General features: G+C 34.4%; 3 protein-coding genes and 1 pseudogene across 5 annotated transcripts; all 4 read right to left on the reverse strand.

The window, feature by feature from the left end:
- Positions 1-16,998: 16,998 nt before the first annotated feature.
- Positions 16,999-47,388, reverse strand: LOC100790857 (exocyst complex component SEC6). 3 transcript variants are annotated; one of them, XM_003516994.5, is made up of 26 exons: positions 47,148-47,388; positions 46,905-47,038; positions 40,770-40,808; positions 40,370-40,458; positions 40,133-40,223; positions 39,524-39,613; positions 39,306-39,385; positions 37,669-37,761; positions 35,660-35,686; positions 35,354-35,461; positions 34,430-34,568; positions 34,251-34,295; positions 33,344-33,399; positions 33,035-33,143; positions 23,685-23,825; positions 23,401-23,580; positions 23,047-23,130; positions 22,870-22,956; positions 21,271-21,315; positions 19,845-19,923; positions 19,310-19,379; positions 18,389-18,476; positions 18,181-18,270; positions 17,939-18,055; positions 17,651-17,713; positions 16,999-17,238 (listed from the first exon to the last, which is right to left on the reverse strand). In XM_003516994.5, the coding sequence occupies exons 2-26, from the start codon at positions 47,031-47,033 to the stop codon at positions 17,107-17,109; spliced, it is 2,271 nt and encodes a 756-aa protein (XP_003517042.1). In that variant the 5' UTR covers positions 47,034-47,038; positions 47,148-47,388; the 3' UTR covers positions 16,999-17,106. The 3 variants fall into 3 exon arrangements, with proteins under 3 accessions (XP_003517042.1, XP_006573431.1, XP_006573432.1); XM_006573368.3 differs by lacking the exon at positions 47,148-47,388 and adding an exon at positions 42,695-42,791 and having other exon boundaries at positions 46,905-47,041; XM_006573369.3 differs by lacking the exons at positions 46,905-47,038; positions 47,148-47,388 and having other exon boundaries at positions 40,323-40,458.
- Positions 47,389-49,355: 1,967 nt separating this feature from the next.
- Positions 49,356-50,488, reverse strand: LOC102661500 (MDIS1-interacting receptor like kinase 2-like; annotated as a pseudogene).
- Positions 50,489-55,088: 4,600 nt separating this feature from the next.
- Positions 55,089-55,626, reverse strand: LOC100820278 (uncharacterized). Its single transcript, XM_041015664.1, has 2 exons — positions 55,368-55,626; positions 55,089-55,285 (listed from the first exon to the last, which is right to left on the reverse strand). The coding sequence occupies exons 1-2, from the start codon at positions 55,619-55,621 to the stop codon at positions 55,195-55,197; spliced, it is 345 nt and encodes a 114-aa protein (XP_040871598.1). The 5' UTR covers positions 55,622-55,626; the 3' UTR covers positions 55,089-55,194.
- A 7,435-nt stretch (positions 55,627-63,061) lies between these two features.
- Positions 63,062-66,971, reverse strand: LOC100775368 (40S ribosomal protein S13-like; the record flags this gene model as incomplete). Its single annotated transcript, XM_006574186.1, has 5 exons — positions 63,062-63,101; positions 63,646-63,832; positions 63,916-64,056; positions 64,751-64,815; positions 66,952-66,971. Coding segments are annotated over 5 exons (453 nt in total), but the record flags the coding sequence as incomplete, so codon positions are not given.
- Positions 66,972-72,089: the final 5,118 nt, after the last annotated feature.

Genomic DNA, 72,089 nt, shown 5'->3' on the forward strand with positions numbered 1-72,089 from the left:
ACCAACAAAAGATTGAATCAAATCTTTCGAGATGACGAACGATAGTTCGAAGATGACAAGCAAGTTTGCGAAGTTGGACAAGTTTGAAGGGCAGGATTTTAGAAGATGGCAGAAAAAGATGCACTTTCTCTTGACAACATTGAATGTGGTGTATGTGCTGAGTACACCGATGCCGGTGTATATGGAAGACGAAACTCTGGATCAAACAAGGAAGCGTTCGAAATGGGAGAACGACGATTACATTTGTCGTGGACACATTCTGAACGGTATGTCTGACTCTCTCTTTGATATTTATCAAAATGTTGAGTCTGCTAAGGAATTATGGGACTCTCTTGAATCCAAGTATATGGCAGAAGATGCCTCAAGTAACAAATTCTTAGTTAGTAATTTCTTTAATTACAAAATGATTGATTCGAGGCCTGTTATGGAACAATATAATGAACTGCTGCGGATTTTGGGTCAGTTTACTCAACATGATTTGAAAATGGATGAATCCATTGCAGTTTCATCTATAATTGATAAACTGCCTTCTTCTTGGAAAGACTTCAAGTATACCTTGAAACATAAGAAGGAAGAGTTGATTTTGGTTCAACTCGGTAGTCATTTCATGATTGAGGAGTCGCTGAGGGCTTAGGAAATTGACAAAGTCAATGATAAAAACGTAGCAGGTTCCTCTTCCGTTAATATGGTAGAGGAAAGTGGAACAGTTAAGCAAAATTATAATGCTAAAGGTAACAAACGAAAATTTCAAGGAAATAAGAACAAAGGTCCAAACAAACAAACAAAATTGTCATGTTGGAAGTGTGGGAAACCTGGTCATTTAAAGAGGGATTGCCAGGTGTTCAAAGGAAAGAACAAGGCTGGTCCAAGTGGGTCTAATGATCCTGAAAAGTAACAAGGTCAGATTGTAGTGAATAATTTTAATTCGAATACGAATTCAAATTATGTATCACTAATATCTGATGCATTCTATGTGCAGGATGATGATGTTGCTTGGTGGTTTGATTCGGGAGCAACAAGCCATGTGTGCAAAGATCGTCGTTGGTTCAAGGAATTTAGACCAATCGATGATGGCTCTATTGTGAAGATGGGCAATGTTGCAACTGAACCAATCCTAGGATTAGGTTGTGTTAATTTAGTTTTTACTTCTGGAAAAAGTTTGTATTTGGATAATGTCTTATTTGTACCTGGTATTCGTAAGAACTTATTGTCTGGTATGGTTTTAAATAATTGTGGTTTCAAGCAAGTACTTGAAAGTGACAAGTACATCTTGTCAAGACATGGTTCGTTTGTTGGATTTGGTTATCTTTGTAATGGAATGTTTAAATTAAACATTGATGTTCCTTTTGTTCATGAATCTGTTTGTATGGCCTCGTGTAGTTCTATAACTAATATGACAAAATCAGAAATTTGGCATGCTAGATTAGGACATGTTCATTACAAAAGATTAAAAGATATGTCAAAAACAAGTATGATTCCTCCTTTTGATATGAACATTGAAAAATGCAAAACTTGCTTGTTGACCAAAATCACTAGGAAACATTTTAAGGATGTTAAAAGTGAGACTAAAGTCTCAGACCTTATTCATAGTGATTTGTGTGATTTGCATGCTACTCCATCATTAGGTCATAAAAAATATCTTGTTACTTTTATTGATGATGCATCAAGGTATTGTTATGTATATTTATTAAATACAAAAGATGAAGCTCTTGATAAATTTAAAATTTATAAGAAAGAGGTAGAACTTCATCAAAATGGGCTAATCAAAACTCTTCGTACGGATAGGGGAGGTGAGTATTATGATCCAGTTTATTTTCAATCTACTGGAATAATACATCAAACTACAGCTCCCTATACACCACAACAGAATGGTGTAGCCGAAAGGAAGAATAGAACCTTGAAAGAAATGGTGAATTCCATGTTATCCTATTCGGGTTTAAGTGAAGGATTTTGGGGTGAGGCTATTTTGGCAGCCTATTACTTGTTGAACCGAATTCCTAACAAAAGGAATAAGGTTACCCCATATGAACTTTGGTACAAAAAGACACCAAATTTGAGTTATCTCAAAATTTGGGGATGTAGGGCTGTGAGAACTCAGCATAATTTGGCCGATCATTTAACCAAAGGGTTAAGTAGAGATCTCGTGAAAAGGTCGGTTGTGGGATTAGGATTAAAGTCCATCTGAAATCTCTTATGTTAAGATACCCAATTCCCATCTAATATGACATTAGGTGCTGAATTCAATGTGGAAAGCTTAACATGCAGAGATTGGAACACATCATCGAAAGTATCCCAAAAGGAATGTGTTCGGTTCTGCAAGTTAAGGAGGTTGAAGTATAACTTCTCAATGGTTCTTTTGAAAAATTGCATTAGCAGGTGCAAAAAAAGAAAAGGACTACCTATATAAGCATGAAGTTTAGCCGCTTCAAGAAGCTGGGACTTGGCTTTGATATGCTTATGAAGGATAGGGACACAGGCTAGTAAAACTAGTGTCGAGCAAGAGTAATGTTATAAACTATTGTGCAGATTATCTTCATGTATTCATTATGAATAGAAAGGGTTCAATCCTTAGTGACACCCTGATATTTGAATATTTGAAACGTATAATTTGCTAAGATGAAATTCAATCGTCACGATATTTCATCTATGCAGTAGTTTGTGGTATGTTATGACTTTGGTGATTTGATCGGTAATTACACTAAAATGGGGGAGGTTTGTTGGACATTTTAGTGTAATTGATCTCTTTATTATGTTAAAATAAGAGTGCACGCTTGTTTTAATGTAATAACGAGATGTTCGGTTTAGGCAAAGGTTGGAAGTTACATGGAAGTTACTAAAACTTCCATCAACGGTTGGAAGTTACATGGAAGTTACTAAAACTTCCATCAATGGCAGTTTTTAAAATAGAAAAAACTTCCATCAACCGCCAAAAACCACCTGTTCTTTGATTATAAATAATCATTCTGGTTTAGAAAGCAGAACGGTGTGACAAAACATACAAGACCAAAACAAAACTCTTGAATTATAATCTTCTGATTTTATCCGATTGAACAATTTTGGTTGAACCCCGAAATTTGATTCAATCTGAAAGTGTTATACACGACTTCAGATTTATCCAAGTATTATCTCGATTTTCAAATTTAACCAACAATAAACAGAGGTGAGTTGACTGATAGATAATAGATTATTTTAAATATTGGAAACTACAAGAACGTTTTTTTAATTTTAAATCAGAATCAGAGGATAGGGGAATATGTGTCGCCAGTATGTGAAATGTCAAGCATTACACCAACTTTCAAGTAAGTCACATTTACATAGAAGACAATTGTCTCTCACACAACTACAGTTAATTATTTCTGCTGGTGGGATTACACTCCCCTTCTGTGGCAGTAGAATACAACAAAAATAGGATAGGTCATCTAACTATAGATTCTCTTGATAGATAGGTTGAGCTTTCATAGGTTTGGGTTGTTGTCCTCCCATGACTTTTTGTACCTCTCATCTTTCCTTTTTCTTTTATTAATGATATTTCTTTGATTTGTGTTTCCTCTTAGCCCCAATAGTGGTTCCAACTTGGTTAAGATTACTTTTTTGTGGCTGACTACAAGTCAATATTTATTTGAAAAATATATATTTGACTAAATCAATATTTTTTTTAAACTAATATTTTGAATAAATTATTATATAATTTAATAATTGACTAAATTAATTAATATTATGTTAACATACATTTGAATTTATATATATAAAGAGAGAGATCAATTTTATATTTTATGAAAAGTAGTTTTATATAGAAATATAATTTTAATGTGTGTGTGTGTATATATATATATATATATATATATATATATATATATATATATATATATATATCTTTTTATTTAAAAGTATATTCTGTAGTATTTATTTTTGTCGATATTATTAAGTCTATATATAATGCTATGTTGTGTGTAATATCCTGTTTTTCGTAAAATAAATAAAAAGTATTTTATTTAAAAATTAATGGAGTTTTTAAAAATTAAATAAATGAAAGAAAATGGTTTTTGTTAATTAAAATAAGGGTTTCATAGTATTAGAAAATAAATAAAGAAATATTTTAAGTGGTTATATTAATCTAATGAAAGAGTAAAGTAGAGTTCTTTTTTTATAAAAAAAAATAGAGTAAATAATAGACTAAGAGTACCCTAAATATAAATAGAGACATATTAGATCAGTTTTCACATGTGTAATATGTTTCTGCACTCTCTCTACCTCCCAAAATTGTTTTTCCTTCCTCCTTTTCCAAAATTCTCTTTTTTTTTCACATACACCCAAACCTATCACAGTAAAATTATGATCCCAAACTTGTTATCCGTTGGATCGTTATAAACTTAGTACACCACCTCTGAAACTCATTTTCACACACTTGCACCGTTGGAATTTGAGAATTAATTTATGTAGCGAGAGAAATGCCCCTCACACAGAAATAGTGAAATTAAGGCTCCAATCATTTCACCTTCTCTTTAACGTTTGAAAACTCTAGCGGAACAACAAAAGGAAAAACTTGAGGAATCTTAGGAAACTACTAGAGATGCTGCAATCGTTACCAGATTACACACGTGAGTCTGTTTAGAGGTAAGAGATAAGTTACTCTCGTTTGGGGATTCGAATGAATATGTGTAGAGATCCCTATATGATTAATTTTGGGTTATTTTATGAATTCCAATTCTGTTTTTATTCTTTTATTCGCAAATTGACTGTGTTTGACGGACCAATTGATGTCCCAATGCAAAATTGTTGTGAAATCGATATGTTCTTGTGTTGAGTGTGAAATCTAGAAATTGGGTCTTTTCTAATTAGCGTGAATTGATGAAATTAAGTAAGGAGAGATTTATCGTAAGAGGGAGTGAGATACTAATTTTGTATTTTTTTTCCTTTCTGTGCTTTTTAGGGTTTTTTTATATAGTTTAGAATTAATATTATAATTTGGAATTAGAATAGGCTAACAAAATGACATTCTCGATTATTGTTTTAGTTTTAATATTTAGTATGAGTTTATATATTGTTTCATATTGTTATTCTTTAAAATTGACCAAAGTCTATTTAACTGTAAGGTTCTTTGAAAGTTTTAGCAAATCATTGGTGCAATTTTGTTTGATTATATTTCACTTTGTAAATTCATGATCAGAATATTTGAGTGTTTAGTTATTTATATATTGTGTGTGTTTATATATGTAATACTATTTGTATATTATGAATTGTGATTGAGATTGAATATAAGTGGTAAGTTGAGCATGTGTTAATTTATGAGATACACGTGAACATGTGATGGTGGATTGTGAAATTGGGAGGTGTTAAATTATGGACATGGGATATGATTGTGAATAAGTGTGTGGTTAATACATGATATGATATTATTTGTGTCTTGAGTTGTGAATTATACAATAATTCGACTGATGTTTACCTTGAGAAAAGTGTTTATGCGTGAGGTGTTAAAAGGAAAGTGTAGGGTTCCAAGTTAAGAACTTGAGGTGTTAAATTGTAATGCAATGCATGAGGTGTTAAAAGGAAAGTGTAGGGTTCCAAGTTAAGAAACCGAGTTGTTAAATTGTAGCGCATTGTGTTAAACGTATTTGAAAATAAGTGTGAGGTTGTGGGTATATAATTCATGAGTAGTGTTTGCATGCAAAAGTTGTTTTAGGGGTTGGACCTAAATCAGGAAGGTGTGACCCTAACGGATTTTTCAGAGTTTAGGCCTTGGAGGTAAATACACTCAATTTGAGTGTTCCTTTAATCTTATGTTGATCCCATATGGTTGGAACATTCTCGCAAAATAGAGTGACCTTGATTGGTCACCTTATGATTTCATTTAGTGAGAGTGAACTGACATACTCATTGTGTGGCGTGTCTTGTTATTTACTCCTAGGTGCCCTGATGTTGTTTTTCACTTACTTGGTATCACATTGTCTATAGGATTGAGTCTTAGTGTATCTGGTACATAACGTCTGTGTAATGATCATCGTGACTTGTTATGTGATGGTGTGTAATGAATTATGTAAGTGTGAGATGTTGTGTTGTCCTTGAGATGTGTTGTTTTGAACACGTGATTAATATAAATGTGTGGAATGTGATTTTGTGATTAAATCCTTGGGACAAGTGATGTTACACAATGTGTGGTAAAATGATGCGAATTATGTTAAGTTGAACTTGTTATACTTATATTATGTGTGTGTGTTTTCATTTACCTCTACCTATTTAAGAATGTGATAACTCACTTCTTATGTGTTGTTTGTGTTTGGGTCCTGTGATGATCTTGAATCTTGTGTTCGTGAGAGTAATTAGTTAGGTGGATGACTTTAAAGAACCTCATGCTAGAGGACGTTATGACACAACGCTCTGATATGATGTGACATTAAGACATGAGTTTCTATATTATTTTGCATAATATTTTGATATATGTTACTTTATGTTGTTCCGCTACTTAACTTGTTTTCCTATTGTAAAAAAAAATTGGACGGTCTTGTTTTGGGTCGGAGATGTTTTCGTACCTTTATTTGATAAGTTTTTAATTTGATGATTAACGTGGATGTGAACCTTTTACCCATGTGAACTCTTTTATGCTTAGAAAATAAAATCTATTTTTTGTAATTCCCTATTCCATGTATTTTATTATATAAATATGTATATTGGGGTAAAAGGTGTCACACTATGAATGGTTTGATCAAAACTTCATAATAAGCAACAAAGTTGCATACATATATATTCAAGATAAGATGGAGTAGAAGAAAGTGTTGGCTCTTGTCATGTTTGCTATGGCTTGTAGTTTGGTGGCAACAACACTCGTTGCATCTCAACAACTTCCTACAACATGCAAGCCATATGAAATATTACTTGACTATTGTGTACCTTATTTGGTTTTTACAACAGGATTTAATTTCAAGCCTACTACTCCTTGTTGTGAAGGAGCAACTTATGCGTTTAATAAAGCCATGTCTGACAATACCTGTGCAAGTATAGTAACTATTTGTTATTGTCTATGGTTTGCTAAAGCATATTTGAAGTATGATCCATCAAAACTTGTAAATCCTCCCAGTGAATGCAAGATTAAACTTTCTTTTCCTATTAATACATGTATATTTGGTTAGACTGACTATTGAACCAATGAAAGCATAAATAAATTCATGGTTTTTGATCCACCGGTGGTTATTTGAGATTGAGTCAAGTGATAAATAAATATGCATTTTAATATTAAATAATGGCTTTAAATATTTTGGAAGAGTTACTAACATTTTAAAGTTCTTGCATTTTTTTGGAGGGTGATAGTAGTGTCATGCTACCAACAAATACGTTAGATTCTCCTTTACTTGCAACATAAGGTACAACCTAGTTCATATTTTAAGAAGAAACAGAAGGAAAGCGCGTGTTGTGGTATGAGTATGACGACCTCTGAGAACGAATAATTTGAAAAGTTCCACCAATATTAATGGAATTCTAAATTCCCCATTTTAACAAAGGACTAAAAGTTGTAGAATTTTAAAAATCCTGAAATTAAGTATCCAAACAGGACATTGTATTGAGAAGCAATTTAAATGACCTAAAAAAAAGTGCATTACTCTCTTAGAATGCTTTATACACACAAACTAAATTCATTTAATTCCGATTAAAAATTTCATGCTTCCAAATGGTTTATCATGGTATGTGTACATGTAATACTAACTACTAGGCATTTTCAGGCATCACAAAAAAAAAAAAACTTTGCACTATTCTTTGGACCTTGTTCTTACACATTGTGGTATTTTTTTGAAATCCTTAAAAGATGAAAAAGGAAATATTTCATGTCAGTCCTTATGTGTCACCACCATCTTTTGTCTGATTTTCTTAATGTTCTTATGTGTTGCCTCAGCTCTCCGATTCATCTTTAAATTTTGAAACCCTCGCACTACTCTTTCAACATCTTGTTTAAATTTGTTGCATTGTCTGTAATGATCTTACTTGGTACCCAGTATTGAAAAATCAATTCTCTTTTTATGAACCTGACCACCACACTCCTTAGTACATTTGCATAAGAGGCAGTCTCCATCCATTTGGTAGCATGAAGAAAAGTTTGCTTCTTATCACTAGTCCATTTTGTAGGATCTATTTCAGCACAAGTCTCATCTAAACAAAGGTTGATCATCAACAACTTAAGTACAACTTGTGAGCAAAACAGGTTCCTAGATGCATTCCTCTAAACTCCATGAAGACAATGAAAAGAGCATTCATGTTTGTTTTGGAAAGCAACCTTATTTCTCCTTTGCTAGAGGATGTAATACAAGGGTAATTTCAGAGGTTCAAATTCAACCAACATCAAAGTTTGAATTAAAAAAAATGTGTAATACAAGAGCCATTTGAGAGGTTCATATTTCAACAAGCACTAAGTGGATCCAGACATCACAAGAAAAGACAATTTGTAGAAACACATGAAGAGTCAACTCATCTAGTTCCACAGATTCAAGTGATATATTTTTTTTTCTATATTGGCAAATATTAGTTGGTTAATTTTGTTGGAATATATCCATTGGGGGATTTGAATCCACGACCTCTCCTTATCCCTTCTCCCTTCACTCTTTGCCAACAACTAAATCAACCTTATATCTCCATTCAAGTGATATCCTGTGACCTACCTTTGACATCTTTAAGCATAAGTAATAGAGAAATGTTATGGAGTTCAAAACTAATTGATCAAATAATCCTCTAATCCTTTAAAATTTGGACACCTATCAATTGTTTTTTTCTTAAAAAATCATTTAATATAAAATTTTGTATATTTTTTTTCAAATTTATCTTTTTTCACACCATACTCCTAATAATTTTGTGCATGCTTAGTTTTTGCACAACAATTATCTTATTTTTTTCCTCATTTATTGCTTGGTTTGTTCTCAGTAAGTTAGAATTTAATATCTTTTAGATTTTTTTTAGCTCATTGAAGTTAATTTTAGTAAATTCATTAGTTTTAGTTGTGTTTTGTAGAGTTTTGGTGCACCAACAAGGAAGAAAGCATTGTTGAGGTGATGAAGAAGCACGCTTAGTGCACCAACCGAGCTTAGCACGCATGAGGTAGCTTAGAAGGCCACACGACAAGCATTTGGGGGCTACTGGGAGAAGATCAGAAGTTTGGAGCTCGCTCAGCTAATTGTTCCCACTACCACTACTTTGGGCTAAGCATGCATCTTGGGCTTAGCACACAACCACTTAAACTAGTGTTGTTTTTGTGTGCACAATTACCAAGATAAATGCACAAGCCTCTCTAAGACACCGTTTTTGAGCAAAAAGTTTAAAAAAGGGGGAATTTATTAGGGTTGGAGGTTCAAAGGTTCAACAACAAGACATTTTTGGGTGCTCTTGTGCTTCCTTATTCTCCATTTTCTCTTATTCTCCTTGTATTCCCATTCTTGTTTTAGGTATATCATGGATATAAGAGGCTAACTTTACCATTGTAGAGGGCTTGGATACCAAAACTATGTGATGTAACTATCTTTACTATCCATTTAATGTTATCTCATTATCATTTCCTCCTCTCTGTGGTTTGATCACCTATGTGTGTTGGACATTTTAGTGTAATTGATCTCTTTATTATGTTAAAATAAGAGTGCACGATTGTTTTAATGTAATAACGAGATGTTCGGTTTAGGCAAAGGTTGGAAGTTACATGGAAGTTACTAAAACTTCCATCAACGGTTGGAAGTTACATGGAAATTACTAAAACTTCCATTAACGGCAATTTTTAAAAATAAATAACTTCCATCAACCGCCAAAAACCACCTGTTCTTTGATTATAAATAATCATCCTGGTTCAGAAAGCATAACATGTGAAAAACTCACAAGACCAAAACAAAACTCTTGAATTATAATCTTCTGATTTTATCCGATTGAACAATTTTGGTTGAACCCCGAAATTTGATTCAATCTGAAAGTGTTTATACACGACTTCAGATTTATCAAGGATTATCTCGATTTTCAAAATTAACCAACAAAAGATTGAATCAAATCTTTCGAGATGACGAACGATAGTTCGAAGATGACAAGCAAGTTTGCAAAGTTGGACAAGTTTGAAGGGCAGGATTTCAGAAGATGGCAGAAGAAGATGCACTTTCTCTTGACAACATTGAATGTGGTGTATGTGCTGAGTACACCGATGCCGGTGTATATGGAAGGCGAAACTCTGGATCAAACAAGGAAGCGTTCGAAATGGGAGAACGACGATTACATTTGTCGTGGACACATTCTGAACGGTATGTCTGACTCTCTCTTTGATATTTATCAAAATGTTGAGTCTACTAAGGAATTATGGGACTCTCTTGAATCCAAGTATATGGCAGAAGATGCCTCAAGTAACAAATTCTTAGTTAGTAATTTCTTTAATTACAAAATGATTGATTCGAGGCCTGTTATGGAGCAATATAATGAACTGCTGCGGATTTTGGGTCAGTTTACTCAACATGATTTGAAAATGGATGAATCCATTGCAGTTTCATCTATAATTGATAAACTGCCTTCTTCTTGGAAAGACTTCAAGCATACCTTGAAACATAAGAAGGAAGAGTTGACTCTGGTTCAACTCGGTAGTCATTTCATGATTGAGGAGTCGCTGAGGGCTCAGGAAATTGACAAAGTCAATAATAAAACCGTAGCAGGTTCCTCTTCCGTTAATATGGTAGAGGAAAGTGGAACAGTTAAGCAAAATTACAATGCTAAAGGTAACAAACGAAAATTTCAAGGAAATAAGAACAAAGGTCCAAACAAACAGACAAAATTGTCATGTTGGAAGTGTGGGAAACCTGGTCATTTAAAGAGGGATTGCCGGGTGTTCAAAGGAAAGAACAAGGCTGGTCCAAGTGGGTCTAATGATCCTGAAAAGCAACAAGGTCAGATTGTAGTGAATAATTTTAATTCGAATACGAATTCAAATTATGTATCACTAATATCTGATGCATTCTATGTGCAGGATAATGACGTTGCTTGGTGGTTTGATTCGGGAGCAACAAGCCATGTGTGCAAAGATCGTCGTTGGTTCAAGGAATTTAGACCAATCGATGATGGCTCTATTGTGAAGATGGGCAATGTTGCAACTGAACCAATCCTAGGATTAGGTTGTGTGAATTTAGTTTTTACTTCCGGAAAAAGTTTGTATTTGGATAATGTCTTATTTGTACCTGGTATTCGTAAGAACTTATTGTCTGGTATGGTTTTAAATAATTGTGGTTTCAAGCAAGTACTTGAAAGTGACAAGTACATCTTGTCAAGACATGGTTCGTTTGTTGGATTTGGTTATCGTTGTAATGGAATGTTTAAATTAAACATTGATGTTCCTTTTGTTCATGAATCTGTTTGTATGGCCTCGTGTAGTTCTATAACTAATATGACAAAATCAGAAATTTGGCATGCTAGATTAGGACATGTTCATTACAAAAGATTAAAAGATATGTCAAAAACAAGTATGATTCCTCCTTTTGATATGAACATTGAAAAATGCAAAACTTGCATGTTGACCAAGATCACTAGGAAACCTTTTAAGGGTGTTAAAAGTGAGACTAAAGTCTTAGACCTTATTCATAGTGATTTGTGTGATTTGCATGCTACTCTATCATTAGGTCATAAAAAATATCTTGTTACTTTTATTGATGATGCATCAAGGTATTGTTATGTATATTTATTAAATACAAAAGATGAAGCTCTTGATAAATTTAAAATTTATAAGAAAGAGGTAGAACTTCATCAAAATGGGCTAATCAAAACTCTTCGTACGGATAGGGGAGGTGAGTATTATGATCCGGTTTATTTTCAATCTACTGGAATAATACATCAAACTACAGCTCCCTATACACCACAACAGAATGGTGTAGCCGAAAGGAAGAATAGAACCTTGAAAGAAATGGTGAATTCCATGTTATCCTATTCGGGTTTAAGTGAAGGATTTTGGGGTGAGGCTATGTTGACAGCCTGTTACTTGTTGAACCGAATTCCTAACAAAAGGAATAAGGTTACCCCATATGAACTTTGGCACAAAAAGACACCAAATTTGAGTTATCTCAAAATTTGGGGATGTAGGGCTGTAGTCAGGCTTACAGAACCTAAAAGGAAAACCATAGGTGAAAGAGGTATAGATTGCATATTTATTGGATATGCTGAACATTCTAAAGTATATAGATTCTATGTGCTAGAATCTAATGATTCTGTTACTGTGAACTCGGTTATAGAGTCACGAGATGCTATCTTTGATGAACAAAGGTTTACATCTATACCTAGGCCAAAGGACATGAATTCCATGTCGAAAGTCTCAGTTAATATTGAGGATATACCTTTAACTAGTACTGAAACTAGAAAGAGTACGAGAGTAAGAAAAGCTAAGTCATTTGGTGATGACTTTCAACTCTATTTGGTTGAAGGGTCAAGGAATGATATTGAATTTCAATATCAATATTGCCTTAATGTTGAGGAAGACCCAAAGACTTTTAGTGAAGCAATGGCTTCAAGGGATGCTGTATTCTGGAAAGAAGCAATCCAAAGTGAGATGGATTCCATCATGCAAAATAATACATGGAAATTGGTTGACTTACCTCCTGGATGTAAGCCATTAGGATGTAAGATGATCTTTAGGAGAAAGATGAAAGTGGATGGTACTGTTGACAAGTACAAAGCCAGATTGGTTATCCAAGGCTTTAGGCAAAAGGAGGGTATTGATTTTTTCGATACATATGCTCCTGTTGCTAGGATATCCACTATTAGACTGTTGTTAGCACTTGCTGCTATCCACAATCTGATGATTCACCAAATGGATGTGAAAACTGCATTCTTAAATGGTGAATTGGATGAAGAGATATACATGAAACAACTTGAAGGGTTTGTTATGCCAGGAAATGAAAATAAGGTGTGTAAACTGATGAAATCTCTTTATGGCTTGAAACAAGCGCCTAAGCAATGGCATCAAAAATTTGATGAGGTTGTGTTGTCTAGTGGTTTTGTTATAAACCAAGCAGATAAATGTCTATACAGCAAGTTTGATACTCATGGCAAAGGAGTTATCATTTGTCTGTATGTAGACGACATGTTGATCTTTGGTACCGACCAAGATCAAGTTGATGAAACTAAGACATTTTTGTCTTCTAAGTTTGATATGAAAGATATGGGGGAGGCGGATGTGATCTTAGGAATAAAGATCAAACGTGGAAACAATGGTATTTCCATCTCTCAATCACATTATATTGAGAAGATATTGGAGAAATTTAATTTTAAAGATTGTTCTCCGGTAAGTACTCCCATTGATCCTAACCTGAAGCTATTACCTAATAAAGGTGTAGCAGTGTCTCAACTTGAATACTCAAGGGCGATAGGATCACTCATGTATGCAATGATTAGTACTAGGCCTGATATAGCTTATGCTGTTGCTAAACTCAGTAGGTTTACAAGTAATCCTAGTTCTCATCATTGGCAAGCTATGAATAGAGTATTCAAGTACTTAAAGGGAACCATTGACTATGGTTTGACATATACTGGATTTCCTTCGGTTATTGAAGGTTACTCTGATGCAAGTTGGATAACCAATATGGAGGATTATTCATCCACAAGTGGTTGGGTATTCCTCCTTGGAGGAGGTGCTATCTCTTGGGCATCCAAGAAACAGACCTGCATTACAAATTCAACAATGGAATCTGAATTTGTAGCTTTAGCAGCAGCTGGTAAAGAAGCTGAGTGGCTAAGAAATCTAATCTATGAGATTCCATTGTGGCCCAAACCTATACCTCCCATGTCTATCAGGTGTGATAGTCAGGCAACTTTGGCTAAGGCATATAGTCAAGTGTATAATGGGAAGTCTAGACACTTGGGTGTTAGACACAACATGGTTCGGGAGTTAATCATGCATGGTGTGATATCAGTGGAGTTTGTGAGAACTCAGCATAATTTGGCCGATCATTTAACCAAAGGGTTAAGTAGAGATCTCGTAAAAAGGTCGGCTGTGGGATTAGGATTAAAGTCCATCTGAAATCTCTTATGTTAAGATACCCAATTCCCATCTAATATGACATTAGGTGCTGAATTCAATGTGGAAAGCTTAACATGTAGAGATTGGAACACATCATCGAAAGTATCCCAAAAGGAATGTGTTCGGTTCTGTAAGTTAAGGAGGTTGAAGTATAACTTCTCAATGGTTCTTTTGAAAAATTGCATTTACAGGTGCAAGAAAGAAAAGGACTACCTATATAAGCATGAAGTTTAGCCGCTTCAAGAAGCTGGGACTTGGCTTTGATATGCTTATGAAGGATAGGGACACAGGCTAGTAAAACTAGTGTCGAGCAAGAGTAATGTTATAAACTATTGTGCAGATTATCTTCATGTATTCATTATGAATAGAAAGGGTTCAATCCTTAGTGACACCCTGATATTCGAATATTTGAAACGTGTAATTTGCTAAGATGAAATTCAATCGTCACGATATTTCATCTATGCAGTAGTTTGTGGTATGTTATGACTTTGGTGATTTGATCGGTAATTACACTAAAATGGGGGAGGTTTGTTGGACATTTTAGTGTAATTGATCTCTTTATTATGTTAAAATAAGAGTGCACGCTTGTTTTAATGTAATAACGAGATGCTCGGTTTAGGCAAATTTTGGAAGTTACATGGAAGTCAAATTTTGGAAGTTACATGGAAGTTATTTTTCAAGAAAAGACAGTTTTTTAAAAAGATAAACTTCCATCAACCGCCAACCGTCCATCAACCGCCAAAAACCACCTGTTCTTTGATTATAAATAATCATCCTGGTTCAGAAAGCATAACATGTGAAAAACTCACAAGACCAAAACAAAACTCTTGAATTATAATCTTCTGATTTTATCCGATTGAACAATTTTGGTTGAACCCCGAAATTTGATTCAATCTGAAAGTGTTTATACACGACTTCAGATTTATCCAGGATTATCTCGATTTTCAAAATTAACCAACAATGTGCATGTATATTGTAGTGTAATTATCATTGAAAAATGTCTTTTCACTAAGAACTGAAGGGATGGAATAAGGTTGTCTAGCCTTTTATAAACCTTTGTTCTTAATCAAATCACCAAGTTTAACTTACTAAGGGATTTGGAGTAAAATCAAGTGATTTAGACTCTTTCACACGATGAATTATGGTTAGAGTAGATTAGTTAGTTAAGATAATAGATGGAATAACATTGACGGATGAAAAATCATTACTGTTACATCAAGAGTTCTTTTGGTGGGCCAAACACCAACATTCTCACCATATCTACACTTATCTTATCTTGCACCCAAAGTGTTTGTGTTTTTGTTCCTTTGAATGTTGCACTATTTTTATATCTTTGTTTAATCTTAGATTTGAAATCTCTATGTTATTTTTTAAATATCAATCAACTCCTTTCATTTAATTGCGTAGAACTTGATTTACATGAACTACTTAGCACAAGCAAAGTTCATGTGGGTATGACACTTGGTCTTATCGTTTATTACTACTTGCGCGATTTAGTTTAGTTGTCAATCGGCTAACAACTCCCTCATTTGTCACTGTTTGCACGAAGCGTACTGAGCAACGAGGACCTTTGCAATGACTTAGATCTAAGAGGTGACCGACAAAGTAGTGGCGATCGTGGATAAGCGCAACGTTTGCATCTCCATCAATGATTCTTGCTAAGTTGAGCTCATTGGCGCATGGATGAAGAAGGATTTTGTGCGTAACTGGTAGGGTACCAAAGCTCGTCAACATGTGATTGTGACTTCCCTTAATCCTCTCTGAGGCAGCTTCACAAGCATTTGGGTTTAGGGCTAGGGAGTGGGAAGGACAAATTTCAAAGAGAAGCTTTTAAAAAATGATTGACCGTTGTTGCATTTTAATTGGGTCACCTAATTTGTCAAAGATGGGGACGGGGAGCGTCGGAGTCTTCAGCATTTCTCTAAGTAATACATTATGTGCAACCAGCAAAAGGTACTAGTTCTCTGTGGTCTCCTCTAATACCTTATTAGATTTTACTGTTCACAAATGCAATATAATTGTGATCCCTTCTATGCTTATGTTATGGTTCTAAATTACAATCCACAACTTTACTTGTGATCACAATATTGTTGCAAAGCTGCATGCAACGGCATCAACACAAATACGATGTGAATTGCAATCACAATACTACAATGAATATAATAATTTAGATTTCAATCTTCTATTCTAACCGGCAAATGTCAATGATTAAATGGGTGTGACCAAATGAGGGATTAGAAGAGACTAAAACTTAAAATGAATGCAAATTTATATTCTTATAATAAAAGATGTTACAAAACACTAATTAATATATGTTACAAAATAATATATATATATATATATATATTAAAATAATTATATATTTTATCACTAATATTCTAACTCTCTAATATTTACATTATCACTGTTAGAGAGTGAAAAACATTAAACCTTTAATTAAAATTTTGTTAAGCAATTAGGACATTAACTTTAATAATCACTCTGTTTGATGATCATCTTTATAATTTTGTTTATGATTTGAGTTTGAACAAACTAATATTATGTTTGCTTGTTTTAATTAACTTATTTTTATTGAGTTATTATTATTAACATTTTACATAAATAAAGTACAAGTCACACGTGCAGGAATAGGTATATAAGTATGCAACAGGAATGAAAATTAAAATTGTTACTGTGCGAGTATGAAACCGATAAAGAGTAATATTTTTAGAAATGGGTATGGGGATGAGTATTATAAGATCCTATCTAGTGTCATTCCTAATTTAAAAAAAAAAACCCTAAATCGCACAGAACAAAAATATTCCCGGATTACATTCAGAACCTACGTGGTTTCCAACGTTAAGCAAACAAGATTAACTGTTTTAATTCTTTTGAATACAATCACCCAGAGAGGTAGGTAATCTTGAAAATGTCAACAGCACATTTGGTTCAAGGTAAAACTGAGAACGGGAGCTGAAATAAACTGAGGGTGTCATGAACTACGGACTTGTTTAAATGAATTTTACAAAACTTTTCTATTGACAGCAAAACATTTGGGAATTAGGCACAAGGAACAAATAATTTAACAGGCAAAACAAGCTATATGAATAACTGAATGGAATCGTACTTCAAGTGAGTTTACGCCAAAGCCCTCCCTTGGTTGCTGTTAGGCACTTCACCCGTCGAAAAACAAAACCTGCCTTTGGAGGTCTTCCATCGACAAGTGAATTCTCATATATCTCTTTGCACTCTTGAATGACCTTATTAACAAAAATAACATTTGTCAATTACAAAATCAATAATTTCTCCAGGCTCCATGAAATATGATTAATATGTAAAAGCCCTCTTAGATGTTGGGGTCAACCGGTTCCCCCCCACCCCAATGATGCCCATATAAATTGAGTCCAGTAAGTTGTGACAAAATTATACAACATCTTCCAAAAATAGATCCACTAGTAAAGTACAAACCATGTTAAATTGTTAATTTTTAGGTTGGGGAATATTTTCAATGAAGAAATTCCCATGCACTAAAAACAGAACAATTACAAACTCCTGCAGTCAAATTGATCATAAAAGAATAAACAAAACCAAATAAATGCTCTACTTATATTCTTATCTTCGAAGATATTTCTTGAATTCCGAGTTAAGCAAAAAACATTAAATTTCATTTACCTCCTTGGCATCCTTCCGAGGAATGCCCTCTCGTAGACCAACGAGTTTCTCTACAACTTCAGGCTACAGCACGAAAAAAAAAAAAAAAAGAAAGAAAAATACATTACGGTAGAAATCTTCATGTGCATTGCAATTTGAATCATAAAAATCTTTTAAAAGTTAATTCCCTAAGCAAGGAATAGACAGTGATAACTTGAAACACACTGCAAAAAATGTTTCAACTGCTTCAAGAACTCGTACTAGCATTTGTGAATGCAAAATTTGAAATTAGATTTGGCATAATTTTACCGGGCAGTCAGGTTGATGTTCGAGTATATTTGTATAGATGAGTGTAAAGGTATCCAGGCTCTCTGCTGAAGCAAGCTCCCTCAAGTCGCTGAGTACACTCACTCTGTTTTCAACTTTCTAATCCAACACGAAGGAAATTAGAGTAAGAAACTTGGGCAGTGTGCAAGCATTAACATATCTGGAACTGGCACAATATTGATGTTAGAGAGCAACAGTAACAAAATGTCTAAAAGGAAACTTACAGAAACACTGATATGTTCCCTAAAAAAATCCATGATAACCTCCTCATCTAGCCTCATCCGTTCAATAGTTTCTTCCTTAATGTAATTTTTCTGCAATTAAAATATCAGTGAGACAATTAAGTCAAAAAAATACAAAGTTGTTAGAATAAAATAAGCACAATTTTAGTACATAAATAAAGGCCAGCAATTGTTTTATTCACATCAGAACCTGTGTTAAAAGACGATCAACATAAACAACCACTGTTTCTTCCAGGCAGGCTTCAACAAATCTCCTAAAAGATCGTTCTTCAATGTACCTTGAATATATGGATAGTTGAAACTTAGTTTTCCTCAACAAACTAAATATTTAACAATCAAACTTCAAATAAATGCAATAGAAGCCATTCACACCAGCAACTTCATAAACAAACTTCAGATGTTATACACAGACACGGCAAATTTTATAGTTAAACTGCTATGATTAATAAAAAATAAATCAAGTATCACCAACCATAAATAATTTAGAAGCCTTTGTTTTAGTACAAGGCTTGTCTACAAACATACAAATTCACATCTATCATGCACTTTGAAATAGAATATATTTAAATGTTACTTGTGATTGTGATTTTATTGTTATTTTTTCTTGTGTTATACACACACACATACACATTAGGGATGTCTACAACAAGAAGTCCTTTTTTAATTCTAAGTGAGAAGAGCAAAGCAGGAACATAACCTTAATTGGATAATCAAGATTAAAATTTACTTAAAGAATAAAGACTACATTATCACTTGAAATAGTTACATGACTTTGTTTTAATCTCAATCATTCATGTAAATCAAATGGTCTACACTTGAAATACTTACTTATATTACTCTCATTCTCATAAAAAATACACCCTCACTTGTGTGTGAGTGTGTGGTAGTGGTGGGGATTTTCCATCTCATGTTATGATCTAGTGTTTTTACACTTCTATCTCTCTTGTCTAATCCAAGGCAGGATCAATGATTTTGACAACCCTGTTAAACCTTAAAATACACCCTCAGTAGCAAAAATAAAAAACAGAGAAAGCTGGCAGAAGTAATATGGCATTAGCACATATGGAAAAATAAACAAAGTCAAATTAATGAGACAAGAAAATATACTCACATTTTTACATCACCAAAATAATCACCAAATGTTGCAACCAGGTACTCAGTAACCTGCCCCTCACTCCATTCTGATAAATGCAAAGAAAATGAAAACTCAACTTTTGAATTAAATATGGTGCAAAAGTATTTAATTGATTAGATACAAAGAAAACGTAGTAAATTTCTTGTTAATACAATGAAGTTTAGCTATTGTACAGGATAATGCTGGATGGATACAGTAGTACACATTAACCCAAAAAAGCAATTACTTAGCAGAAAGTATCAAGTACAAGAACTGTAAACCGGTATTATCACACAAGCTATAAACAACTAGCAATATAATGCAGACTATTATAATTTGAAGTTAAAGACAATGTGCATTTCCTATATAAGTAGATGGATTTATTGCAGAATATTATAGAGTTCAAAAATCAGGAATACTGCTAAGAGACAAACTCATCCATCTACAAATCTGACCAAAATACAAGCCCTAGTAAAAGTTACAAGCATAAACCAGCATAGACCCAGCTAGGGGATGGTAAAAATTATTTTACCTTTCTGGTATAGCTTCACCAGCAACTCCTGGACCCCAGGATCTTCAAATATCACACTGACAGTTTGATGCACAGCTTCCTATCATCAAGAAGAAAATTCAATGTATCAGAAGTCAAATCTCTTCCAAAGCAAGAGATATTCATCAAAATGGTGATTGCATTGAACATGTCTAATTTTAATATGAAAATATGTAGTGCAAACTAGCAGAAAAAATGAAATCTGACATGTAAAAATTATAAACAAAAAATACACATGCTAGTGAGTGAATGAATTGACATATGGGTGTGTAAATCTACCCTCGCATTAGGTTGGAGCTTTGTGAACAAGGTCACCCATTTTAAAGGGAAGCCTGGTGAAACAATAAGTTGTTGCCTTTTTTATCTAGAAGTCACGGGTTCTGTTGGAAAAACCACCTAAATTGTGGTCATCCTAGATAGATGGGTGTGTTGAAAGTCCCACATGACGGGTAGCTAGGGGCAAAAGGGGGACATGTTGAAGTCCCACATTGATTATAGATAGTGCCGAGATAGACTATATAAGTGGGAAGCAATCGTCTCCTTACAAGCCAGTTTTGTAAGCTTGAATTAAACTCAACCCACGTTTTGACAGGTTCAAATCCTAAAAACAAACTCTCCTCTTGCACATATAAGGATGTGTACATCTAGTCTACCAAAACCCCATTAATTGAGAGCCTCATGCATTGACTTGTCTTCTTTTATTAGGAAGGTTGGTCACATTGATTTTCCTTTTTTGTTTTGTTGGTTTTTTTCCTGTTTTGTTCTTTTGTTCAGGAGAAATCATCATCCTTGCTCTCTTTGTAATCCATTATCTTCTTAATTAATTTCATCTTTTATCAGATAATAATAATAATCAAAATAATAACAAAAAATATCTAAATTGTAGCCAGATGACAACAGATAGTTGGCCACAACATTTTACACAATACTTAACATACAGTGATTTACAACTTTATTTATAAAGAGTGTAATTACTAATTACAAGATACTAAAAATATTTAAACAAAATCCAGGAAGAAGAGATTATGGCATATATACGGAAGAAGCCAAATCTGTCATTCACAGCTCTTGATCATTTCTAAACAGCTAGACAAGTCCATCCATAATCAATTTGTATTTGACAGAAAATGCACCATAACAGGTTTCCATGCATAATCGTGTGATCTCATGATTTGTATCACATGGAAACACTTGAGATCATTAAAGCAAAAACTGTGAGGAAACTGATACATACAAATATGTTATAAAGATAATTTCAGGAAATTCCATCAAGAAGAAAAGCTTGTAGAAGTTAGAGAGGATGAATGCCAGTTAAAAGCATCAATACCTTGTTGAACAATTGCAGTAGAAAAACAACACACGCACACCAGAAAAGTATCAGAATAAAAGATTGTCCACCCTTTCATACCTTGGCTACCTCAAGAAAACCCTTACAGGTATCTTCGAAATTAACCTGTAGTGAAACAGAAACACAAATAAATAGAGTCAAGAAAATGATTGGCTAATTAATCATAATTTCTAATACCAGGCCCCCAAGTTAGCACATAGATCGATGCAGGAAGAAGTAACTGCAGCATGATGGTGCACTTAAATCATTAAGCAAATGAATTAGCTTTTGATCATCGATCAGTTGTTATATATTGCAATAGCAGTTTGGCTGGTTTTGAATGTGGATGAATATGCATCAGCAATTGATAGTCAAAATATTGCAATGGCCTGACTTTTCTTATTAGAGTTTAGTAGTTTTTGACATGCTTAACAGCTCAAGTGGAAGGATGCCTTTCACTCAGGGTGGTCAGAATACTCTTACACTAAGACCTGTTGTCTTCTGAAAAACTTCCTTTGGTATGTGTGTGCAAGCAGGGAAGAGAGAATTTTTTTTTTTTTTTATCAGCAAAAATACTAATATATTAGATATAAACAGCAGTACAGGAGGTACTGTACAAAATACACATCAACACCAGGGAAGAGAGAATTTTGTTAGCTAGGAGGCTGGAGTCTAGGAAAGTTCAGGGATCCAGAAGCATAGTTTTGGCAGCTAAATGATTACGTCGCTTTCCATTTGAGGTAACTTTATGGAACTAAGTAATTGAGATTACATATTTTTTAGAATAGAATGTGTAGGAAGTCAACCCAAAGTTTACTGTACTAATGTAAAAAAAAAAGTTTACTGTACTCATGTAAGTCCCTAAAAGTTTATTTCTAAGGGATCCTTATTTTTTACAACATTTCTTGGAACTTTGAGTTTTGGAAAACTAGTGAACTAAATAATCTTTCCATGATCTTACTAGATTCTACTCATCTCTCCAAACACAAATATTAAGGAGAACTAGCATTAGTAATTTCATAGTTTTGAAATCATGTTCTCTAATATGTCTTTGGATTCTACTGATGCATAAATGCACAATTATTATATGTTGATGAAGCCATTGCTTATATTTTGAATCTAATGCTGACTACAAAATACTGAATTAGGCAGCTATTAGCAGTGTTGGCAAATGGCAGCTATAGAGTTGCCATGACAGAATGGTGGCTCAGCTATAGAGCTTAGGCTCCATCTTTTCTTTCATTAATAATAATCTCTTGTTTATACTATTTTGTTCTATCAATTATTCAAATGGTTTCGAAAGGAACCAAGACTACTTTGGATAATAATGATTTGGATGGCTGAAAGAGAGGGGCTGGGAACATTGGGGAGTCACTACCACATCATCTAAGTGCATCCAAGGGAGCATGGACACAAAACGTAGAATCCTAATCTTGAGAGTCAACTCTAGAGAAGTACGTCATATTTTTGTTTAATAATTTTGTTAAAAATTCAGTGTAGTGTTTTTTTTTTTTTCGAGACAGACAGATGAAGCACATGTTTTCTCATCATTCACAACATGAACCAAGAATGAATATACCTGATGTTTCCAAAAAAAAAAAAAAATAAAGTACTTCAGTTCCAAAAGACTGTCAACAAAGTAACAGTTATCAAGTTAATAAATTAGGAAAAACAACAAACCTGCTCAGCATAGTTCTGTGGAAGGGCTTCTATGGTGCTATTACTTAGCTCCATTGCAAGGTCATAGCAGCGCAAATTGTTGTTAATCTAAATACGATGTTACATTGAATCTCATGTCAACAGAAAACAATCCTATGTTGAAACATACGCAACACTTAAGAGAAAAATTACACTAACCATAGCACATAAAGGTTCCAGACCAATTTCAGAAGCTGGTTCTTCAAGTCTCTTCTTTTCGGCTGCTTGAAAATCAATCATCACCTGTAAAAATATATAGTATAACCTAGGATACCAAGCTACTGAGCTAAGCAGTAAGCACTACACATTGTGCTGTGAGGAGCACTTCATGGATTTCTCGTGATATCCTCCCAATAATGATGAAACTTGAACACATTGTTAAACTCAAAAAAATTGCTTTCCAACTTCCAAGTTCTGTCCAGTTTACCTTTATTTACCTAGAGTTTATTTTTCGAAAAGATAAATTTATAATAAGCATCAGTTACTCTACATCTATGTCTTATCAGATATTACCTGAATGGTTGCCAAGGCAATTCTGTATAACATGAGATCAGTGCTATTATCCCGAACAATTTGTACTTGCTCACCAAGTATCCTGAAGAGATCAACAGCAGCTGGGGTATATAGCTTCCCATCTTCAGTTTTCTTTGGGGGCTGTGTTCTATCAGCCTCCAAAATATTCAGGTACCATTTCTATAAACATTAAGAATAAAGCTTAGTCTTTATGCATGATAAAGAAGTCACCCGAGAAACATCATAGATTACTAAAGCTAAATAAACAAGATATTCAGGATTACCCTAGTCGTAGCTTGCATTCTCTCAACATAAGAATTCATAAGAGGATCCATTGCACCACTCTCGGAGCACACTTGGGCTAGAGACTCATCAACTCCAAGCCCAATCAGATTATCTTGGTATTCAACCACCCAACCAGTTACCTGCTTCGTAATAAAACAAACATAAGCATAGATGTATTTTTTTCCCATAAAACATTCAGAGAGAAAAAGAAAATATAGAGAACAAAAAAAAATGATTACTAAATTTAGAAATGAAGCAATTATGCCAAAGAGTCTAAGACAAGTAATCAAATACTTCAATGATAAATATAGTTTTTTTTGCACAGCAAAAATCAGATAGTATTATATATAAATCAGTACTAGGTGTACTGGAAATAGGATAATAATATACAAGGCAGATTTGCCTAACCCATCCAACAGTTTTATAGTCACATTAGCATAAAACAAAAATGAAATAACCCCCTAAGACAGCTCCTCCTTCAAGTTAGTAGACCATTGGTTGAAGTGCGTATGAAAGTCTTTGTCCATGCATTTTAGCCATGACCAAGTCTGGAATAAAGCTTCGTCCATGACTTTTTCGGGGCTGAAAATCTGGTTGTTGAAAACCACTGAATTTCTATGCTTCCAAATAGTCATGGATAGAGCTATCCAAAGCACTTCCCATCTCTTGTCTATATATCTTTTGCTGTTCCAATGAGAGAATTGTATAAAATGATTTTTAGGGTCAATGGGGAAAGGGCCCACTCTACTAACCCAACTCAAAACCTCCCACCAAAGGCTCCTAGTTGTTGTGCAAGAAAACATGATATGACCAACTCTTTCCTCCTCTACATCACATAAAGGGCATCTATAAGATGGTAGAGCCACCTGCCTCCTTCTCAGATTAGCCTTAGTAGGCAATCTGTTTTTGAAGAGTCTCCAAGAGAATGCACTTGCTCTTGGAGGAATTTTCAGATTCCACATACTCCTGGAAACACTGTCTTCAGCAGCAGAGGTGCCATCAACCATCAAGAGATTGTATGCTGACTTTGTAGAATAAGACCCAGTAGTATCGGCCCTCCAATTAAGACAGTCCATACTAGATGGATGGATCTGAACATCAGCAATGTCCTCCATGAAAGCTGCCACCATATCGATCTCATGGTCAAAGAAATTTCTCCTCCATTGGATTCTCCATTCCCACCTGTTATCAGCAAATTGGCCCATTAGATTGATAGTAGAGTCTTGGTGAAGACTGATTTGATACAGAGCCGGATACTTGTCTTTGAGGGTGAAGTCATCCCCCCTCCACTTGTCCAACCAGAACTTAACCTTGGCCCCGTTACCCACCTTCCACCTCAAGTTACTGGTTAAAATATTATGATGCTGCTGCTGGAAGACAGATTTTAAGTCCCTCCACCAAGGAGAGATGTGTGCACTGTTTCTGCCATATAGTAAAGAATACCATCCTCCGTATTTTGACAATAAGATTCTTGCCCAAAGCTGATGCTGATTATTCGCCAAGTTCCAGCCCCATTTGCCAAGCAAGGCTACATTAAACTTGCTCAAGTCTTTAATTCCTAACCCCCCTCTGCTCTTAGGAAGGCAAACTATGTCCCATTTAACCCATGGAATCTTGGTTGTATCATTGTCACCTCCCCAACGAAAGTTTCTCTGAATAGAAACAATCTTATGAACTACTTTTTTGGGGATTCTGTAAAAAGACAGCAAGTAGATGGGCAATGTTGTCAAAACAGAATTGATGAGAGTTATTCTGCTCCCTATCGATAGACACCTGTGCTTCCAAGATGCCAATTTGGACTCAAACTTGTTGATGATTGGTTGCCAAACACTCCAGCTTTTAGGACTTGACCCCACTGGAATTCCCAGGTAGGAGAAAGGAGTGCCCATCTGACTGTAGCTAAGAAAGTGAGCTGCATCTCTACACCATGCCTCTGATTTACTCAAGCAACCAAACTGACTTTTAGTATAGTTGATCTTGAGACCTGAAGCCAGCTCATAGCATCTCAGAACATACTTTAAGACTCTAACATTGGCCGAATTTGCAGCTCCAAAAAACAAAGTGTCATCTGCATACTGCAGAATATTGACATCCTCCTTCATGCTTCCCACTTGATAACTGGTGAATAAATTCTTAGATATGGCTGTCCTCATTAGTCCTGTAAGACCTTCTGTTACCAAGTTGAAGAGAAAAGGGGCAAGGGGATCCCCCTGCCTTAGTCCTCTCTCGGGGACAAACTCCCTAGTGGGACTGCCATTGATTAAGATGGATACTGATGCACTAGAGAGACATCCATGGATCCACTTTCTCCACCTTTCACAAAAACCCATCCTCATCATCATATAATTAAGAAAGCCCCAAGAGAGCAAGTCATAAGCTTTTTCAAAGTCAACCTTAAAGAACATGCAGGGTTTATTTTTTGTTTTAGCTTCAGCTATGACCTCATTAGCAATCATCACTCCATGCAGAATATGTCTTCCTTTGATGAAGGCTGTTTGTCTTTCATCAATGAGATGAGGTAGAACGAGGGTCAACCTATTAGCCAAAAGCTTGGATACAACTTTATAGACACAACCTATGAGAGAGATTGGTCTATAATCATTGAGAGATTGGGGATCATTTCGCTTGGGGATAAGAGCTATAAAGGAGGCATTGCTTCCTTTTGGGAAAGACCCATTGATATAAAACTCATCCAAGAACCTCATGAAATCAGGCTTCAAGATCTTCCAAAACTGCTTGATAAAATTGAAGTTAAGGCCATCCGGGCCAGGACTTTTGTCTCCACCACAATCCCACACAGCTGTTGTAATTTCTGTTTCTGTGAATCTGGCCACAAGGGTTTCTTTCTCTCCTTGAGCAAGAGAAGGTAGCTGGACACCATCCAAGGTTGGCCTGTTAAGATTCTGCTCAGAAAATCTTTCTTTAAAATGATTAAAAGCTTCATTTTTAACACTACTAGGCTCTTGGACCCACACCCCATCTATGATCAATCCTTGGATAGCATTGTGTCTCCTTCTGTGGTTGATCATTTTATGAAAATAAGCAGAATTTCTATCCCCTTCTTTTAACCATTTCACTCTAGCCTTTTGCCTCAACATGGATTCGTAGGCATTAGCTGCATACCACAGCTGCTCCTGAAGGGATTTCTTAAGTTCCACTTCAGCTGGAGACAGAATTCTATCATTAATACCAACCTCCAAAGCATTCAGCTCTTTCTTTAGATCCTGGATCTTCTTAGCAGTGATAACTCCATTGGAATAACTCCACTGTCGAATGCAATCTTTAATGAACTTCACCTTTTGCTTGAGTGCATATCCTCCCCAGCCATTAGGATGATAATTATTCCACTTGAGAGCCACCATATCCTGGAATCCCTTATCCTGCATCCACCAGTCCATGATCTTGAAAGGCTTAGGCCCCCAATCAATGATTTTGGATCTCAAAAGGATAGGGCAATGATCTGAAAAATCCCTATCCAGCACAAACTGAGTGGTATCAGGCCAATGATCCAGCCAATTATCAGATAAGAAAAACCTGTCCAGCTTTCTCATGACACTCCCATTAGGTCTGTACCAGGTGAAGTTTCTGCCAATAGATCTGACCTCCTCTAAGGCCATATCTGAAATCCAAGAGTTGAATTCAACCATGCTAGAAGAGTTGCCCTCTGTCTGAGATGAGCTCACTCTCTCATGATGGTATCTTATCGAATTGAAGTCACCTAAGATGCACCACAATTCATCATGATAAGAGGATTTCAACTGCAGAAGTTCTTCCCATTGATTTCTCTTCCTTTGTAAATCACAGGGGGCATAGACATTGGTGATTATAACCTTATTTTCCTTTACCCACTTACCTTCCAGCAAAATAAAACCATTTCCCACAACCCTTCTATCCATCACATAGGATTCATTATTCCAAATACATAAAAGGCCACCAGCTACATTACTAGAGGGGAGACATTCCCAATTGACATGGCTATCCCCCCACAGGTATTGGCAAAGCTTTTTATCAATGGAGTCCTTTTTAGTTTCTTGAATACAGAGAATATCAACTTTGTTGGCCAGAGTTAACTTCCGAATGGCTGACCTCTTGACTCCACTACCCAAACCTCTCGAGTTAATAGACAAGATATTCATGCGTCATGGTGATGCTTTCCCATCTCTACTGCTACTACAGATGTGTTACAACTGCTATCCACTTCCCTCTTCTTCTTGACCATATTTGTAGTGTTCTCCGCAAAGGATAATCCTAAGTCTCTAGCTATCTCCCAGTGAGCATCATCCTCCACTCCATAATAATCATTGTTGAAGCTACTTGGTGAGATGGGGCTATGAGAAGGCCGCTCCTGAGTAGGGGTCAATGGGGCTGTATCTAAAGCCCGAGAAATGCCTCCTTCGTTGTTATGTTTGGTATTACTAACTGTACCCAGCTTCTCTGATTCACCCACTTCTCCAGTCTTATTAAAAACTGGGTTCAGATTTAATTGGGCCGTAGATTTTGCTGTTCCACACTCATTTTTTCTCCTATACACTTTGAAGACAGAGCTTGTTTTACCGCCATTTGTACCTGGGCCACTGTTTTCCAAGCCCAATATCTTCTTTACCCCATCCCCCTCCAAGCCTTGGGAACTGTTGTCCCTTTCAGTCAATCCCGGCAATTTTGAATCGTGGTTGACTACTGGATATTCCTCGGAGTTCATGGCCACGGGATATTCCTCCAAAGCCCGATGGATACTTCCCACCTCTGAAACATCTTTGACCTTTTCAGCAGCTACAATTTCCGCAAATGGGGTCTGATTTTGGTTAGGGCAGGAAAGCTTAGGGTCAGGCGTTCCTTTACCATGTAAATCCATAGGAAAATGACCGTTGCAATGCTGCTGGTCCTCTCTCCTAGGTGTCAACTTCACAGGACCATGAACTGTCTCGTGCCACCTGCATGACGACACGTCATCACCAATCTTGGGATCACCGTGTTTCCGCCACCGACGGGAACCAAGGTCCCGGCGTCTCCAACCCGTTTCCACCGTACCAGGGCGAGAACCACTGGGTGGGGAAATCTCCGAGGTAGTTACCAGAACGGCGGTCGGGGGAAACTCCACGAGGGACGAGGATGTTTGGCTCTACATCCGAGACCTCCATGTCCGTAGAGAAAGGAGACGGCGGAAAGACCTCCTCAGGTTCAAAACGCGCCGTTCTTCTCCACCCAGAGGCCATGTCCTCATGAATCTCCAGACAGTGCCGAATTCCATCCACTACAACGTTCACCGAAAGAGCTATGAATGGTTTCTCCTTTGTGCGTACCAGAACCCGCGCGATGTCCATCCTCACCTTATCCTCCGTTGCCGCATCTAGCTCCACAAGTTCCCCACATGTCTCCACAATGGTTGCGAAGTGTTCTGTTTCCCAAGCTTCCAGAGGAACGCCCCAGATGAGAAGCCAGGTTAGGCGATATGACGACGTCAACTCTGGCGTCCACTTCTGAATAGAAGAGAAAGGAGTCCCTCCATTACCAAGTTCCTGTTGGTTGATTTTGTCAGCTGTGTCGTCGTCCATTTCATGGAGGATGACCATATCTTCTCCCCAATATGCGGGTTTCACATCCATTCCAAACATCCCCTGCATCTCCTCCTCCACCCTTTCGAACATTCCTTTGTTTTCTAAACGACCCACCCAAACATTATCAAGCCATTTTGTTTTCTCCTTTTTCGTTTGAATAATAATGGACTCTACAACGTTCCCCATCGTGAGCCCCTATAGTTCCTTTCCTTCCTGCGTGCCATGTAGCTTCTTTCCTTCCTGCGTGCCACGGTGTCTCACCACTTCCGCATATGATTTTAGCTTTGGCGGTAGAGTGTTATGGTGTTTCGTCTGCTCAGTTAATGCATACTCCATGAGTTTAACTCCTGCTCTACCTTGAGTCCCTGGTTGAATATTGTCTACCCTGTGGCCTCCTCTCCGGAATTTTGGTTTATTGACGAACAACTTCATCCCCTTTATATATAAATTGTTATCAAGTCTTCTCTCCAGTCGATCTTCGTCTTCTACCCCCTTGAACCTTACGAAACCGTACCTGTGGCCTTGTTTATTCCTCTTCGTAGGTATAAACACCTCCCACACTTTTCCCCACTCCTGGAAAATCTTCCAGAGGTCTTTTCCGCGAACATAATCAGGAAAATGGGAGAAATAGAAAGAGGTGATGTCTGATCTGTCCCTCCACGATGATGGTGATCCCCTTCCACGAGTGGTGTTCTGGTAATAGTCGTGTTGACCAGCTATATCCTTTCCCTGTGCCGATTGGGGCTTCGTACGAGCCTTTCTCCTTCCCTTCACTTGAGTCCATGAGCCCTGGTGTTGGTTGGTTTGAATCCCGCGCTGCTCTTCTTCCACTTTGTAGGTAGTGTTTGCTTCGAAATCGTCTCTCCTTCCATATTTGCGCCATCTGTGTGAGTGTGGACTGTTTACTCTCACTCTTTGGTTGTCTCTGACCCTACTACGGCCTCTCTCCCTCATTGTCTCCTTTCGTCTATCTCTCCCTCTCTCTCTCCCACTCTCTCTTCCTCTCTCTCTCTCTCCCTCTTGCTCACTAGCTCTGACTCTCTCTCTCATTCTCTCATCTCTCTATAAAAAGTCATCTGCTAAAAAAATGTTATCTGATTGAAATCTTCCACATCCTCTTTCTTGTTCAGCTTAATATTTCCATTCACAGCTTCAAGGACGTCGGTCTCGTATCCTCGATCTGACCCAACACTCATTTCCTCTTCAGCACTCTCTGTCCCTGACATCTTCCTTCTGCTCCCTTCTACTTCCTTCTTTTGTGTATCTTCTGTCATCTCTGCAGATGGTTGTTGGGGTTTTTCGGGTCGCGTGCGTTGCTGTGGTCTCCGGATTATCTCCACTTTCTGTTGGACAATGTCCGTCGAGCTTTTGACCAGGAACGGACTCTCAGTTAAAGGCCCGTAAAGAGCATTTTCTTCTCCGCCGTCCCCCCCTTCGCCGGCGGTGCCTTTCAGCAAGTTGAAGAAGCCGAGATTTATTGACGGTGCCACGCCGACGGAGTCAATGTCAATATCTTCCGACTGGACGTCCTCCGACATGATTGATTCACTATTGGCTCGACGATTCTGTGTGCTGCCGTTGACCGCCCCTTCTTCTACGATAGCTATATGGTGCTCTGCTCCGTCAATAGTCGCGACAACTGTGTGCTGAAGTAGGGGTCTCCATGGAGTTCTTATGAGGACTCTCGCCCTGTCCAGCCGTGTCAGCTCTTCAAAGTCGTCGTCGACATCGATTAGATCACCGACGGCAGCCACAATCTTTCGAATGTTGTCGGTGTCCCATACCTGTAGTGGAACCCCCAGGCATTGGGCCCATATCACCCTGTATCCTGGCTTCATGTTCGGGTTCCATTTCTCTAACGAGTGGAACAAATGTTGGAGCTTCCGTGTCTTGCTGTCCGAGAGCCCAAGTATTAGAACCATATCGTTGCCGATATATTTCGGCACTACGTTCAGTCCTAGATCCCACGTTATCTCGTCTTCAACTCTTTCAAAATCATTTGCCTTCTCAAGGCGTCCAACCCATGCTTCTTTAAGCCATTCCTTCTTCCCCCAGTCTACTTGCAATTGTATCGTCGACTGTGACTGTGTTTGTCCACTGTATGTTGGTCGGGGTTGCCTTCTCTGTCCAACAACCATTGGGTTGTTGTTAGCTGTGACCTCCGCATATGTCTTGTGCTCAGTTCTAAACATTGTTGGCTTGTGACGTTCATTCCTCCCCTCTGTGCTGTGTCCTTCTTGTTTGGTCTTCAGTTTGTCAACATGCTGTTCAGACCCCATTTTTCGTCTCCCATACTTTGGGAGATTCACATACAACTTTAGGCCATCTATGATGAGATTATCCAGCTTCCTTGCAAGTTCGTGTTCGTCCAGTACGTCCTTGAACCTAGCGAAACCATATCTTCTTCCCCCTTGGTTCCTGTGATTAGGGATGAAAATCTCCCTTACGTCACCCCATTTCTTGAAGTAGGTCCAGAGATCTTTCGCCGTTGTATGGTCAGGGAAACGTGTGAAGTAGTATGTAGTGATATCTCGCTTCTCCCTCCAGCTTGAGGTGTGATACTTGTGTAGAAATCCTGTCCTTGCCGATGCGTAGTTTAGTCTAGGATCCTCTCCATCTCTTTGTCTCTCTCGCTGTCTCCCCTTCCCCCTCCTCACGGTGGTCCACTCACTCTCTCTCACTGGCACACTCTCTATCCTCTCACTCTCTCTCATCTCTCTGACACTATAAAAGGTAATAATTCTGCTGAAGAGTGTATTGTTCCCCTAGCCAATTATCTGTCCAGAATTTAATATTTTCCCCACACCCAACCTTCCAAGACAAGTTGTCTTTAAAAATACTGCGGTCCGACTGATGATACAGATTCCTAATGTCTCTCCACCAGTGGGAATAACCCCTTTTGTCTCTACCATTTTGGAATTCTGACCAACCACCATATTTTGAGGTTATAATTCTGACCCAAAGCTGTTGCTGATCAGATGCAAAAGCCCATATCCATCTTCCCATCAAAGCTACATTAAATTTAGAAATATCCTTTATCCCCAAACCCCCATCAGTCTTAGGCAAACAAATATCAGCCCATTTCACCCAAGGAATTTTTTTATGATCATTGTCTCCACCCCACAGAAAATTCCTTTGGAGGCATATCAGCCTTTGGACTATCTTTTGAGGTATTTTAAAAAGGGAGAGGAGATAAATTGGGAGAGCATTGAGGACAGAGTTTATAAGGGTGATCTTCCCAGCCATGGATATATCTCTCTGAGCCCATTTGTTGTATGTTAGGTGAAATCAGGGAGAATATAAAGAATAGAGACTGAGTCGGTTTCTGTTAGTGACAGCTAAGTTGTTGAGGACTTCGAGCTGAAGTAGATAAGAAAAAATGGAAAGATAACAGAATAAAAGGGAGTGGGTGAGGAGTGCAGGGTACAACAAATTGTAAGAAAGTAAAGACTAGAGAGTGGGGCCAGGGCTCTCTAATCCAGGAATTGAGACTTTAACTGTAATTCTTACCAAAACTGACTCTAGGATCCAAGTTCAGACCCCGGAACAAGAGAGAATTGCAATAAAAAATTCCATTCTTAACCTGTAAGTGACTTATCTGATCCTTTCTATGTTAACATCACATCACAACGTAGTCTGTAATACAGATGAATTGGAAAGCTAGTAACTTAATTTCCCATATGCTACAGAATTGGAAAATCTAAGGCTGGCTCACCTTTATCTAGGGAGAATATGGCATTCTGACTTCTAAGTATGTGACAAGTTATACATAAATAATAACTTCAGAGAAATACCTTTAATATCTCAATGTTTGTTAATTCATTCGCCCTGTCGCTAAGCAATCTTAGCATCTGAATAAATCTCTCAGTGTACAGATTTACCATTAATTGGAATATTTCGTATCTGCCAGAATTAGAAAATGAATTAGAACAAATAAAACATGTACATAAAGAACCCCTCTACCAATAATCCCTTCCTTAGATTAAGTGAAATGTGTAGTTTGACTCGGATAGGCTCAAACATGGGTTTAGGATGTGTTTCATAGAGAAGCCAGTCCAAAAGCTGTGAAGATTAAAAAGTAGTATACTCAATATAGAGAAAACCTTGGAGGAAAGCAGGGAGCTACATAGTCATAGACATCTCCAAGCTCTTCCCCAATCTATATGCCACAAAAGAAACAAGGTTCCATCAGTAATAGGGAATGAAAGTGAATCTCAAGTAAAGGAAACTGCAAATGGTATAATATTTTGAGTAAATTATAGTAACAATTATACTGTAAATAAGAGATCACGAGAAGGATTATGGGATATGACTTTGTTGCATTAACCAGTTGGTATTATTGACTTCAGCACTTCAAAAAAGTGACAGGGAGAGGGAGAAGAGGGTGAAAGATAATTTACGTATTCAAAGCGAGATTAAATAATAACAATACTAACAACTAACATTTGCTGATGAGATTACAATGATAGCATATAATTATCCACTCAATAATATATCAACTTGTACAAATATGAATATAATAAGTGAAACAGGATTCTAGCATTGCCCTTGTATGACTAACAGCTTTAAAAGGGTTACGGAGGAGATACAGTTACAGCATTTAAAATTTAAAATGGGATATGGAAGCCCTTCCCCTTCATAGATTAAGGGTGTGTTTGATACACACAAGGTACAACACAAAGAGAACAGCACAGAACAACTATTTATGTTCTCCATTGTTTGAGACAAGATCCTGGTCCCATTCATGGTTCCAAGTTCCAGCTACGATTAGCTAAATAGTGATCAAGTCATATACCATACCACAGACTCTACATTAGCATTAAAAAAATATCTTTAGTTTCTCTCCCATACAAATACTAGCGCGCATGATGGTCCTTCTATTATCATATGAAAGAAGTAATCAACTGAAGTAGGATAGCAGAAAGGAAAACAAAAGTAAAACAAATATTTAGTCCCGGTGGGGAAAACCAAAAGTAAAAGATCAGAAGCTTAAAATTTAGTCTAACATACCGCTCGTGCTGCCTCTAAAGCTGCTTTCAGGTCCTCAAACACAAGCTGATTCATAAATTAAATTAACAGTGAGTTGCATAAAGAATAGCATATTCTCATGAGGGCAGTAGGTGGGTGTCTTCATATTTTGTATATTTGTAGCAGGAGAGGGAACATGTAGAACAGTAAGATCAATTAACCTCATTGAGAAGCTTGTTAAACCGTCCTTCTACAGTCTTCCTTATTTGCTCATAGCATTTATCCTTATAGCCTTTCCCCTGAACCTTCAATTTTTGCTGCATTAAATTTTTTGAAGAAGCCATTGAACTTGTAGATTTTCTGTAATTACCAGCATCAACAGAATTTTGAGTAATGAAACAGAGTTGGGGGGATTCTTCTGACAGATCAGGTTGGTTTGGGGTAAAAAATTTATGGAATGGTTCATTAGTAAAAATAGTATTGTAAAATAATACATAAGTTTTTCACCCTATTTCTATGCCCATACCAGGCTGACCATAAGAAGAGATAAAAATGTTGGGAAATATCCACAATAAAAATCTAAGCATAAGACCAATGAGTCATGACCAAACAAGCAGGTATAACAGAGAGAAATAAGACAATTTTTTGTTGCATGGGAATGAATGTGAAAATTCTAAACTGCATAATAAATATGGATAATCTTTCTGACAATATTTTATATGTGGCATTGCTACTAACAAATGGATTGTGCTATTGACTTAGCAAGTTAGTAGCACTGCTGTCAATGGAAAACAAAGCCCCATGGAATAGGCCAAACAGCCACCATATAATGGTGGATTGCACGACAATCAAGATTGAATATGAAAAAGGTATCAAGAAATAGTTTCCAACTAAAGATGAAATGATTTTTAATAGAAGTAATAGTCTCAAAGTTCTTTTATTGAAGGAAGGAAAGAGATGCATAAATAAAACATGCCATTTTGAGAAATTGAGTGCATCCCTAAATTGTTTAAAGGATTTCCCAAATGCAGTATATAAAGTAAATGCAGTAAAACTATCAAGTAAATCATATAACAAGATGGCAGCAAGGGTTGTTGTTTCCATTGTCATAGATTTTCAATATCACAAAAAATATTATAACATACATGCCGTTGTTACGAGGATTTGCAACTGATGCCATTGCACCATCCCCTTCAGCCTCAGCTGCTTCTTCTGCAATCTGTTGATCAAGGATCTCTTGCATTTCAACAACCCTGGAATATGAAAAACAAAGGGAAAATAAGATTACATTATTTTTAGAAAGAGTAAACTCCTCTACAGGCTGATTAGAATTTCCAATCATCCAACCAATCATCTATAATTTCCAATCCTCCAACCTACCATCTGAAACAAGATGAAGGGAATGAACTGAGTGGGGAAAAAAAAAGTGAAATTGACTATCAACAACATACCGTACAGCACGAACTAAAGTCTGTGGGCTGCAAAGAAGAAAAAAGAATAATTAAAAAAGAGTTGCGGATAATACCACAATCAAAGCATATACTTTATGTTTAACAACACAACAAATCCAACTTTGCAGAAGATATGGAATATAAATTGTAAGTTCTAACCACCAGATTTTCATTCTTTTATTTTCAAATTTCTTACCAAGCACAAACAAACAACTTCCCCAGCATTCATCCCTGCTCAAGAGTATATCACCCAACTAAGGAGGGCATTACACCAGCATTCCATGTACATTCAAAAAAGTGATTCTTTAATATAATAAAGATCATAGTAGTCAATAGCAGTCATAACAGGCGCAATAGCGGTGGAGCAAAGTAAAGCACTGGTGAGCCACTATGCAAACGTTTTCGCATCTCAGTTTGGTGAAGCGGTAGGAGTGGCCGCAATCCCAACACAGAAGAGCCCTGTATCACTTGGATCCCACGAGTGAAGAGAAAGTTGGATATGCATTGGATCTCACCTAAATCTATGCAAATGTTGTTTCCTCTCGGTTTGGTGAGGTGGCCGAGATCTCGGCACGGCAAAGCTCTAGATTCCACGAGTGAAGAGAAAGTTGAATCTACATTGGATCTCACCTAAATAGCCCTATTTATCCTCCTGAGGATAATTTGGTTTCAAACCCCGGTTCAAAGAAGAAAAGTATGTCATGCTAATGAGCCTCGGAGGATCTACATCTCAGGGTCAGACGCAATCCCGCTCCTATAGCGGTTTCTCGTCCGTGAGGACTGTGACACTAAAGATGCCATTTCCCTTTCCCCCTCTAGTCTCTACTTCACTTTGACACTATCTCTCACAATGGATGCAGCAATGAATTAGGATTTTAGGACTTATAAGCCAGGCCACTGCTGCGGATGTTACTAATTTTCCGTCACACACATGAACATGATGGTGTTGCCGCATTGGTCTGATTTTCTAATTAAAAAAATTAATAAGTATATTCTTGAAAGCATTTATTAGAGAAACAAAAATTAAAATAATATTTATTATAAATATTTCTAAAATTTTATGCATCACTATAATATTTTTTACAAAAACATTACTATTAAATAGTTTTTTAACTATCTATTATCTAATCATTAATATATTAATTTTTCACAAGTTTCGTCAACATAATGATGAATATGATGCTATTTTAAATTTTTAAAGAACTAATTTAATATAAATTAAATTTTGAGAAACTATTCTACTTATAAAAATTTTAAAAGGGTAATATAATGAAATTTTAAATAAAACTATCATTTTTTTTTACAAAATAAAACTAGTTTAGTATCAAGATTTTTGAAAGATTAATGTAATGACTTATAACTTACAAAAATTAACTTGAAAGTTTGCTACAAAAATGATGTAATATATATTTTTAAAAATAATTGAAAGCTTCTAATAAATATCAAATATTTTTCAACCAGAATCTTGGAAATGCTTAATTTTTTTACAGGCTTGAAGCACTTTATTTCTTTAACTTTCATAGCTATCAACTTTATGTTTTGTTTCAGTATTGAGTTTTTATCATTAATGATCACTACTACATAATTAAGTAAATTTTCTCTTTTTGAGCTTTTATAGATATATAAAGTATAAATTATTCAATAGATATAAAAAAAACATTTAGAATAGTGGTAATCCTGCTATCTGCTATCCCATTTTTAGTGTCAACTGCTCCGCACCGCTATTCAGGATTGACTACTATGATAAAGATTACGTATTAATTTTAATATATTATTAAAGCAAAATCTAAGACTTTTATGATGGCAGACAAGGTGACTGATATCCCCAAGCCTAAAAATTCCAACAAATAAGTAAACAAAAATGACTCAAATGTGCAAACTAAACTCAATAGAAAATGTAACAGTTTCAAACACCAAGTAGCACACTCAATAGAAATTAAGTGGAGCAGCATCAACGGAACAACATGCAATGTTATTTGAGATGTTTATGTTCAAAACATGGCACAGACCTTTCTTTGGAGAGTTTATAAAAATTGGAAATGTGGCCCCATAGCGTTTTCTCAAAGGTCTCCCAAGTTCGATCTACATCTTCAAAATATTCTCTGAGACATATACACAAGATATGGAAAAATAGATACTTAGCCTTAAAATTATAAGATAAATTATGAAACAAATTCATTAATCACATATCTCAACATAAATAACTTTATGTGGTCATCTTTCAAATAGTTTCAAGTTTCAAAAGCATACAAGGCATGTCATCTTCAATAAACACAATGCTAGTACTTAACCCTTGTATTTTAATAGGAGCTCGTGTATCACAACACTAGTTAAATCACCAAATTTGATGATTAATGGCCATTAACAGGCTCAACCAATAAAATAAATAAAGGCTTTAGTAATGAGTGGATAGGAATTTCAAATTATAGAAAAGGTTTACTGTAATTGTGTATTGTATCACACATGTATACTCTTATTTATAATTGAATGACAATAAAATTTAGGGAAACATAATCAAGACTATTAATGACAATATTCCCTAATTATAGTGATCAAATCATATCTTCAACACAAATCAATGATCCAGTGGTCCCTATAAGCCCAGCATAAAACAAATTAACAAAAGAGACATGCAGAACAAGTAGTCTAGTACATACTAGATACCTTTACACATGTGGGGAGGCTAGACTGATGCAACAAAAGAACAGAAATTTGACCTATTATTGATATACTAAATTTTCAATTGCAAAAATAAATTTTAAAGACTGCACTGCATTTGCAGTTCAATCAAATGACACATGCTCCTGATGGCCATAAGCTTTTCTTCATAGCTATTGTTGCATTTGATCAAGAGTTATCAACATTTGTTCTTGGTGCCAAACCAATAACAGTAATTTTTAGCAAATTCCACATTGTTAGTTCATTTTTATCACATAATATTTCATAGTGTGAAGGAATTTTGCTTGGATTTAAAATCTATTAATTAAGTAGTTTTGATATTGTCATACCCCTATGTGGACTTGACAACACAAAACACATACAAATATAATACACAAGGTACCCAGAGGATAAAAACATTAAGAGATAAACTGCTTAAATTAACTTTTTTTATAGAATACACAAAAACTTCCAGCCAGTAGAATACTCTTCTAAAACTTCTTAATGCAACATAGTGCTTAACATCTCACTTAAGGTTCCTCAAATCCCTCCAACACCATTAATTATAATTTTCTTAAGATTTGCATTTGGGCCTAACTCAGCCCTACAAAAGTGGCTTGTAAGGTGAGAGTTGTCCCCCCCCGCCCTCATATACTTTATCTTGATACTATCTATAGCCGATGTAAGACTTGGATTTTTACCTAATACACCCCCTCACACCTACCACTTTTGGGCTTAGTGCATAGGTAATATGGTAGGTGACCCGTTAACAGATCTAGGATAGACTCTGATACCATCTTACAATTGTGGATGATGCATGTATATACTGCTGACTAAGAAAATTAGTGAGTCATTACATAACTAAAAGATGGGGGCTTATGCAGATTGAAATTCTCATTCCAAAATCTGCGGCAGTCCCCCGCCCCCCCCTCAGGATTCTTGCTCACCCAGCCAATGAATGTGACAGTGCACCAAAGAAGACACAGACCTTAGCCTTCCAATCTCTTCCTTGTGAGATCCAGCAGCTGCTAAAGCAAACCTTCGTTTTCCATCCAAAGCTGTTAACCTCTGCAAAATTTGTAAAAGTAAGATAAAATGGAAAATAAAGTTTGAAATGTAGTTGAGATTTGGACAAACATAAGATGTTTTATAACAAATAAATAAATAAAAACAAATATTTTACACTATAAGTAAGACCAGCTTTACCTCGTAAGTGTTGACGATTTCTTTGTCATCACTCAAAGAATCCCGAGCCTCGGCTGCCTCATCAGAGATAGACATCATACCTTCAACATCCTATCAGAACATAAAGAAACAAGCCAAAACCATAAAGACAGGATATGCACATACCAGTATAAGTGTACAACTAGGTTCCAACCATGTTTATTCAAAATGAGGCCAAATGACTGAAATCTGCAGGTTGTATCAATCCCATTCTAAGTTTCTAACAAAGAAAAATTACAACTAGGTTCCAACCATGTTTATTCAAAATGAGGCCAAATGACTGAAATTTGCAGGTTGTATCAATCCCATTCTAAGTTTCTAACAAAGAAAAATTAACTAAATTATAAATGTTTGACACAATGAAGGCAGCATTTGAGGGGATACCCTCTCAATACATAACTGCATCTTCTACTTTAACCATGATTATGCAGGGTATAAAGTGAAAGATCCATTTTGTAATAGTTGTAGATAGCAAGCTCAATACTACTGCAAAAAAGTGGGAGGGAGAAAGTTCTAAATAACAACTCTTAACTATGAAGCAGTAGAATGAGTATTAGACAATTAGCCTTTTAATCAAGGATGGAAATGCACCTTCAAGGTTGTGTTTAAGTTATTTCTTGCATTGCTAAGTATCTTTATCTGATCATGGTTGTCAATTAATGTTTGGCATTCCTGACATAAACTGATGCATCAAGAAATCAGAAAATCAAAGTCAGTTCAAATGGAAAAAAAGTCAATGGTAAGTTTACAGTTTACAGTTTACACAAGAGAAAATAACCACCCTCTAATAGGTGATAACAGTTTCAGTCCATCTCAATTCTATCATACTTCTCAATGGAGACAAAGTTTTCACGAAGCTGATTTATTGTCTTCTCAGAGAAGGAGAGCGATTTTAGTCCTGCCTGTGACTGCTCAACCTGCAGTAGTATTTTGGGCAAAGCATATGAAGATATGAGATTTGGTGCCTCAGTTAATTCAATATCAAGAGCAAGTTAAAGGAAATCTAGACAAAATAACGTCAGAGCATCGGTTGAGATCTCACCTAAATCCCTGTTGTCAAAGTCATGAAAAATTATTACTATAACCTATTCTTCAGTTTCAGTGAAAAAAATTTATGTTTAGTGGGGTTTGGCAAGGGGAAAGAGGCAACAATAGATTTATAAAAACCATTCATATGCAACCGCCATCTAAACAGTTCATATTTAGTTAATTGAAAAGAAAAAATTACCTGTTCGGCAACCATTGTACTAAGCTGTGCATCATTGGCCTGAAAAATAAAGCAAAATATAAGCACATAGAATTGGTAGCTCCTTATATTCTGAATAAAATAGCTGCAACATTAATGAATGACGGAGACACCATACATGATCCAATAATTGTAAATGTTGTTACAAACAAGATTATTACATATAGGCATTAGACTATACATAGGTTACTGTTATAAAAGTCAAACTGGAAATTAACTCAGGAGAGGTACTGAGTTTGAGGCAATGCACCACTAGTTCAACCAATGAGTATCAAACTACATAAAATTACACAAGTATTTAAATATTTAATGAAGACCAAAAACACACAACATCATCATCATAATTAGAAATATAAATCAATTTCAAACTGAGTAAAATTTATGTCTCTCAATTATTTTTAAAAAAAAATCTTGAAAAAGGCAGCCCAATACTCAAGGCTCCTACTTAGTCGGGTATGGGGAGAAATGGTGGACCCAAGTATAATTGAGGGGGTGCAGATGCACCCCAGACTTTGAGAAAATATAAATATATCCTACTGTTGTTATCTTATTGCTCCCCCTATTTTTAAAATTTGAACCCACTACTCTCAATTTTTCAGTTGTTGTCAAATTTTGCTTTTTATTGACTATGTTTTTTTCTTATGTTTTGTTCTTTTTCCAGCTCACTAGGTACTTTTACTCTTTATTTAGTTGGACGTTTCATTTCCTTTTCATCTCACTGCACTTGATTTTAATATTTGTCTTTATTTTCAAATGTATGATAATAATAATTATTTTTTTATTTTTTAAATAAATTGATCCCACTGAATGAAGGTCCTGGATTTGCCATTTATGGAAATGGTAGATGTATGTAAGTGTATATGAGTAACTAACTCTGGTTTAGTTAGTTTTCAGTTACAACTGAATCTCAGCAGTATAAATACCACTCTTGTAAGAGATCTCAGTGGCTTTGTATTTCCTTCTACGTCAATAATACAAATCCCTTTTCTCTCCTTCTTCTCCCTTATATCTTCTCTACATGGTTTCAGAACTTTCTGATCCATTCTCATGGCTTCCGCAAATTCTGGTGCAACTCTGGTTAACACCGGTGCAGTTCCAACCAGTGAAATTCCAATCAACTCTGAGATTCCATTCTACTCTGAAATTCCGATCAATTCTGGCACGATTCCGAACACCATTGGCGCGATTACAGTCAATTAGATTCCGATGAATCAAGACGTCCCAGCTTCGTCAGTTACGACAAATTTTTTGCTTCAAATCACAGAAAAGTTGAACAATAAGAATTTTTTACTCTGGTGACAACAAATTGAGCCAGCGATCTCCGCACTTGGACTCAATCGCTTTGTAGCTAATCCTCAGATCCCTCCGTGATACCTTTCTGATGTCGATCATGATCTTGATTGTGTCAGTCCTCTGTTTTTGATGTGGCACACAAGCAGAGAGACCTTCCTTTTATATTTTCTGTTTCCAGGATTCATTTAAAAAAATTGTTGATTAAGAACATGATAAAAATGTCAATTTGAAATTTTGATAGCTCTTCCTTCTATATTTTCTTTTCATGTTTTTATGTTATGTAAGACTATTGTATGACCAATGAAGTTAATGAAATGAGGTATTCATTGCCATGTGATACCACCTCCTCCACACATGCCATCCTACTCAGTAGCCAAGAAGAAAAGAAACCAAAAACATTTGAAAAATATTTCATCCAACTTTCTTCTTCTCTAGTGGTGGACCCAGAGGGTTTCTACATTTTACATAATGAAACCAGTCATTTCAAACAACCTACATTTTTTAATTAAAAAAAAGGATATTATTGAGAAAGAGAGGAGAAATACGAAGGGATTAGGATAAGATATCTACTACAGCTAAAAATTACACCAAAAGAGAAAAGAACATAAACTAACATGAAGTCAAGCAAGCTAATCTCCCTGTATATCTGCCAAACACATCCCCTGAAAGAGACCTTTGTCATGACTCCACAAAGAAGCTAGAAGAACCACTCTGTCCCAAATGAAATCCAAAGTTAGTAGAACTCAACCAGTGAAAATTCAAGATTTTGTTTCCAACCATATACACCAAACTATCACAAACTGAGAAAACCTCCAAAGCCTTTTAGCATCTCTATTGGTGCCAAAGCCTCTAAATAACGAACAAGAAACACTGAAGATCCTTGGGACAGACCCATCCTTCACCCACCACAGCAGAGTATACCAAAGATGGAACCCAGCTGGGTGCAAAAAAAAAAAAAAAGAGAAGCAATTTTAAAACTCAATATACACATAACACAAAAATTAGGTGATACTGTAGTTAGGGGGTCTTCAAATTTGGAGCATGTCATTGGTATTAATCCGGTTAAGAACAGCAGTCCAAATTAAAAATTTAACTTTAAAAGGAACAATTAATTTCCAAATTGGCTTATCCAATAGAAAAGATTCTCTATTAGGGGATGAAGTGAGAATTGGAAATCTTATTTACCCATTAAAGGATCATGAAGAATCAATAGACCAACTCTTCCAGTCTTGGTTAGGAGTGAATTGACATTTTTCAGAAAAACCAAAAGGTTTTTTTGTAGTTCAGAGATATCAATGACTTTCAGATTTCTAAAAAATGTTAATCCCAAGACACATTAGCATTGGATGTAGAAAAAAAGTGAAATACGGGAGCATTGTGCAGAATAAGAAGATGGAAAAGTCTTGGGAAATGCACCAAAGAGGGGTATTACCCACCCAGTGAAAAGGTTAGATTTCTGGTTTTTAACCCCTTGAAAAGAGGTAAAGAAAGACTAGGAAGGACATTGGATATTAGGGTATATGTTAGAATAACTGTGAAAACAGTTTCCAAGGGCTGTTAGCTTTTGCTAACAGCACCTCACTAATATCAGGCTGTTAAGCTGTTAGTCTATTAACAGATTTTCCCCCCTATTTGTTAATTCTGTTTTGTACTTAGTTTGAAGGGTTAGAGATCTATAAATACTCCCTTGTAACTAACTCTGTAACTAACTTTCAGATTCAATAATATCAGTTTCTTTTCTCTACATTTTTCTTTCTCTATTTCTTTTCACTCAGTCTAAAATGGTATATAGAGCCAATTTTTCGTAGAAGTTCTTCTCTTCGAATTTTCCATATCCTTCTTCAACTTCCATGGCTTCCGCTTCACAGAGTTTCTCCTCGCACTCATTTCCAACCTCTATCGCCGAGAAACTCGACGATTCCAACTATCTACACTAGCAACAACATGTCAAACCAGTAATCAAATCGCACAAACTGCAGCGGTTTGTTGTTAATCCAATTGTTCTGCCTCGATATCTCACGGATATTGATCAAATTGTTGATCGTGTGAATCCAGAGTACAAAGCTTGGGAAGTTCACAACCTCCACGATTTAGTCGCAAATTGCCACAGCATTTCCCGCAACTGCAAACCTGTGACGCTCCCACAATTTGCATTGTGCCTCTTCAAATTCCAGGCTACCCACAATTTGTCGTGCTAGCGACATAGTTGACTACTTAGCTTTGAATCAAATATATAGAATTTTATCCTCTAAAACACCATACCCCACAAAAATTCACTAGAATATGAGTTGTTGCACAGATAAGTTATAGTGAGTATAATGGTTTGTTCGGGCAAAAATGAGAGGAACAAAGATCAATAATTTGGGTGTGTATGTTAAACTAATTTTGAAGAAATAACCACTTAAACACGCATAAATAAAAAAAATCTGCCCCCTCCTCTAAAATTCAATTGCATAGCACTCCCCACTTAAAATCTTGTAGCTCACCCCTATTCCATTTCCTACCCAACAAGTGCAAAGTGATCCATCATTTGACAATCAACAACTACAGGCACGTCCAAATATCCATTCCATAACCTTGTGTTTGGATCAGGAATTTTAAAATTTCAAGGAATTTGAAATGTCTAGAAATTGAATTGCTTTGATTTTAATTTCCTTCATTTTTCAAATGTTTTTATTTGGATAAATCAATTCAAATTTCTTCCATTTTAAATTCTTTGTTTGGATAGGGTAATTCAATTTCCTCCATATGCAAAATTTCAATTTTATATTTTAAATAGATGAAATTTTAATATTAAATTTTATAAAAATTAAACACAATCTAATTTTAAAATATTAATTAAAAAATATCTTTAATTTTTAATAATTTATAAATACGAAATATTGATAATTTTAACTAGGGTTGTTTTGTCTGACCACAACCAGTGATGTTTTAAACCGACATCAATCAAGACTATTTTTCGATCGACATCAAATAGGATTTATTTTTGTCAAAGTATGCTAGAAATATTTGTCAGCTGACATCAGTCGGGACTATTTTTTTACTAACGTTGGTTGAGTCTATTTTTCAGCCAATGTTGGCTAGATTTTTTTACCAACGTCGGCTAGGGTTTGTTTGGCCAACACCGGTTAGGATCTTTTCAAATGACATTGACCAAGGCTATTTTTAGCCAACGTTGGCCTAAAAAATCCTTGTAGGCATTGACAAAAAAATCTACCCAATATCAGCTAAAAAATAGCTTGGTCGATGTCGACCAATAGAACCTACCCGATGTCGGCTGAAAAATATCATTGGTCGACGTTGGCTGAAAAATCCCTAATCGAAGTTGGCTAAAAAATAGCCCTAACCAATGTCGGACAAAAAATCCCACCCAACATCAGCTATAAAATAACCTTGGTTGATGTTGACTAAAAAATAGCTCTGACTGGTGTCGACCGAAAAAACTCTAGTGGATGTCAATTGTAAGAACCTAGTCGATGTCGACTAAAAATAGTCATGCCTGATGTCGGTCAAAAATACCTAGTTGGTGTTAGCAGAAAAAAACCCTAGCCAACATCAACCAAAAAACCTAGCTAATGTGATTAAAAAATAGCTCTAGCTGATGTCAGCCAGAAAACCCTAGTCGATGTCAACAAAAATATTATAACCGACGTCGGTTAAGAAAATCTAGTTGACATCAGCCAAAACACCCTAGCTAACATCGACTAAAAAATAACCCTAGCCAATATTGGCTAAAAAATAACTTTAGTTGATGTTGGCTGAAAAAACCTAGTTGACGTTGGCTGAGAAACCCTAACAAGTGTCTACTCAAAAGTTAGTCATGACCGATGTCAGTAGAAAAAATCTAGCCAACGTCAGCCAAAAAAATCATTGGTCAACATCAACTGAAAAAATCTGGATGACAGCAACCAAAAAAATCTTTGGCCGACGTTAGCAAAAATTTCCCATGACTGACGTCAGTGAGAAAATAACCCTAACCAACATCATCTAAAAAAAAATCTTAATCGATATTGACAAAAAATAATTTTGATTGGCATCATACAAAAAAATTCTGACCGGAAAAACCTCGGCCAACGTCAGTGAAAAATAACTTATGTCGATATCGGTCCTAAAAACTTTGGTCACCCGTAGTTGTGAGTGTTGAGCGAGAAAGAGTCGCGAGCAAGAATGTGAGTTAGAGTAAGTATCTCTGAAAAAAAAAAAAATTCTATAATTTTTTAGAGAATTTGAAGTTCCACTATTTTAGTCAATCAAAATGATTCATAAAAATACCAAAAATTAAATCTCCTTTCAAATATTCTATCTAAACAAGCTATTTTATCATGAATCATTTTAAATTCATTAAAAAAATGAATTCCCCTGTTAAATTGCTCCATCCAAACTATAAAACGTAAAATCCATAAATCCCCTTCCAAGCAAATATCTCAACTGTCACATCATAACCAATGAAAACCACACATATAGCAATCAAATCAAAACCCACTGAACAAAAGAGTTCCAAGTAGCTTAAACCGGAGTTAGAAAATCACACTACACTCAATAACAAATTTGAACACACAAGGCAACAGCAACAGCAACCATAATTAAAAGACAATAAAAACAAAAATTAAAAGATTAACTCAATAACACCTATAGCAATCCAATCAAAGTCCACTTAGCAAAAAAAAAGAGGAGTTCCAACCAAGTAGCTCAAACCGGAGCTAGAAAATCACACTACAATCAATAGCAAATTCAAAAACGCACAACAATAGATATTATAATTAAAAGTAAATAAAAACGAAAATTAAAAATGATTAACTGGATCAAATCAAATAGAACTGAAACCTGTTGGCGCGAAATGTAATCAGCCTTGATGGACGAGATCGATTGGAGAAGCTCCGGAAGCGGCAACAGCTTGGCGACCTCGCGAACCGCGGCCTCCTTCGCCTCCACGCCGAGATCCTCAGCCATCATCGTGCCTGCAAAAAAAGAAGAACAGAATGAGCTCAGCTGATCGAAGAATGCAAAGGTTTCTGAGCTGTCTGAACGAATTCTGCGGTGATTTTCCGAATCGAGCGAGAATTTGACCTGATTTTGGGGAAAATTGAACACGGATCGCGTCGGAGAAAGCGAGATTGCGGTGTTTGACGAGGTGCGGCTTTGAGAAAGGAAAATTTCTAGAGAGAGAGAGAGAGAAAAAGCGCGCTTGAACGAGGTAACACGGAGATGAACGAAACGGGAATATGAAATTGGCGGTGACGACGGGGTAGGAGTGACAAAAAGGTTTATGGATCAGAAATGGAGTGGAACCACGTTATTGTTTTGATCGATTTTATTTTTTCTGATGGTTTGTATTTAATTTTAAAATAAAAGAAAGAATAAACAAAATTCATCCCCACTTAAAAAAAAAAAAATCATCCCAAAAGTGTGAAACAGTAAGAAATTTTTCTTCAAAAATAGAAAATACAAATTTACTCCTATAATTAAATTTGTTAGACTTTTTTTTTACTAAATTGTAACGAAGACTAATTTATTAGTAAAAAAATAAAAATAATGATAAAGGTTATAAAAGAGGTTTTTTTATTCACGTAAGGGTATGAAAAAAGTTCATGACGGGTAGGCACGTGAGATAAGTCCAAGTGGAAATATAATTTTGATTCCTCGTTTGAATCTTTTATATTAATTTAATCTTTTAGATTTAAAAAAAATTAATTTTGTTTTTCTAAAGGGTTTTCTTTAAATTAAGTAGATACTTTGGTTAGTTTATCAACTTAATAACAAATGACAAGTTGTAAGAAATGTTACTGGCACCATTAATGAAAAACTAACAAAAGTATCCTTTTGATTTGAGACATTTGAAGAGAGCAAATTATTATATTTACACTTGCCAAACTAAAAATTTATACAAGACAGCAAAGTTATATTTTAGCCTTTTTATTAACTATGTTTTAAAGTTGATGTGTTTTATATGAGAAAAATATCTCATTGAGAGACTCAATAATTTCTATTGGAATAATGTTATTTATCATAAAAGAAATATTTATAACTTTAAATAAAATGATGTTCAAGACTTCAAGTCCAAAATGATGTCAAAATTCGAAATGTATGATCTGGGAATACCGGCATATTTTTTGTTGGGCATTGAATTTGTGACTACGGGAAAGGGAAAGTTGCTACACTAAAGGAAGTGTGTCATTGATATATTGAAAAAGTTAAATTTGTATCACTGCAACATAGCTGCAACTATAGTAAAGAACAATTTGATGTTTTAAAAAAATGATGGTAGAAACCCCATTGATGAAACATTATATAAATATGTTGTTGGATCTCTAAATAAGAGACTAGTGTAATAACATGCCAAACATTACCTATGGAGTTGGGTTTATCAGTAGATTCATGGAGAGTCTCATTTCCTCTGATCTTGTGGCAGCAAATAGAACTCTAAGGTACATAAAGACCACGCTTGATTATGGTCTATTGTTTCCAAACAATTCAGATGATGCGGATAGACAAAATAGAAGGTATTTGATTTTGATTAGTTTGAAGATAAAAAAGACAGAAAGAGCACAAGAGGATATGTTTTTATGTTAGGCAAGGCTTTGGCGTCATGGTTTCACTCTCGTCCTATGAAGCATAGTTCATTGCAAACTCTTATGGAGATTGTCCAGCTTTGTGGCTTGAAGCATTATTAGAGGAGCTACACTTGAAGAATGATGGCCAAATACAATTGATGATTTACATTTGAGTCATCTTTGTAAATTTAGCAAAGAATCTTGTGGCTTATGGAAGGAGTAAGCACATTGAGACACAATTTCATTTTTTGAGAGATCAAGTGAATAAAGGGAAGCTAAGTTTGGCCTACTGCAAATCCAAACAGTAGCTCGTTAGAGCATTTGACAAAGCTTCCAAAATCTAAGAGATTGAACATATGCTTAGAGAGAAGCTAGGTGTTGTGTCTTTAGTCAATACTTAAATAATTATTACAAAAACCAACCATCTTCCCATTAATAATAATTTATATTTGAATATTCTTTGATTATTTTCTCATGACAACTATATAATTTAAATCCAAATCATGTATTTCTCATTGATGTGTAATCTATTATCAATTGCTTAATCTCATTAAGATTAATGTCCTCCTGACTTTAGAATGGAAGCAACCTTCCCTCAACTCTAAACTTTTGATAATAAACAAAAAAAAAGGGAAATAAATGTTCTTATAAGTTGAAGAAAGAAAAAAAAGATAACACTCATATGTCACATAATGCAATCACATAAATTATCATCACATATATCCTAGCTTCTACCAATTATGTATATTTTTTGCTTCATCAGTTGGTGGATGGAAATGCCATCAAAATGCCAAACGAATGGTGGCTGGGAAACTAAAAGCTCATTAGCTATTTCCTGCATTGATGGCCTGGATTTTGGGTGGGGGCACAAGCATGTTAATGCTAATGTTACAATAAGCACAATTTCTTGCATATCCTTTCGAGAAAAGAGTAGTGGAATTCGTGAGTCCAATATATCTTTTAGCTTCTTGTTTTGAATGGATGGTTCTGATAAAGAAGAAATCAATTCAGTTGGATGTCTACCCATCATTGTTTCCAAAACCACCACTCCAAAGCTAAAGACATCACATTTTGTAGTCACAGTCAAGGTGTAAGCCAATTCTACATGTACCAATAAAACATTATGTAAGTTGTCAACAATATTTTAATACAAAAAACTATCTATAAAGAAATTGAATATATGGTTCTATAACAAGAAAAAAAAACTTTACCTGGAGCAGCATATCCTTAAGTACCAGCAGGAAGAGTTTGATTTGATGAATAATAATCAAGAAGTCTTGTTGCGCCAAAGTCTGAGACAAAAGCTTGTAACTCCGAGTTCAACAAAATATTGTTACTGCTTATGTCTCGATGAACAATGGGTGGAGTACAATCATGGTGCATGTGAGCCAAGCCATAGGCAATCCCTTTTACAATATTTATCCTCTTGCTCCAATTCAACTCTTGAGCTTCCATATCAATAGACAAGTTATAAAATAAGCTTCCCCTTTCCATATACTCATACACCAAAAACATGCACTTGTTATGCAAACAAAAGCCATAAAGCCTAATGATGTTATGATGGCGAACTTCTGTCAAGATCTTGGCTTCATTGCTAAAGCTCTTGTAAAAGCATGGATTTTCAGATTCTGATTTGTGAAGCTCTTTCAGTGCAACAATTCTGCCACTAGGAAGTTGTGTTTTGTACACATTTCCATAAGCACCTGTTCCTATGCAATACCTTATATCAAAGTCTTTCGTGGCCTTAATTATGTCTTCAAATGAAATCTTACCATCATGGTTCCAAATTGAAAGCATGTCTCCATTCTTTCTTCTTTCCTCATTTCCAAACTCATTATAGGGGGGGGCAGAAAACATGAATTCCCCAACATACAAGGACTATTGAAAAGACCATGCCATTGAAGGTAGAAAAGACTATTATCATTACTAAAGACATATCAGCTCTTGAAGACTAAGAAGAGCGTGAATATTGGAAATCCTTATTGCCAATTAATGAGTCTTTTGGAACATCACAAAAACTATTATCTGACTCATTGAAGGAATTGTAAGACAAATTAAGGTAAGGCACATAATAGAGTCCCGTAGGTATATTTCTTGTGAGATCATTATAACTAAGATCTAGATATGAAATATTGCCTATTTGAGGAGGAATGCTTCCATTTAAAGAGTTGTTTCTTAGCTGCACATAACTACAATGGTTCATAACACCATATGGAATAGGTCCCTCAAGCTGATTGTTGGAAATATCTAAAATTCCAAGTCTTGGGATTTGTCCAATCCTAGATGGAATTGAACCAGATATTTGATTCCAAGATAGTTGAACATTTGTTAGTTCTGTCAGTGCAAATATCCCCTCTGGTATAACACCAAAAATCTTATTATAAGAAAGATCCAAAACTTTGAGATGGATCAAGTGATTTAAAGTAGAAAGGATTGAACCACTGAGTGAGTTATTTGAAAGAGTTAACTGCTCCAACCCTCTTAAATTCCCTAGTTGTTCTGGAATGTGGCCTTGAATTTGGTTTGAGTCAAGGGAAAGTAGGGTTAAATTCTTCAAATGATCCAAAGTAGGAGGGATCACACCAGTAAGAAGAAAGTTGTTGGAAATATTAAGTGTCTCAAGTTGAGTGAGACTAGAAAGAGAACTAGGCAACTCACCTTGAAGACAATTAGAGGACAGATCAAGATAGATAAGCTTTTTAAGAAACTTATTTCGGTGGAGATTTTTCCTTTGAGTCTCAATCCAGTGAATCCACTAAGGTCTAGGAGGATTAAATTAGGAATGTTGTCACATTGAAATTTTGAATATGAGCTTCAATTAGAGGAATATTAAAATATTAAAATATTTCCTAGTTGAAATCTCCGTAACACTTTGAGCTTCATTGCACACAATACCATTCCATTTACAATATTCTGAGATAGTTGGGCCTACTCCCCGTTTGCTTTGAAGCAAAGCCTCTTGTTCCTCATTTGTTGACAAGGAATCAGGCCATAGTGTTAGCAATAACACCTTGTAGGAACAAGACATAAAAGAAGGTACTAAAGATAATAGCCACTAACAGTGAACCGTAACTTGAGTTTTGCATGGTTGATTCAAATATGAATGACTTGAATTTCTATTGATGAACTTAGTTATAATGCTATTGGCCGGCCATGGGGCTTGTTTTATATATATATGTGTGTGTGTGTTTGTTTGTGTGATACTAGCCTAAGCGATTCTCAACAGGACCATGTGGAATTATGGATTAAATTAGTATTTTCCTTTCAAATTTTTTTCCAAACTTTCAGTAATATGAGGACAACAGACATTCAAAGATGCGGTTTGGCACAAAGGACTTTGGAAATTATTGGTTGATGATAGAATGAACAAGTGAGATGTGCACACGGAATGTGACATATAAGGTGGCAACAAAAAATAAGTGCTACATGCAAGTAAACTGCTACTATAGTTTTCCATGGTACATACAATGGTTTGTTGAATTTAATGGCAATGCTCTTGGCCCAGAACTACAAAATATGACACTGGCAATTGGCATGGTTAGCTTAACGTGTTGAAATTATGGCTTCAATTTGGAATTTCCATTCAAATTTTGGAAACATGGCGTTTGAATGTGGGACTAAGTCCATAGACGTGCAAAACACTTTGCATAATGGAATTCTAAGGGGCCACCGGAATATTGAAGATAGAGTGAATGTGGAAGATGGGCACATGGAATTAATTACTATGCTAATTCAAGAAGCTCATCCATTAGTAGCTGAAAAGTATGCTTCCAACTCCAGTATGTACTTTGTTAGACAAGGTTGACAATTAATGGACAACATAAACTAGAAGTTTATTCAATTTGACACTTATCACTAAGTAGTTAAAGATTTTTATCGTTTGAGAAAGCACTTGGTTATTGCAAGATTAGCATGACACTCCTTAATTACCATGGAAGATTCATCTTTGAGCTTTTACTTGTGTCGGTTTTACCATCATGATTCATCTTGAAGTTTTTTCTTTCTACCACTTCAAGATCGTACAGAATATTCAACCAAGTCAATCCAGTGAAAGGAATTATATCGTGTAGTTTACTGTTGCATTATTAAGACCACAAGCTAAAGAAGGTGTATCCCTTTATTTGTATATTGTTATTATCTTCAATATCATTAACCAGTGATCTCAAATTAGAATATGGGTATGTAACAATTTTAAATACTTGGACGTAGACTAGTCAATGTGGGCCATGTTTTGTTCCTGCATGGTATATTGATCCTGCAAAAGTCAATTGTTCATTGAATGGAACAAATATTCAGTCTTTCGGTGTCAAATTTGTAGGTCATGGAAACCCAAACTTGATTCTAGCTGTTGTCATTATGGTGTTGACTGCAAGGTTCAACTATTGGAAACATCATTTCCAACTACGATGTTGTGATGTCTAATGTTCTCATTCAAACATTGAAGTATGAAACAATTCCATGTTTGAAATATTGGAGTGATCTAAGCAATAATTACTATTTTACAAGAGATGGATTTTACAATAGTGTTAGTACTTAATGGATCATGGAACAAAGATTTCATTTCATTGTTTGGAAAATATATTGTTATAGTTTCTTAATTCTCCTACTACCCTTATATCCTTTAATAAGTTAAGGATGATGTAAAATTTGAAAAAATAAAATGGTCATTTATTACCATTTTCAGCTTTATACCAATGCAAACGAAACAAAAATAACGAAATAAATGATGAAACACTACACTTGCATTGCCATGTTCTTATTATCACTACTAGAAAATAAGGTTTCAACATCGGTTATTTAAGACTTTCAACATCGGTTATTAATTGATGTTGAAAGTACCGATGTGGAAAGTAGTATCGTTAACATTAGTTTTTCAAAACCGATGTTAACTAATAAATACAACATCGGTTATTTAAATAAACGATGTTATATGATAAGAATTATGAAAAAAAAAAGTTATAAATCTATATATCAACATCGGTTTTTAAAAAAACCGATGTTGTAAGTGACATTTAACATCGGTTTTTTAAATAACCGATGTTAAATGTGACATGTGACATCGATTTTTAAAAAATTGATGTTATAAGTAACATTTCACATCGGTTTATTAAAAAGCTGATGTTGTAAGTGATATTTAACATCGGTTATTTAAATAGGCGATGTTATATGATATGAATTATGAAAAAAAAAGTTATAAATCTATAAATCAACATCGGTTTTTTTAAAAACCGATGTTGTAAGTGACATTTAACATCGATTTTTAAAATAACCGATGTTAAATGTGACATTTGACATTGGTTTTTAAAATAATCGATGTTGTAGGTGACATTTCACATCGATTTTTAAAAAACTGATGTTGTAGGTGACATTTCACATCGGTTTTTAAAAAAACTGATGTGAAATGTTACTTACAAAATTGGTTTTAAAAAAACTGATGTTAAATGTCACTTACGACATCAGTTTTTTAAAAAATCGATGTTAAAAAATGTTGAGGTAATGTTGTAAGTAACATTTCGCATCAGTTTTTTTAAAAATCGATGTTGTTTTAGAAATTTTGTTTAACATTATGTCTGTTTTTTCAATAAATTCCAAAAATAACCTGCAAATTTTAAAATCAAACCACACAACATATAATTTTCATTCCGTTTTAAAACAGTTTTTACCAGAAAATTTAATGAGAAATTTACTAATTACTATGAATTTAAAACATATTTAATGTTGAGACATGAATTGTAAATTAAGTAAATATAAACTACAATTACAAAATTGTCTAAACATCTTAAGTTTCATTTTTCACTTTCAAATAGTACTTTGCCCACTGGTTGCGAAGCGCCTTCAATCTTTCTAGTTCTAATGGTCTAGGATCAGTGAAATACTGCATGATATAATAAAACATAAGTTAATAATATATTAGCAATCATAATAATATGAAATTTGGTGAATTAAAAATTACCATTTCCCAATTATTCGGGAAATTTCCTAAGATTATAGTTGACATCTAGTGCATGACGTAATACCCATACTCAGTGCTTCCTTTTTGTCTATTACACTAAATACATTATGAAATTTAGATATGCAACGTTCAGTACAAATTAGTCTACACAGTACTAAAATATAAGTAAAAACATATTGTTTAAATAACTTACTTTAACAACAATCCACCTAGCAGGAGACTTGGATTTACTTTGTTGAGTATCGTCAAGTCCTTTCAAAGCACTATTGAATACAAACATAGATTCTTATTGTACATTTAAAATTTTGATTTACCTGACTAATGCTAATGCAAATGTATTGAAAAACAACACTGACCTATTAATAATGCCTTAAAGGTAGTTGTCTGGCTTATTATGCAACGAACAAAACCAAATGACAATATTTTCCTTAGGCAAAATGACGACCATTTGCCAATGTGCACTGCAGTGGAGACCAATATAGGTTATTATACTATTATACATTATTTAAATTCATTTGTTGAGTTTAAGTTACCCATTCAGGTAGGCTCCTAGGTACACATCCCATTTTGAATTTTGCATCCAATTCTTAATGTAATTTTCTGATTCAAATTATGATTGGCCAGATCTCTGGATAGACTGTGGCTCGAGGAATCCATACACATTGATATTCCCGGCTCGCATACTTGTCTCAGTCATATGCCTATTGTTGTTAACATAAAGTAAATTATGCATAAAGGTAAAACAATAAATTAGGTAATTAACAATAATCTAAATTGACTTACAGAATCCACAACTGTATAACAGATATGCTGAGACATTGACCACCGTGTGCAATTTCAGACAGATCTTCATGCTTTATGTACAAGGGGAAGTTTTTATTAAATAGGCCAAACAAGGTAGCATCCCACATAACCTGCAATGGCTTCAGAAAAAGCTGTGGGATGGTCAATGTCATTAGATATAGCGGATCATCGACCTCATCATCCGGCCTATCTGCAGGTTTCGCGGGTCCCACAGCTCCCTGTTTATCCAACATAATTAATTGACATAATTTAATCACACTAAACATTTTAATTGGAAAAATAAGCATTTAATGACACTAAAATACCTGTTCTGATAAACGCTTGACAAGATGTGTCGGCCAAGCAAGGAATGTGTTAAGAGCCTATCCTATGACCTTAACCACTTTAGTGGGTACAGGAATGAGAGCATCTGCATCTCTAATCTCCTCAACACCAACCTTGACTTGATCATGTAGCAAAGGAATGTTGTGAATGGTTGTGGAACTTTGACCCGTCGTAGGCACTGAAAAAAACTGATCTTTTCCTTTCTGGACAAAGTATGACAAGCTGGAGGCAAGTATATTTTTCTACCATCAGACCTTGGATGTAACGACGCTCAGATACCCATCTCCGCTAGATCTTGGCGAGTATTCAAACCATCTTTCGTCTTGCCGTGAATGTTAAGGAGCGTCCCAATGAGACTATCACATACATTTTTCTCCACATGCATAACATCAATACAATGTCTAACATCTAGATCAACCCAGTACGGAAGATCAAACAAAGTCAACCTTTTCTTCCATATGCAAGTCTTATTTTTGTCCTTCTTTTGGATCTTTCCAAATATTGTATTTAGGTGTTGAACCCGCTGGAAAATCTGGTCACCAGTCAACGGTACCGGTGCATTTTCATGCTCTTGACTTCCATTAAATGCTTTTTTCAATCGTCAGTAAGGATGATAAGGTTTAAGAAAGCGTCGATGCTTAGTGTACACTATTTTTCTTCCATGTTTCAGTTGTATGTAGCTTGTGTCTTCTTCACAGATGGGGCATGCACAATGACCCTTAACACTGTGACCGCTTAAATTCCCATATGCTGGAAAATCATTAATGGTACAAAAAAGCATTGCACGCAAATTAAATGTCTCATTTCGAAACCCATCAAACACTAAAACTCCTTCGTCCCACAACTTTGTAAGGTCTTCAATCAAGGGATTGAGATAAACATCGATGTCATTTCCTGGCTGTCTTGGGCCCGTTATCATCATAGACAACATCATGTATTTTCGTTTCATACACAACCAAGGAGGCAAATTGTAAATCACTAGCAAAACTGGCCACGAACTGTGTTGCGTGCTTAAACTGCCATATGGATTCATTCCATCAGTGGCCAGTCCAAGCCTAAGATTTCTTGCCTCTTTGCCAAAATCCGGATACAAACGATCTATCTTTTTCCATTGCAAGGAATCAGCCGGATGACAAAGCATTTCATCACAGTTTCTCCCATTTGCATGCCATGTAAGGTCTTTTGCGTCGTCTCCATCAGCAAACAGACGCTTAAACCTTGGAATGATCAGAAGATACCACAACACCTTCGCTGGGGGGCCTTTGTTTGAGTTTTCATCACTACTACACTCCTCATCATCCTTGAGTTTGTACCGTGATACCCCACACCTAGGGCATTTCGACATTTCTTGAAATTGATGTCTGTATAATATGCAGTCATTCGGGCAAGCATGAATCTTCTGATACTCCATACCAATGGGACACAATATTTTCTTTGCTTGATAGTAACTTTTAGGCAATGTGTTTTCCTCTGGAAGCATGTCGTGCACTACTTGAAGCAGTGAACTAAAACTTTTGTCACTCTACCCATATCTGGTTTTGATATTAACCAGACTTAAAACCACCGACAACAGCGTCAACGAATTCTTGCACCCCGGATACAAAGGTTTCTTTGAATCAGTTTGTAATGTATCATACATAGGGGCATGTGCTTGCTGAAAAGACTCTTGTCCAAGGTTACGAATCATATCCTCCAAGCGATCTCCCATTTCTACATCAAACGGTTCGGATTGCTACCCACTCTGCATGTCTGTCATTTCACCATGTCATATCCACGTCGTATAATTCCTCTTAATTCCATCACACAACAAATGCTTTCGTATGTCATCTAGTATTTGTCGTCTTCCGTTCAAACAATTGATGCAAGGACAATAATATTTTCCATCTTCATCCGGTTGACCTCTTTCTGAAGCAAATTGTAAGAACTGCTCGACGCCTTCCTCATATTCTGGACTGATGCGACTTTCATTCATCCAACTTCGATCCATCTAAGTAATAACTCGGTCATACTCTCAAAGTTATTCGATGCATGAAAATCTCACTTTTTTATTATAGGTGTGGCCCTATCCCATTTGGGAAGACCGTCTTTTATGGTAGCTTCATACATCAGGGTTAATTCTATTTTGTTAAATTTTACAAAATTTTGGCAGCATTTCGCATTAGTCTCCAAGTACACAACATGAAATCGGTGAAATTAATTTTCCGATAATCAAGTATGCACCCAGAGAACAGCTAGAAATGCATTACCAAAATTTCATCAAATTAAACAAAATAATTTTAACCTTAACACATGAATCTACCATAAAAATATTAGTCTCCCCAAACTGTCCAAACGGATAATTCAAGATTAAATACAATGACTAATGCAAACTGTCTGCAAGAATCATTGCATCCAATCTCAAACGAGAATCTAAGGTTCACTCATCATGAACACAATTTATATAGCATATATCAATTGTCATTAATGGCAGTGAACACGTAATAAAAATATTCATTGGTAACAAACATTTGTACCTGTGATGATGAGCAGCACGGTCCAAAATGAAAGCAAGAATCAAAGAAATAACTGAATGAACACCTACATTAATCATCATTCCAAAAAACAGATATCAATATGAATGCTACACTCAAACTCTGAAGAAGAATAAAGGATAATATGGCGGAAAGGATACAGTGTTGTTTGCACCCAAACTCTTACTAATGTGGCTAGCATAATTTATGGAAAAATCATTTATGGAAAAATCCACAAATAGAGCAACATAATTTCAGGATCACTGCAAGCATTCATTAGTTTCAGTCACACAATAGTCATGTTAATTGAATATAATCCTTATTCTGATATCCAACTATCTTCATTAAATCTTCATTCGCACAAAAAAATGTCACATGTTCACGTTCACAATACCAAAAAACCATGATAAACATATTTTAAAAAGAATTTAGATCTCAATCTTACAACATATTTTAGGCAAGTGTTTGGTATATATTTTAGACTAGTCAATAATCTACTTTGAACAAATTGCGGTCCATTTTAGACATACAATTAGTTAGCTCACTCCAAATTTGTCATCCAGGTTCATTTTGGACCAATCAACACTCATAATGAAAGATAGTTTACATTCTCTTATTGGTTTTCATTATGGTCATTGATATATAATAATATCCAAAGGATTAGAAATGTTTCAAGTTGTTAAACATATATAATTTTGTTTAACCTGAGGGATTGACGCTATAAGTTCTCAATTAATGTATTGATATGGAAGAATAATTTATTTAACAAAAAAATGATGTTTTTTTCCTATGTAAAATCTCTTGAATAAGTTATAATCATGTATGATGAATGGATATTAGTCTCTGTCATGAAGGAAGATTAGTCTCAATGTAGTGAAGTAAGAGACATTATTTCTTAGTATCCTATCCCCAAATAAAAAACAAAATTTTATTTATTTTCAGCCAATATGACAAATTACAACCAAACCAACCATGATTAGCATAAGCATAGGAAGGGCATAACAATCATTTCCCGAAGGCACCAACGAGAGTCCGTGCTGACTCTTACAATATATGAAGAAACAAAAAGAAAAGAAAAATAGCACTAGTTGGCGCAAAACCATGGGAGTCCAAGTATGTAGGGGAAAGAAAAATATGCAGCTACACATAATCCAAGTTCTTGACAACAGTAGTGCTAATTAAAAAGTATTTTACGTATTATCCAAATTTTTAAATATAATAAAATTTTAAAAATATTTAAAAATTAAAAGAACACCACACTTAATTAATATAAAATATTAAAATATATTGAAGTTTTAAAAAAACGAAATTAATTTAAATTTAAAATAAAAATTAAAAATTATGTGTCATTTATTTATAAAGAGAGTGGGCCTTTTTTAAAACAACATGCATTAGTTTTATTTGTAAAAATAAATTTAAAAGATATCAATTTTAGAATGAAAAACAATCGAGATTTGAAGAGAATAAGAAAACTTAACGTAAATATATAATTAGAATTAATTAATTTAAGACTATAAATAACTAGTATTATAAGAAAAGTTAAAATAAAAACGGAATTAGTTAAATTATCATTGGAGTATTTTTAATAATAAAACCACGTATTAAAAAATAAGACATTACAAAAAATTATCTTACTCTAAATAGTTAAACTATTGTTTGGGTGGAACTATTATTATACATAATATCTCTTTCTCAAGATTAGAGAGGTATGTTTTAATTAATAAAATGGACCCCTGGTACGGGCTGATTGACATATTGGAGGAACATAGACCATGTAGAGCTTTATGCATAGATGGTTTTAATGCCTCAGTTCAAAGTTTTATATCATTACCAATCAAGGATTTCTTTCAAAAAGCATAGTATCTTCATTTGAAAAACCCATAAATTCATGTGATTCATGTCATATGGGAGTCAAAATTAATGGGCAATTTGTAGCAGACTATGATGCATGCATGTAGCCCATGGATTATGGATAGCAACGAGCAACTAGTATTTTCCGAAACAGGGGAAAGAAAAATATGCAGATACACAGTGTCCCTTTTAATCACTTTTATACTTGGACTTTCATTTCTTTCAAGTGATATAAAAATTAAAATGACTTTTTCTGATAGCTTAAATTCTACTATTAATTCGAATAGTTATTTTCATAAACATTTATAATTGAAGAATATAAGAAAAAATGAAATATTTTTTTGTTAAAATTAACTTACGTATAAATTAAAAAATATTTGTTAGAGAATGTAATTAATATTAAAAGGTTTTTAACTTATTTCATTCATTAATTTTTCTCTTATAAAAAAATTAATCTAAACATAGTCTTAATTTGAGAAGACTTACGAGGACTGGTTCAACTTGGCCGACTCAGGTTTTGCTACTTCGCTTCATTTCATTCTCCATTTCCTGGAAATGATGCAACCAAATTCTTTGCTCTCTCCAACTTATCTCGCTCTCAACTCAAGCAGGTATATATTCCTTTTATGCCATTCTCTTATTTCATTCATCAAGAAAATCACATTTTCAGCATTTCAGCAATTCAGCATTTCAACAAAAAAGAATAACACATTTTCTTTTGAAAAGCAAGAAAATTAAAAAGCAATAAAATGAACTATGATAGGTTTAGGTTTTGGGCTTACCTTGAGAAAATGCAGAAATTGGTGCCAGCAATTGCAAGAAAGGGGGTTTAGGGTTTATATGACCTTAATGACAAATGCTCGTCCAGTACGCTTCTCATTTGGTAAAAAAGCATATAATATTATTTATTCATTTGCTAAAATGTAAAATGGAAATGATACGTTACGTACCTCTATGCTTCACAATATAAATCTAATGCATTTTAGTTTTGATAGGAAATATAATATTATTTTAACCAACCAGCTTAAAAAAGTGGGCCCTGGACAAAATGTATCACGTTTTTGCAAATAAAGATACATGAAGCTTAAAAAATGCATTTGGTATAATTTAATTTTTATAAAGATACACTGTTCTTATTTTTATAAATCCATAATTTAATTTTTATTTTTTAATTAAGATATTTTATTTTTAAAAAATTTGTAATTTTAATCATTGATCATTTCATTTAATTAAGATAGTTTGTCTTTTACTTCTAAAAAATTAAAATTAAAATAATTTTTTTTATTAAAATAAAAAATGAAATATCTCAATTAAAGAATAAAAGAGTTAAAATTATGAATTTTTAAAAATAAAAGATAAAATATTTTAATTAAATAATAAAAAAACTAAAATCATGAATTTTAAAAAATAGATGAACGAAAAATAATTTTTAATCAAATAAATAATGTATGCATACATTCTATGACTTTTTTGACAGTAAGTTATAGTATCGTAAATTTCTGTAATAATTATATTAAAAATTATATCAAAATATTTTTCAATTAATTGATATTATAAAAAAATTGTAGCAATTTTTGTTTGCTACTAAGTATATAAATCAATTGATAAGATTGTTTTAATTTAACTAGTGATTTTAAATTTGTTTTAATACAATATTAAATATTAATAAGGATGACTTTTTTATAATAAGAACTCGGTGATAATCATTTCATAAATGATAATCATACTAAATTTGAGTGTGTCGTGGTTACCAGACCTAATATGCTATTCATGTTCTCAAACTTAGTTCGTGAATTAAAATCTAAAGTTTTATTAAGTAAATCTAAAAAAAATATATTTAATTGAGTATTAAAATAAATTTTGACAAAAAATATTCATCACTATTTAAATATAATTCTTTTTCTTTGTTTCTTCTTTCCTAAATAATTTTTTTATTAAATTTATTAACAAAAAATTCACATAATTAACAAATGAGGTCAAAAATATTTAAAAAAATGACAAATATAATAAAAATAAATTACATGTGGATTATAATTAACTCTATATTTAAAGACTTAAAACATAATTTTCGTGTCTCATGAAAATATTTTTATTTTTGTTCTAAAAAATTTGTTTAAAAATAATAAAAATATCATTTTTTTCAAATATAATAATTAAATAAAAATATATTAATAATAAATTTTAATTTTTTACGATATAATTATTTTTACCAGCATTCTATAAAAATTCTATAAAAGTTAAACTCTATTATTAAAATCAGTTTTTTTTTTCAAATTAACTAATATCAAATAATTTATATAAATGTGTGTTATATTTAAATGATAATAATGAAATAATAAAATTAAAATTACGAAATTTATTTTAAAAATTTAGTTTAATTTTTAAATGCTTACCTTTTGAATTTATTATTTTTTATTAATTATTTTATTTTTTAAATTAAAATATAATTAATAACGCAATATATGATTTTTTTAAAAATATATAAATAATTAAAAAAAAGTTTATATTAACATCGGTTATTTGAAAACCGATGTGGTTAAGCACTTACAACATCGGTTTTCAAATAACAGATGTTAACGTCATCGGTTTTCAAATAACCGATGTTAAATAGGGCGATGTTAAAACTTATTTTTTTAGTAGTGTATCTTGTTTCTTAATCCTATGTATCTCAATTTATAAAAATCGTCATATTTACTATTAGTGTTATCCAAGTTGCAAAACAAGAATCCTGTATCTAGGCTTCTAAAATTTTCATGGCATAATAATGAATGTCGTAGAAACATCACTCCAAAACTAAACTTAAATTATCATGAGGTAGAAAGAAGAATGGCAAGTAATCGATAATAAAAACAAAATCCATCTTCAAAACTACCATTGGAAAAGAGTTTTAACAAGAATCCAAAACTTCAAAAATCATTACATTAAAGAAATAAATTTGCTTATAAAAAAGTACATAGATAGATGGAAGACTTCTAGCATAAGAACGTTTCACTCTAAGCGACAAGAGATGTTGGCAGTTGTTGATTCACTGTAATAGAAGATAATCCAAACAAGTATTAGAAAACCAAGAAAAATAAACAAACAATAGGTTAACTTAAACACTTTAGCTAATAATAATGATAATCAAGATGGAAAACCGCAACCACTAATTGATGACAGATCTATACTGATAACTAATAATAATTTGCCAATTAAAATAATACACAGATGTTTCAGGCTGCAAATACATTGTTCAAACATGGTAGGAATTTTGGTGCAAAGATTAAAAGTAAGCAATACTTGTTAACTAAATTGAAATCCATCATAAATCCACCATATTCTAAAGATAAAATATTTAAACAAAACATTAGTGATAAAAAATTTAAAAACACTTGGCAACTATGAAAAAGTTATAGAAATTGAAGGCGAAGATATGCCAAAAACAACCATATCATTATGAAAAAAAATTAGGTATTTACCACAAGGAAAGGAATAACAGGAATGATAAGTTTGTATGTTTACCCTGATCAAGAGCACATCTAAAACCACAAAACTCATGTACTCTACAGAGAAGATAAAAGTTGAATACTTACTATTTCCACACAGGTGGAAGCTTCTTTGTCTTCTTATAGTAATGGGCAAGTCGGTGAATCCTACTCTCAACCAAAATTAACTTGAATTTAGAATCCTTGTCCTTCTTGTTCCTCTCCAAGTGCTTCCTAATATAAACAACCTTCTTGATGAGGTGATACAAATCTTTCGAAATTTCAGGAGCAAGCCCTAAACAAGAGAAAAACATTTCACTTGTCAGATTCTTCTAAAAGCTACATAATGTAATAACCAACAACAAGGGAAAAGCATACTGTGAGCCTTCAATATACGAAGAATCTTGCTTCCAGTGACACTCTTCACCTGAGCAATTCCATGAGAGTCATGAAGAATAACACCAATGTGAGAGGGAGTAAGACCTTTCTTGGCAAACTTGCAGATGTTCTCCTCCACTTGTGAAATTCAAAACACCACTCAACAAAAGCAACAGAATTCATACCTACACCAACATATCATTAACATAGTAACAAACAATCAAAACTAAAAGCCATAGTCATTACCTGTTATGTTCAATACAACTTTAGAATGTAATACCAAGTTAACAACTAAATACACAAGGCCAAGTTTTCAAAAATTGGTAGGTTGTAGTTTTAGGGAACATCGTTGATTGCATTATGATATCAATTGTAGCCACATCAACCCTTGTCTTCAATTTTTCGCAATATCAAGGATTGCCACAAAATCACAACCACAACTGCCACATAAAACCTTAAATTTGGCATATGCTTAAGCTAATTTTATTAAGATAATACAATATTGAAAGAACAATCATTAAACCCTAAGTGCATACACGTATAACAAAGTAAAAGACACATCAACAATCCTCATATTAAAAGAACCCATCATTTTTCAGTTAACAACCACAACTTTCAAGCATCAAAGAAGAAGTGCAACACTAACATAAACTCAAGTAGGGAAAAAAAACAAAAAGGGTTTAGATTTTTGACATAAAAAATCTCCACATTACAAAAGAAACATAAAAACAATAATTTTTTGATTAACAGTCAACAGTTTTTAAGCATAAAAAAGAATGGCAACACTAGAAAAATGAGAGAAAAAAAGAGCAAAAGGGGTTTAGATTTCTGACATCATGAGAAGAGATCTTCAACCAGCTTGGTGAGGTCCTCTTATAGGGAAGAGTCGAATTGGAGATAGGGGTGGGAATAGGCCAGGTCAGGTCAGACTTTAAAAGGCCTGAGCCTAGCCTACGATGAATTTTTTAGGCCTGAGGCTGACCTATAGCCTATCAAAGGCTTTTATTTTGACTTGGTCTGGCCTTTTTAAAAGGCTAGCCTGACCTGATAGCCTTTTAAAAGTCTTCTTCACATTAAATCTTTAATATTCCTTTACTCTGGAATATGAACGTAATAGGAAAGTTAAAGAAAAAGAAAACGTTAATAGGAATAAGAAACCCAATAAAAATAATGAGGAATATGACTCACACCTAAATTGTAATTAGAGTCTTACTTGATTATAGGATTGAAAGTTATGAAGCAGTAATGTGTAATCAAAGTTTGCTGGTTTCAAAAAAAAAATTAATTGTACCCAAAAAATAATATAAGTATATATATATGGTTAGGAAGGAAGAACCCCACTATAGGTGATCAATCAGGTTTCCCAACAAAGATTAGTCATCAATAAAGTCAGTGGATACTCCGTAAAAAAAATAGCTTGAACCCCACAAATACTAGGGGTGACCAAAGTTCAGTTCAGTTTAATCTAGTTTTTGCCCCAGACTAAACTCAATTGTACAAACAATTCTTAATAACTGAACCGAACTATTTGTTGGAGAAAAACAGTTCAATTCAGTCATTAGAAACAGTTCAATTACAATTTTTAAATTAAAAAATTGAACTGAACTATAAACAATTCCATGTTAACAACATACATGCAGGTTATAAAATTCCACAATCTCACTAATCAATATACTTGGACAGAAGATGAACTAAAAAAACTAACAAAACATTGAAAGTCTTAAAAAAATTTAGTCCTATTGATTAACAATTGTTGGTGATAAGACAATGCTCCTGGAATTGCGGTCTCTAGCTTCCTTAAACTTTTTCTGCTTGTAAATCTCATTACCCTGAAATATACATGGACCGCAATCAAAATCACCATACAAGACAACAACATTAACCAATCTGACAAAGGTAAATACAAATAGTAATTACACTCAATTAATATTTTTTTACCTAATGTTCCTTTCAATCATCAAGATTAATAACAACGATCAATGAAGTTCCTTCGTGTGGAGACAACATAGCTGCAAATAGAAAAATATTTTGTTACTTTCTAAAATTTATTATTAAAGCATAACAAAAATATGTAGAACATTAATATTAACTTACCTTGCTTAGCTCTTTAAAGTCCTCATCAGTAAACATTGAAAAAGATGTTCCTTTCAGCCAATCTTGCGTGTATGACACCCTCTACCCCGACATATATATATATATATATATATATATATATATATATATATATATATATATATATATATATATATATATAAAAGAAATAAGAGATCAAATTTAATTAAAAGTTTTTAAAATACATTTAAATACAAGACTTTCAAAAGGGTAAAAGGCTCACATTCACTTTTCTAACACCATAATAAAGCTTGTTCAAATAATTAATAAATTATTTCGGCTCAAAACAAGTTTTTCCAAGACCTCATACAATTAATATAATAACTTATACCCTAATGTCACATCCTATCAGAGCATTGTGTCCCGATGTCCTTCAGTACAAGGTTCCTTAAAGTAATTCACCTAGTTATCTGCTCCCCCGAACACAAAGTTCAAGATCATCAGAGGATCCAAACACAAACAATAGAGAGAGTGAGTTATCACATTCCTAACTAATAGAGAAAAATAAGACTATAAATATTATATAACAAAATACAATTTACTTGAGCATAACTCACGTTATTTCACCACACGTCTCATTCGTTTTCACATCATTCACATACTCAATAGTCAAAACACCATATCATCAAATCAATCAATATAGAACAATACACAAGCGTTATGCAGCAGATACACTAAGACTCAATCCTATATGTAATGTGGTACCATGTCAGTGAAAAACCTCGTCAGGCGCCTAGGAGTACACGACAAGACAAACCACACACTAGTAAGTCAAGTCACTCTCACTAGGTAATATCATAGGGAGACCAGTCAGGGTCACAGTGTTTTGCAAGAATGCTCCAACCATGTGGGATCGACACAGGCTTAAAGAAGCACTCAAACAGGGTAACCCCCAAGGCCTACACTCCGAAGAGTCCGTCAAGGCCTCTCCCTCCTGATTCAAGTCCAACCCAGAAAACATTTTAGAACACAGACTTTATCTATGAACTGTACAAAACACATGACTCCTCAATTATTCTCAAATATTTTTAACTCGTCGCCCTTTAAGGGTCTTAGCATTAACTCGTCGCCCTTTAAGGGTCGTAGCATTAACTCATTGCCCTTAAAGAGACTTAGCATTAACTCGTCGCCCTTAAAGGATCTTATAGTCGTGTGATTGTACAATTCACAGTTTACAACTCAATGCACACAACATCTCAATCACGTGCATACTCAATTTATCACATACAGTCGATTTCAATCACAATGTTATAATCTCAAAATAACATATTATCACACCTCATGAATCATACACACTTTACCCATGAACTATGGAATACACACAACTACTCAATTATTTTCAAAATCATTTTAACTCGTCGCGCTTGTAATTAAACTCGTCGGGTTCCCACAATGGATCCCATCACAATACTTATCGCGCAAAACTGGTCGCCCTTAAAGGGTCTTACAGTTGTGTGATTGCATAATTCATAGCTCACAACACAATACACATCTCAATATACATGTATTCCATCATTCATCACATGTTCAATTCACCACATACTTACAATTTGAATCATCATTTCATATCTTCAATATAACAATTTATACAAAAGACTATCACAACCTATGAAGTAAAACCCCTCAAATAATATTACACAATTATATCAAAATCATAGGTCAAAATATACAAATATCAAGAGCAAAATTTATCAAACAATTCTCATTAGAACATCAATATTTTATTTATAATCATAAAGAAAAAAATTACAATTTAATAAACATCCCAAAATAAAATCCTAATTTAATACTCTAAGGATCCCTACACATGTTCTCACTAATTCCCAATTGTGAATAACTCATCCCTTACCTTTAAGCGGGCTCACGTGTCTTCCGATAGTGATAGAGACATCTCTAACAAGTTCCTGAGATTTCTCTGGTTGCTCTGATAGGGTTCCCAAACGTGAAAGAGAATGAGAAGGGATTGAAGTCTCCATTTGTACTATCTTCATGAGATTCCTTTTTCTCCCTCCACGAATATTATCTTGCAAATCCCAATGGTGAAAGTGTGCGCAATTGAATTTTGAACAACATATCCAAATTTGACTACAATCCAACATTTAACGAATCTGAGATCATAGTTTTACCGAGACAGTTTTGGGTTTTTGGAGGAAAATAAAAGGATACAATGCGAAGGGTATTCCTCTAAGCTCAGACATGATTTTTAAATTCCCAACGGTGAGAATGCTCAGAATTGGGTTGCAAACCTAGTGCTTAAAGTTAATGATGATCCAACGGTGAATATGTCCGAGATCGTCATTTTTTTAAAACATGTTTGGTGGTCTGCGAGAAAAAAGAGGTTGAGAAGGGAAAACGAAATTGAGAGGCGGAAGAGGCAGCTGAGGAGTCAGTCTCAAAACTGACCTAACATTTTTCTATTTATAGCTAGGGGTATTCATGACCTATTATTTACTCCATTTGTTTATTTTTATTATTTTATAAAAAAAGAAACTCTATTTTATTCTCCATCAAATGAATAATAAAATATCCTTTTTATTTTCTCTCAAACCATTATTTTAATTAATAAATTTATTTTCCCTTATTTATTTAATTATAAAATCTCATCATTTTTTTCTAAAACTCTATTTATTTACAAATAATAATCCTTTTTAAATTAGTTTACGAAAATTGTGATGTTACAGTGTGCAAACCAATGCTTCCATCACTCTAGGAGTAAAGGAACTTCGATAAGGTTCAAGAATCCTTCATCCAGGACTAAATGAAGATTTTTATTCATTAGTAGAAACAAGAATCACTAGAACTCTCAAGCCATACTTCCCAAGATAGGAAATCTGGTTGAATTTACCTTCCACCAGTTTAAAATATCAATATTAATTTTCTTAATGAAAGGCTCACAATCTTCATTCAAATATTTATCCAACTCAGTTTTTGCATCAATTTTATGCCCACTTGTTCGTAAATAGAAACTCATGCCATGGATATCATCGTCTTCTTCTTCATCCAACTATACTACTTCTTGGTTAATTTAAGAGCCCTCCTCAACACCTTGGTGCTGCTCATAAAGTGATTTTACACTATAAGACAACTTCAATTTCAATTCATCTACCTGATCTTCATTAAATAAGTAGTTATCAAAGTGGTTAACATATTTCACCTTACACCTAGGATCAAGGACAACGACAATCAATAGCAAAATGTTGATTCCGTTTGGTGTTTCCCAATATTTGTCATGTTTAACTCTTATTTGAGTAGCCATTGAACTTATGTAAAAATCATTATGATTTTCACACTTGCGGATCTTCCTACCAATTGCAAATACTTCCTTTATATATATTACTAGTGACATAGTAAGAACCCAAATTTTGCATCGTTGCATCATAAAACATCTTCAAAAAAGGTAGGAGTAGACGAGCTTAATTCCAATCAAATTCTGAAGGTACACCATGCCCCCTTTGTAGATCATCAACATACTTTTTGTCTTCCATTTCAAGCATGTCAAATGCTTTTTGATACTTGATAGTTGCCTCCAACATCAAGTAAGTTGAATTCCACCTAGTTTCCACGTTTAAGCAAACGAGGCCCTTGTAGAGAATTTTCTCATGTTCAACATAACCCTTGAATTTAGTCAATCTAGATGGTGAGGATCTGATATACTTGACTGCAACATGGATTCTTAAAACAATTTTTTTTACATGTGTCAGGCCATGCTTCACAATCAAGCACAAAATATGTACACAACTGCATATGGATGTAATCCTCCTTCAAAAGTACATTGTACCGAAACATGAACCTCTTTTTTAAGTATTGAATCCTGAGGTCATTAGATGAAGCATTGTCCACAGTTACACTAAAGACCTAATTCAACTCCCATTCAATCAAGTATATTTCAACATTTTTTTCCATATTCTCTCCAGAATGTCTTGTGATTTGACAAAAGCTAAAAATTTTCTTTTGTAACTTACAATTATTATTAATGAAGTGAGTAGTCAAACTCATGTAAGTGAAGTTTTGGATTAATATCCGTGTATATGTGGTAAGACAAACCCTCCCTCAATGCTTGGAAATAAATTTCTTCAACTTTTCCTTCTCCTCGTCAAAGATTATAAAAGTGTCACATGTTAATGTAGCATGTGATGGGGCACTAAATCGTGGTTGCAAGACAAATAGAAACTTGATGAATGCTTCATTATCCAAAAACTGAAATGGAAGCTCGACAATCACGAACATCTTCACAAGTTCCTTTCGGCACAACTCTTGGTCAAATTTAAAACAACTTGGTGAAGAGTGAACACCACCACCCACTTGCCCCTCTAGAATTTGTGATGAAGAAGCAATTGATCTTTGCACTTTTTGTCCTTTATTTGGATTATCAGGGCATCTCAATAAATGATTCTTCATAGCAGATGGTCCACCTTTAAACTTAATTAGGGTACCACAATAATTGCATGCCACCTTATAGTCTTCATTGGAATCTTCTTTAAAATGGTCCCATGCTATTGATCGAGTTTTACGCTTTGATGATGCTTTTGAATGATGTGGTAATGGAGTTTTAGTGGTAGAGGCATATGAGGTATTAGCAATTGAATCTTTTGCTATCTCCGGTAATGAAGAATCCATCTGATTTCAGCTATAAGAAAAACAAAGGACAGAGAGAAACAAATAATAGCAAACTATATTTTTCTAAATTCCACAACATCTATCACTCAGTAAAAGTGAAGTTTATATTTGACAACATAGTAAGCTTGCATGCCATTGTTTAAATCAAACTCAAAGACTAATCCTAGTAATATTGAACAACAAAAGAGTCTTATACATAAAGGCCAAAAGGGGTCAAGGAAAAACCACTACACCAGGAAAAAGAAGGAAGAACAAGTTAAAAGCAATAATTAGGTAAATGGTACATGCATAGGTATAAAAATTCACACACCACACGTAGTGTAACACCTCAGTTTTTGGTAAATAAATATATATTGATATTTATTAAGTATATATTTTGATTTTTTTATAATTAATTGAATTAAGTAAATATTTTGGGGTGAGATATGGTGTTGAAATTGAGTCTTAATGATTAGTCATGTGGACTAGAAATTAATAGAGTTTTTAGAAATTAAACAAATGAGAAATGAATTTTTGTTAATTAAAATAAGGGTTTCATAGTATTAGAAAATAAATAGATTAAAATGATGTTTTAGAAAATCAAGGAATGTTTTAATTGATTATTTATTTAATAAAAGAGTAAAATATAGTTCATTTTTATAAAAAAAATAGAGTAAATAATAAGCTCAAAGTATCCTACCTATAAATAGAGACAAACTAAATCAGTTTTTACAATTGCAATACGTTTCTACGCTTTTTTTTCCTCCCAAATTTGTTTTCCCTTCTTCCTCTCCCAAAACTTTTTTTTTTCCCGCATACACCCAAACCTATTTAAGTAATACTACGATCTCAGACTCATTAGCCGTTGAATCTTCCTAGTGAAATTAAGGCTCTAATCCTTTCTTCTTCTCTCTAACGATTGGAAACCCTAGCAGAGTAACCAAGAAAAAAGCTTGAGGAATCTTAGAAAACCACTAGAGACGTTGCTAACACTATCGGACTACACATGTGAGCCCGTTTGGAGGTAAAAGATGAGTTTATTGCAATTAATGGTAGAGTGAAAATGTGTAGGGATCATTAGATGATCAATTTGGGGCTAATTTTGTGGTGTTTTATGCGTTTTAATTTTGTCTGTACAATGATAACTATGAATTGCTCATGTTTGATGGGTCAATTGATGCCTTGATGCGAATTAAATGGTTTAATTGAGTGTTTGGCTTTGAATGTTAGAAACCTAGAAATTTTGGAATTCTTGCATGTTTTCTTGAAATTGATTTAGGGATTTGTTCCCCATGATGTGATCACATGTTCTATGTTATTAACTGAATGAATAAGTCAATGATTATATACCTTAAATGTTAGAATATTGCTATTGTATGATATATATATATATATATATATATATATATATATGATGTATGAGAAGTGAGAAGGTGTGATGAGAGATGTGTTGTGAACAAATATGG

This window comes from Glycine max, chromosome 1 (assembly GCF_000004515.6).
Source record: "Glycine max cultivar Williams 82 chromosome 1, Glycine_max_v4.0, whole genome shotgun sequence".
Lineage (NCBI taxonomy): Eukaryota > Viridiplantae > Streptophyta > Magnoliopsida > Fabales > Fabaceae > Glycine > Glycine max.

Bases quoted from the DNA above. Each gene is read 5' to 3' on its own strand.
- LOC100820278 (XM_041015664.1), bottom strand. From the start codon at position 55,621: ATGTTGGATAAACAGGGAGCTGTGGGACCCGCGAAACCTGCAGATAGG. The intron at 55,286-55,367 runs GTAAGTCAATTT...TAACAACAATAG, and splicing joins GTTATACAGTTGTGGATTCT to GCATATGACTGAGACAAGTA.
- LOC100790857 (XM_003516994.5), bottom strand. From the start codon at position 47,033: ATGATGGCTGAGGATCTCGGCGTGGAGGCGAAGGAGGCCGCGGTTCGC. The intron at 22,957-23,046 runs GTTAGTGTAATT...CATCGTATTTAG, and splicing joins TGGAACCTTTATGTGCTATG to ATTAACAACAATTTGCGCTG. The intron at 21,316-22,869 runs GTTTGTTGTTTT...GTTTCACTACAG, and splicing joins CACAGAACTATGCTGAGCAG to GTTAATTTCGAAGATACCTG.